The 50,738-nt window shown below is 26.9% G+C and overlaps 4 protein-coding genes across 4 annotated transcripts; 1 reads left to right on the plus strand and 3 right to left on the minus strand.

Moving 5' to 3' along the window:
* Positions 1 to 6,489: 6,489 nt before the first annotated feature.
* LOC132925137 (uncharacterized) lies at positions 6,490 to 7,833 on the minus strand. The gene is made up of 3 exons (XM_060989558.1): positions 7,824 to 7,833; positions 6,703 to 6,937; positions 6,490 to 6,619 (listed from the first exon to the last, which is right to left on the minus strand). Exons 1-3 carry the CDS (start codon positions 7,831 to 7,833, stop codon positions 6,490 to 6,492), a joined length of 375 nt encoding a protein of 124 aa, XP_060845541.1.
* A 5,003-nt stretch (positions 7,834 to 12,836) lies between these two features.
* Positions 12,837 to 14,895, minus strand: LOC132927611 (THAP domain-containing protein 1-like). Its single transcript, XM_060992175.1, is given in 6 exon segments — positions 12,837 to 13,123; positions 13,208 to 13,445; positions 13,512 to 13,656; positions 13,740 to 13,811; positions 13,814 to 13,929; positions 14,701 to 14,895. Coding segments are annotated over 6 exon segments (756 nt in total). The 5' UTR covers positions 14,766 to 14,895; the 3' UTR covers positions 12,837 to 13,003.
* Positions 14,896 to 20,940: 6,045 nt separating this feature from the next.
* LOC132925138 (protein CLP1 homolog) lies at positions 20,941 to 26,028 on the plus strand. The gene is made up of 9 exons (XM_060989559.1): positions 20,941 to 21,050; positions 21,221 to 21,366; positions 22,826 to 22,987; positions 23,790 to 24,018; positions 24,082 to 24,252; positions 24,327 to 24,433; positions 25,303 to 25,525; positions 25,608 to 25,698; positions 25,772 to 26,028. Exons 2-9 carry the CDS (start codon positions 21,259 to 21,261, stop codon positions 25,884 to 25,886), a joined length of 1,206 nt encoding a protein of 401 aa, XP_060845542.1. The 5' UTR covers positions 20,941 to 21,050; positions 21,221 to 21,258; the 3' UTR covers positions 25,887 to 26,028.
* Positions 26,029 to 27,288: 1,260 nt separating this feature from the next.
* LOC132925139 (insulin-like growth factor II) lies at positions 27,289 to 39,382 on the minus strand. Its single transcript, XM_060989560.1, has 7 exons — positions 38,979 to 39,382; positions 29,746 to 29,800; positions 29,435 to 29,574; positions 28,737 to 28,904; positions 28,106 to 28,220; positions 27,680 to 27,771; positions 27,289 to 27,353 (listed from the first exon to the last, which is right to left on the minus strand). Exons 4-7 carry the CDS (start codon positions 28,897 to 28,899, stop codon positions 27,289 to 27,291), a joined length of 435 nt encoding a protein of 144 aa, XP_060845543.1. The 5' UTR covers positions 28,900 to 28,904; positions 29,435 to 29,574; positions 29,746 to 29,800; positions 38,979 to 39,382.
* Positions 39,383 to 50,738: the final 11,356 nt, after the last annotated feature.

The following is a 50,738-nucleotide window of genomic DNA, read 5'->3' on the forward strand; positions in this document are numbered from 1 at the left end:
CGGATTTTTATTTAAATATAATTATATAATATAATTTTGACTATTGATTCACGATTATCTACACATTGCAACCATATGATATTATATTAAGCATTAAATTATGTATAGATTAAATAAATTAGCAATACGAAATAGTATTATGTTAAAACTATATTAAGAAAGTAATAATGATATAATTAAACAAACATACGAATGTATAATTTAAGTTGGTAAGATCATAAAAATAATATATTTGTCCAAAACTAGGTTAAGATAACATTGACGTAATATATTACTGAACGCAGTCTTTTAATGAAATGTTAATATTAATATTTGTTTGTTATTTTTGTGTAAGTCTGAATTCATCGGCATATCGCATATACAACACATAAATATAATAAAAATAATATAGGTGGCCACTAAATCAACGTCCGTCTTGTAAGGCATAATATGTAAATAAGGTACACATATTATGAATTATATTTGATTCTAAAATCATACATATCAACGAACACATTTGACCTTATTTCTATCATTAATATATTGTTACGATAAATTCGTTTAAGTCAATTTTTTTTAAAAATTTGAATTATTTACAGTTTTCAGTTAAATAAAATAGGTAAAAATCCATTTCATCATTATTTAAAATCGATCCATCAATCCGAAAAATATTACAATACAAGACGCAATAGTATACCATCAACAACAGCTAACAATTTCTAAAAATTGGATAACAACTGGCTACAGAAAACACATTTAATAATGCATTGTTCTTAAATTTTTCTAGTAGCTTTATCATTGTATTATGTATATGTAAAATAATTCCAAAATTTGATATTAATATAATGGATTTTTTTTTCATTATACACATGAATCATGAGTCCATTTTAATCATAAGCCTATGTTAAAATTATTAAGTTTCAGGTAGATTTATAATATGATTTATATGTAGTATTTTACTCGAGCTTTAAGGAACATTATCGTAAACAATATGAATTGTTTATCTCAATAACGATTCTTCTGCTCCCCAAAGCGTCAACCGGCCCCCCTTGGTTCGTGTATTAGTATTACATATTATAATAGTATAACACAATACTACTCAATACTCGTATTATACTAGGTATATAATGTATGATTAAATAATGATTTGATATGAAAACCAAAATAAAATAGTAAATAGTAATTGCTGATAAAACGCATAAGTCTCATTGTGTAGTTGTCAACAACATATTCTTTTACTCGTCAATGAATTTTTATAAATTAATTATCTACTTGTGTATATACTTTAATATTTGTATTAATTGACAACCTAATTTAAAAATATGCAAAAAAATAAAAGAACATCGAAGATAACTATAATTTTTTTTAACAACACAACAAAAAATTAAAATAGAAACCAACGACGTCGTGGATGACGGACAACAGCAGTCAGTCTGACTTACAGAGTCATATACGTACTTAAATTGTTACATCTTAATTAAATATTAAATAAAATATACTAAAATGTATGATTTTGGTGTTATATCTGACGGGTAATCGAAAAAAAAGCCCCGATTTAACTAAATACAATATTTGTTAATTTATTATGATTTACATAATTAAATATAATCATTAATCAATAATCATTACATTTATCTATGTAACATTTCTTTGACATATCTAAAAGTATAACTGCAATCTGTATTTAACATTGTCATTTATACATACATAATTTAAAAAATGTTTATGGGTAAAAATTTAAAATAATTAATTAATTATCATTTGTATATAATTTAAATAATTTATTTAACATTATTTTAAATACACACATAATATATATATAGATATACGAAAAATTACAATTATTTTAAATTTTTACCCTTAAATATTTTTTTAAATATGTATGTATAAATGACAAGTAACAATTATTGAAAATGTTAAGTACAGATTTCAGCTATACTTATAAATATGTTAAGAAGGGTTACATAGTTAAATGCAATGATTATATTTAATTATTACACCATATAAGAGCAATATTGATGTATATTAAATAGTATGTATGAAAGGAATATTAATATGTATAAATAAAATAAAATAAATTAAATTGTGTAACAAAATTTCTAAAAAATCAATTACAGTTGTCTACAGAACAGAATCCATAAAGCATATTTAACAATGCATTGATCTCAAACTGTTCTAGTAGAATTATCTCTGTATGGTACACCGATACACGTCATTTAAGAATAATTCCATAATTTTACAATTGATGGGAGAGTTGTTACCTTCATCATTCGATTTTGTCAGAATGTTCATTTAAAAAAAAAGAAATAAAAAACAATAACCATATTGAACTATCTATATTTCATACTAATTCCGTGCGCCCAACTTAAGTGAACGGTGCAGGCGGACTAGACTGTTAAAAAATATAAAATAATTAGGCACGCCGACAACGTACATAAGAAAATATAATAATAATAGATTGTATTGTAAAAAATATCGTCGTGATCTGCACAACGCACGGCGATAACACAAAATATACAACATAATAATAACAATAATAACAATAATAATAATAATAATTATAAGTAGACAATAATAGTATTCAGAATCACCACAGTTTGGCTAATTCTGATATTTTGTTCGTCTCAAACAAGGTTTGTAGTAATTGTGACAATATCCAATAAAACATAATACAAGTAATTTGATATAAAATAATAAAACAATAAAATAAAAATAATAGATAAAAAATATATAATACAAGCAATAGGATATAAAAAAATAAAAATAATAATAATAATTAAGAATTACCACACAATGAATTTTTTTTTCATAATGTACGTAGATACAAATCTATATTATAGTTTATTAAGTCTCTGGTATGAATCACCAAGTTTGACGTAAATATAAACATATTATATTTAACTTAAGAGCTTTATAATGGAATTATTGTTTATTTCAGTGGCATGGCGAACTACTATTTGACCCAAGACGAAATACAGAATACCAACCCATCTAAAATTAATATTAACACTTAAATTTAAATGCCATGGGTGGTATTTAATTTATTTCACGCCTATACTTTACCTAGGTATCTATAACTATAGGCTATATAGTATATACCTACCCACCCACCCACCAACCCACCCAAATTAAACCCAATAGGGGCCGAGGCCCCTGAAAAACCCCCTCACCACGCCACTGTTCTCTGTCTTATCGATACAACTGCTTAGCCAAAGTGTGGTTTTCCTGCAAATTAGCCACTTTGTTTTTTTCAGTTGATCAGCCCTAAGTTGTTATGATATTATCTGAAGTTAAATTTAAAACTGATATCAGTATGTAAATGTTTTATATTAATTTATTGTGTAGTATAGTATGATTAATCATTTTGCTTAACTTATACATAAATAAATATTTAATCAATAGTAGTTAATTTTAAATAATAAGTTCGTGTTTTAGCTTTTAATACATATTATTTTAAAAATAGATTTGAAATGGTCTCTTACAGTGATTCTAAAACAGAACCACGGATGTTTGCTACTATAGGGGTTTATAAAATTATCAGTTTCTCTTTTATTTTGACGGCAGAGGGAGAGTGTTGTAATTAATCACTTATTTTTAGTAAATATTTTATAGTTTTTAAAGGAGCATGGGACAATATCATAATAGGTAAGGTAAAAAATTTAAATAAATATAATTCAATCCGTTACTTGAATTGTGTGGCTTATTATTATAAAACACCATTAATTCAAGTCGGGAGAGTGGCACATAATTGGCAAATTAAATTGAGTAACACAATTTCTAAAAATTGGATTACAACTGGCTACAGAAAGCACATTTAATAATGCATTGTTCTTAAATGTTTCTAGTAGCTTTATCACATTATTTTGTGTAAGGAGAATTCCAAAATTTGATATTAATAGAATAGAATTGTTTTTTCATTATACACATGACTCTATTTTAATCATAAGCCCATGTTAAAATTATTAGATTTTAAGTAGATTTATAAGTTTTATACATTTTATTTTACACAAACTTTAAGGAAAATTATAGTAAACAATATGAATTATTGATCTCAATAACGATACATCTGCTCACCCAAAACGTGGTTATTCTGCAGATTACCCATTTTGTTGGTTTTGGTTTTATCGGCCCTTAGTAATTATGACATTATTCGAAACGGGAGAGGGATGAGAATCGTAAAAAATGTATAATAGTTTATTAATATTTTATTTTTTTAATAATATCATATGAACAATATCATTATAGTCACTATACTATATAGATATGTACGTAAATACAAATCTATATTATAATTTAAGTCTCTAGTACGAATCGCCAAGTTTGACGTAAATATAAACATATTATATTTTACTTAGAGTTTATAATGAAATTATTGTTTACTGATTTATCGATAGTTACTGCTTAGCCAAAGCGAGGTTTTCCTGCAAATTACCCCAACATTGTTATTTTTGGTCGATTAACCCTTAGTTGTTATGATATCTTAAGTTAAATTTAGAAGCTATATAAGTATGTAAATATTTTAGAATTACGTATCGTGTAGTATAGTATGATAAATCATTTTGCTTAGGTTATACATATATAAATATTTAATCTATAGTAATTAATTTTAAATTTTAACATTATTTTAAAAATGAACCAGACGACATTGATTCTGAAAATGAACCATTTATTTTTGCCTTGGTTTATTCACAAATACAGAAAAACAATATAATTCTTAAGTTATCGTTTAAATTAAAACATTATAATACTTCATTTATTATTTGATTAATATAAATTAAAAACTAATATATTTAAGGAATTTATTGTATATTATGCTAGTAGATTATTATTTTATAACTATTTATAATAATATTATTGGCCCCTCTATTTCCTATCAATAAGAAATAAATATGTTTAATACAAATTATGTATTATTCACTACTACAGCTTTCGGCAAAAAAAAATGTAGTTCTCACATTATTAATTAAATTTAAACATTATATTACTTAATTTATTATATGATTAATATAACTTAACAATTAATATATTTAAGGATTCTATGGAATATTATGCTAGTAGATTATTATTTTAATAATATTTATTAGCAAATTAAATAATCATTTATGTTTTTAATTGAGGTTAATTATTAAATATCTAACTATTAATAACGATTTATACTTAAATAAATTCTTATTACATTATTAATGAGGTACCACGGCGGTTTTCTTTTGACATTGTAGATTTTAAAATTGAATTTTAGGATATTAATTAATTTAATATAAGATACCAATTCAATTTCTGTAGTATTCATGATGTAATGCTTAAGGTGTACTTTTTCCAGTCTCATTGGGAGGATCATGTTTGCTTTCGCACCATTATGTTGAAGTCAAATATCGTTTGTCTAAAAACAAGAATATAAAATAGTTTTATACTTTATGCCTTATTTTTTTTATTATTACATCTAATTAAATTTTAATAAAAAGTTTTTTTTTATAATTTTAAATAATTTGTTAAGATTTTTGTTATTAATTAATTTAATAAAACGTTATAGATATGGTCGTGAATGTAAATTATGGCTCAAACGAAAAAATAAATTAAGAAACAGCTCAAAAATTCTAAACAAATAGGTACAATAGTCAAAAATATAATCATTAAGATTCATTATAGTCAATTCAAAACATATATTTCAGATGGACTACAACACGATAATATATTTCCATGCATATTGAATTTGAATGTGAACTAAACAGGAGGCAGACAATGGGCCGAATCAAGTTAGTTGACAACTTTAAAGCCTAAAAACCTATGAGCCGACATGACATCTAGCTCCGAACTGGAAACGGTACAGCTAAATAGTGAGACAAAAAATGTAAGGATAAATAATAAGGTGAGAGTCTATGTGATTATAGAGCATAATACATAGTATAATATAATTATAATATGCTATATCACCATTTTATCAATCGTTAAATTAAAAATAAACTAAATATCAAATAATAAAATAAGATAAATGCACTCTAGCTAAATATAATATTGATTATAGCTTGGTTGAATTTCTAAAATGTCCGTCAAGAATGTTTATTGTAGTGTCTTGAGTTGTGGTGAAGAAATGAAAAAAATTGAATTTAAAATAATCAAAAATAAAGTATTTTTTAATAGTTATGTCATGATTATAAATAAGCAACGAAAAATGTGTTTTATTGGGAATGTGAAAACGTAGTCATAAAAAAGAAAAAAATGATTTTGACTATTGTAATGCTCGAATGGTTACACTTTTGACAAATGAATGACATGTAATTCAAAGTTAAGTTCCTATATCTACACAAATAATAATAATATATGGTAAAAGTATAAATATTAAATGGTTATTGGTTAGTAATTAGTGTAAATAATATTTATTTATTTTTAAATGAATTCGTACATTAAGATAACCATTGTGTCATTGTGATTAAGAATTAAGGTCCGATTTTTTTAAATACAAAACACATATTAACCTGAATGTAGTAACTTCTGTAAGCGCAGACCATGCATCTAATGGACCTGGTGAAATAGATCTTCCATCGGAACTTGTTCTTGGTAATTGTTTATTAAATTTACAGTTGAAGTGACTTGACTTTTGACATTAATGCACGACTCGATTTTTAAGTCGTATTTTTCATTACTACAAAAATTATAAAAGTTTTTTGAATCGTATTTAACTAAATATTTTATAAAAAAAAAATTAAACAAAATTAATTGCTTTACACATAGAAATCAGATGCTGCAATATTGATTCCTATTACAACTTTTCCGTTGCATCCAGCCATTTCAATAGCTGTAATCATTAAGAGCAAATTTTCTTTGATTGACTTATTAACAATGAAAGCACCGTTTTCAGCAATATATATAGTGTGCGGTCCAAAACTTTTATTGATAACATTCTTAGTTTTGAAGTATACTTTAGATCCAAATTTAAAACCTTCTTCGAAAGAACTTGCTCCTATTTAACATTTTTTTAAATTAAATTAAATACAAAAACTGAAAGTTGAATATTGTTTTGTTTATTGTATTTAAAACAAGTAAAGTTTACATTTTTAACTAAGAAAGAAAATAAATGGATGTAGTACAATTTTTTTCAAACTATACATGGTAATTCAGCTAATATTTAATATTTTTTTTATTACCTATAGGTAAAATTATAAATTCTTGTATAACTAAATCATTTTTTGCAAGATGTTTATTAATAACTGTAAAAGCTGGTGCGAGAATTATAATTTCTTTGATTCCAGTTAACTAAGCTAAGTAGGTACCTGAAATAAAAATTATAATAGTAAGTTAATTTATAATTACGACTAATTTAAAAAACAATTGAATGTTTATATATTTCTGGTAAAGAGCAATTTATCGCTTCTAGCACCTGCTTCATAGCTTTTGAGCATCAATATTCAATAGCTCTTTGATCTGTAACCATGAATCGTAATAGAAAACATAAATAATAATAAAATATGTTATTACATCTTATTTTTTGATAATTAAGAATTATTCTTAATAGTAAAATTTAAATAATTATAGTTTAAATCCTGACAGAAGCGGTGATATATTTATTTTTATTTTTTTGTCTTTTGACTATTTGTACCAGAAATAATAAATTAATAAGTACCTACTGCATACCTTATTATTGTTACAAAATTACAGATAAAAAGCAATATTTAATGTTTGTATATAATATACAATTTTTTTATTATTATTTAATTAACTTAAATTAACAAAGTTATTATGAAGATCTAAATCTAACCTATGTTCGCTTAATAATTAAGTAATTTACCTGTTCTATAAGAGTGGGTATAATTTCGTTACAGATGTTGTGAACAGTCTTTGTTACTCACTTTCCGTCATATTGAATACCGCTATTATCCCGCACTTCTATGGTACTGTTGTACGGACAATTAATCCGTCGTTAAGGATTAAGAAAACCTAGGTAATTATTAAGTATACTTAATTCGATAACAGAACCATCAAAAATCAAAATAAATACTTACCTCGATAGCCGAAATTTGGATATTGTCCACAACTAAAATAACTTCCTGAGCTACAATTTTTTTGTAAGACGTATTATTTTGTTGTTCTTTAACGTTGATTTTAAAATGTTGGAAATCTTACTATGTAGCACGGACTAGATATACGAGTATTATAGTATACCTTAATCCGCGCTATGCATAGACCTTACACAAAATGACGCGTCATTCCGTGTGGAATGTAGATGCGGGTGGGTGGTGCGGTCTTTCCTAGCTGCGGTAGTGCGCAGTATATCACGTCGAGGTAACCAGTTTTAGCTACTATGGAGGTGAACCTATAGGCTAAAAGAACACCAACTCGAGTAGGTTATTGACGAATATATTTTAAAAATGTATAAAAGACAAGAAAACAAAGGTTTTAAAATAATAAAAACGAAAGATTGTCGACGGTTCGAAGTGCGGACGACGCGTCAGACGAGTACAACGGATTACGGAAATGGTGGCTGACGGCAAGTCGGTGGGCTGCGGAGAGACGGCACCGCTCGACCGACCTGAATGTAGTTTCGGGCATAGACCTATAAATTAGTTTTGTTATAATGGTAACACTGTTTTTCACAATTTGTAGCTCTATCTCTTTTGCTCAATGTTGATTGACGTTTTCTCTCTCTACGCGCGGTCCATTAGTTTATAGGTCTATGGTTTCGGGTGTCGCGCAGTCACGTTGGTAACATGCTTGTTCGTGGCGAGTAAGTTGACCCCATTGGCTGTATGAGTATTAATATGGCGCACGTTTAAAAATGTTACAACCATGAACATTAGAGAAAGGACGCCGAACACGGCCCGACGAAGCCAGAAAACGTGGTCCGTAATTATCGCATTCCGCCAGAATGCGCGTCCGGAGCGTAACGATGGCGTTTTTACATGTACAACATAGGGAATTCTAATGTTCATGGTTACAACGATTGTTCCTTAGATCATATGCTATACTTGTAAATGATCTAAGAATTGTAAAATCCAATAGTTCTTGTGCGCATGTGCGGTGTACTTGTATTACCATGATCATCATTCTACAACAAAACGACGGAACCACATCAAAACTCGAAATTATGTTATTATTTTAATTCCTAAACGAATGGCAGTAACGGTTGGCAGCCTGAATACCGATGCTTCCACACATAGACATATAATAGAATAGACCAGGAATGATAGCCGTTTTACATGTAATACATTGAAGCCAACATGTGTGTGAGAGAGACAGACAATGAGCGAATTCATGGAAGAAAATGTCTTTGTTTTGCCACTTTTTTTTTCAAAAATGTGTACTTTTTATAGGTCGATATACCGGTATACCGTATTTTTAAATTTTAAATTCATAAAACGGATTACCAAAAATTTTGATTATATGGAAAATCCAAAAATAATTAATATATATCATATATGTACTAAAAATAAAACAAGCTCATTGGAAACCCAAGGGGGATATATCATATATATATATATATATATATATATATGATATATCCACCTTGCGTGTACCTAATAACATTGCTTTTGTCAATTGCTTTAAATTGTCTGATGGTGCGCTCAGCAATTTTACAAATTTGAATAACATCATGACTAGCATCATGATTAGTCCACCTCGATTCTTACAATCCAAAAGTTTTGATTCTGATGATCCGACTTCTATTTCTGCAGCACATATATCACATAAAATTGTTTTTTTTATTTTGCGAACAACAAATCCTGAAATATAAGCAACAACATCATTAATAAAATTGCTATGTTGATAAATAGATAATAAATTATTGTCTTCTAAATTTTCCGTTCCTGCAACACACAATAAATCTAATAATTCTGATTGAGTATCTTTGACTTTATTGTTGCTACTAGATACTCTAAGTATTGTAGTAGTATCATCTAATGCCATACAATTCGCATTGGATGATGATTTAATTTCAGAATGTACAATTATTGATTTGTAAGCTGCTTCGAATTGGGAGACTGTAGGATTATTGTTAAATCCTCCCTTGGCCCGAATAGCTGAAAAGAGCATTTCTATATGGTCCTGACTGAATTTGTATGTCAAAATGAAGCTAAGATATTCTGTATCAATTAGCTCCATTACTAAATTCTTAAGACTAGTTAAACAAATAATTAACCCTAGAAAACCAGTTTTTCTTTGGGAATTTAATATTGACCGCTGACCGCATTTTGGAAATTTTTCATTACATTGAATCGCAGCTAAATAATCAATTGATTCTTCAATGTATTGAAAAATTTCGATTTTTGTCATTTTATTAATGGATTTATTGTACGTTCCCTTACTCAACAAGTTTCTTGTGTTGAGTATATCGAAAATGTTATTGATACGTAGACAGAATTCAATTGTTGCGTCAGCGCCTTGGAAATTGTCTAGTTTCAAATCGTTCATACAAAATGAAATTGCATTAGCTACACTTGTACTAAAAGTTTGCACAGCGAGTCTAACTATCATTTTTTCTTTAAAATAAAATATATGGCGATTTCTTAATTTTGTAGCAGCATGTAGTCCACTTTCGTTCTGAAGGTTAACAAGATTTATAAAGTAACTCCATTTAATAATTTCTCCGTTCATGGTATATAATATCTTCCAGTCTCCAAGGCAATTTCTTAACAGTTTAACCATATGACATGGATCAAGTATTATTTGAATTTTTTCATTTGTATTAGGATGCAAAAAATATGGTTTTAAATCTGGATATTGCAAATTGGCTCCTAATTCAGATGCCATTGAAAGATTATTTGCTGCACCATCAAAAATTAAAGTCTTTATAATAATCCCTGTAGTATCAAGTTCTTGAAGACAACTAAGTATGATATTAGCCTTTTCCTCAGCACTAATTCCATTTATAAGGTAATAGGCGATTGGTACCTTCCAGTTAGTGTTCATACCGACGACTAGTATGACCAAAGCATCTTTTGCATAAGGTAAGTTATCCATTTCTTCAGTTTTGCCACCTAAACCGAAATCAACATACCCCTGATGTCGTGTGCCAGTCCAGTGAACATGTTGCTTAATACTCATTTCGTCAATTATTAAACAACCATATAGTTGTTTACCATTTCCTTTCATTTCTTTCACTTTTAATGCAATTGCTTGAAAAGATTCTTTGGTCATACCAGGCAAACCATCTAATTTTGAATACCATTTTATAATGGTACTCACATCTGGTAAAGCATTACTGAATATTGTCCGAACATAGCTGTATGCAGAAGGTGAATAAAAATGTAAAGTCATGGCAAATTTTCTTAAGATTGGACAGATAGATTTTCCTTTTGATAACTGTAATTGCTTCATAAGCAGCTGTTTTTCCTCTTCAGTGCCAATATTCTATTGAAAAAAATTGTAAATTTTAATAAATATAATATATAAATAAATATTAAATATAATAGCTCAATAATTATCGTGAAAGCATAATTTCATGCGTAGCAGTGCATATTAGTTATTTTAATATTTATATAATTAAAGATGTAATACATAATAAATATAGCTTAATTATCGTGAAACCATAATTTCATGCATAGCAGTGCATATTAGTTATTTTAATATTTATGTAATTAAAAATGTAATACATAATAAATATAGCTTAATTATCGTGAAACCATAATTTCATGCATAGCAGTGCATATTAGTTATTTTAATATTTATATAATTAAAGATGTAATACATAATAAATTTACTTTAATTATCGTGAAACCATAATTTCATGCATAGCAGTGCATAGTTATTTTAATATTTATATAATTAAAGATGTAATACATAATAAATATAGCTTAATAATAATTATAGCCTTAAGTACACAGCAGACATGTCAAAAACACTTACAATTAAAAATTGTCCATATAATGCATATTACACTATAGTAGTAGCAGTGTTTGACAAGTTTCTTATAAAAAGAATTCATTCCATTCTTTATTTCTAAAAAAATAAGAATTTGATCCTTGGTTGTTCTTCAAAGAAGAATGAACTAGAATAAACTAGTTCATTTTTTAGTTCCAAATAAAAGAAAAATACTTATTTAATCATCAATGTTTTTTTTCTTAGTGTATATACACAATTACACTTATACTAAAACTTAAACTTATGCTTAATATGTTATTATCAGGGCTCGGAAGTTATAGCACTAAAAAAATTAATTTTTAGCGCTTAAATATGCACATAAAAACATTAATATCAGCGCTATAAATAGCACTAAAAATTGGAAAATATGCAAAATAAAATTTTCAACAAATTTTTTTAAACATGATATTTAAGATATATTTAATTTTACAGATTTTTAATGTTTTTCATAGAAAATGATGGTAGGTATCGATAGGTTAAGGTTAGGTTATCGTTATCAGAAACGAACGGAATTGTCCGATTTAATCGACGATAACATCGGTCTAAGGCCGTTTATTTCGGATGCTTATCATCTTTAAATAAAAAAAATTTTTTCGTTCACATACTTGTAGGCGGCTGTTTGGTAGGTTAACTAAATTTAATTTTTAAAAATATGCCCATAAACAGCATTTATAACTTTAAATTAGCAATATAGTTCCTATAATATGTATTTATGTGAAAATATACCCAAAAATAGCACTAAAAACCTTAAATTAGCAAAATAGCTGTAAAAACCGTAAATATGCAAAAAATAGCAAAATAAAATTTCGTGTATGACATCAGAGAAGTGTGAAACATATTTGTATCTTACTTTGGATGTTCTAGGACGAACCAAGAAAAATATGCATTTGCTAGAATTTCCGAGCCCTGGTTATTATTATTTTGTATCTATATTTTCATTATTATTTTGTATCTATATTTTCATTAATTACATGTAATTACAGATTCATTATTTAGTATTTATTTTTATAACAATTAATGTTGCTAATCAATAACCAAACAATAACAAATATTGGCAATACACAAACTAAGAAAAAATATATTTTAATTTCAATTATTTAAATATTTGTCTAAATTGAAACTTGAAAGAAATGAAAATTTCTTTTTTTTTTCTTTGAAAAAAAGAATTTGTTCATTTCCTTGTTCTTTTTCTATCAAAAGGAATATGTTCAACGTGCAATTCCTTAAAAAGGAATCCACCCGTTATGGAACTCGTTCCTTCCAAACACTGAGTAGTACTAGAATGCATTTTCTGTAAAATTGATTTTGTTTTTTTTATAAATTTTTCACTTTTATTTATTTTATAAGGTAAAATTGTAAATAAATCATTAATCACCTTTAAAATATGAGTATAACTAGCATTTAATTGACAATCTTTTTTCAGTTTATCAACTAATGTATTCAAACTACTGATTTTTGACTCCAATCTTCGATTTTTTTGTTCAAGAAGTTTTATTTTCTGATTTTTCTCATCTAACATTTTGATATGTGTGCTCCAAGAAAGTTTTCTTCTTCTTGGGGTTTCCAAGTCTTCTTCCGAGAAATCTCCAATATAACAAAAGTACTTACGTTTACTAAAATTATAATAAAATTGATAATTAATCAATAATTTATAATTGTATTTCTTACAAATATATTACTTGGTATGAGTTTCAGTTTTGTCTACATTTATAATCGTTTTCTCAACAAAAGTAGTACTATCAAATATATCATTTGATATATCTGATAGATGCTCATTTGAGGTAGAAGGATTACATATGTATTCACTTGGAGAACTTTGGAAATCTATTACACAGAATAAAAAACAATGTATCAATAATATATATGTAAAAAGTAAATAAATAGATACAGGTAACTATTTATGTTACCTGAAAATAACGAACGACGGACGCCCATCATTTTTGTTGGTATAGCATCTGGTTTCAGACGCCTTAGTTGGTGAAATCATTATCATCAAAATGATTACTACAAATTCTTGTATGTACAGTTGGTGTGAAGGTATAGTTCATATTAAGGTTCACAACCCATTTGTCACAAATTATAGTGTCTTTTGGAAATCTACATGAAGAGTATAAATAAAATATATAATAAATTAAATAACTAATTTAATTTGTAATGTTTATAGGGCTCGGAAGTTTATGCATTTTACATTTTTTATTTTTTTGGAACTTTATAGACGATGCTCCCCTGGCCAAAAATATATTTCATTAACATGTGAATTTGAACAATTATTTTTATTTTGAATTTTTTTTTGTGTTAATGACTTTTTAAGTCATTTTTACTGATTTCACTTTAGTTCTTATTGTGTTTTGTCGACCATTACGCCGATAACTTAATTAAAACATTAAAATTACCACAGACTAAGATACAATTTTATCAGATTAGTCGTGTTGTAGTGAATATTTTATACCTAATTTATTATTTTTTCGTAATATTTTCGAAATGCTGCAAATTAAAACGTCGGTTAGTGCTCGTCTATGTCTTTTATATTTGTAATTTTTTTTATTTAATTTTTAAGGATATTTTTATGTCATATTTTGAGTAATTTGTAAGCTTTGATAAATGTATATAGAATTTTATATTAAAATAGAGTACAATTTCAAAAAAAATATATTTTTATTAATTTAAAACAAATATTAAAAAAAAAATAGGTCATTTTTAAGGACATTTTTATGTCACTTGCATTTTTTTAGGTAATTTAAAAAAAAATTAAGGTCGTCAACTTCCGAGTACATTACATCTAAATGTTCTAGTGAGTAAAGGTGTACAACGGTTATGGTTATGCATTTTATGTATAATAAGATAGAAATGTATTATTTGAGTTAATACTTGTGTAATGTAATATCGTTCTCATTGGATCTTTGAGATTTGCAAATGCAACATTTTTGTACCATTGTGTTTATTTGTACGAAATAAAAACAGAAAAACGTGGTCAAAAGTATTTTGTGTAAAAGTCAAAAAATTATAAAACGTGGGCTAATGGTCGTATTCTCGTGAGAATTCAGCATAAAAAACAAACCATAATAAATAAACAATAAAAATTATACTCTTATCTATCGACCATCTGTATTATCAGTGTTATAACGTCTTTGGTAAAACCGCAGTTTTATAAAGTCATGTTCGCCTCACATATTTCGTATCATTCCTGGTCTATTCTATTATATGTCTATGCTTCCACACGTCGCCAAACGACTAGTGATTATTGTTGATTATCAGCAAATACTATATTATACGTATATAGCAGTGGTTCCCAAACTGTGCACTGCGGTCTACGTAAAATTGGTTATCACTGAGTATTTTTTTTTCGTTTTGTCTTTCGTGTTATTCATAGCAGGGCACCATGGCTAAATTGGGTCATCGATAATAAAAAATGGATAGGCCATTTGTGCTTATCATACGAGAATGAATAAAAAAATATTTTGAGGTTATAGTGGTCTTAACAAATTTGAAGGTAAGAATATTATCTAGGGGGCATCTCATAGGCTTTTATTGATATCTTAATTTTTATGTGAGTTATGGTTATGTAAAATATTAAAACTTTAATTTGCTCGTAACTCGCTTAAAAATTAAAATACCAATAAAAGTCTATGAGATACACTAGATAACATTATTATGTTTAAGTTTGATAATAGGTAAATTGACTCTAATATTAAAGCTAACATCACAAAATGTGTTTTGCTGAACGAAAATTTGCTATGATCTACATTAGTAAGACAGAGACAACAAATGCGGGTATAACGTCCTCTTAAACTGAAAGCATATAAATGGATTTCTGATGTTAATTCATCAGCCATAGTATTAAGATCAATATCTCCTAAAGTGTACAGATATTTGAGGAACAAAAAATGTTTTCTTCTACCTGGTAGGGCCAAAATTAATTTTATGATATGCAACTAATAATTAAGTTTTTATTTTTTATATATAATCTTATGTCTACTTTAAGGACATGGGCTCCTACATTCACAATAATTCAACCTGGTATTTTAACTCATGTATAACAACTCACGAAAGCCAAAGGTATAATTTTGTTAAGAAGATTTAAAGGTTTTAGATTTTTAAATAATATCAATAATAATTTTGTTTTCATTTATAAGGAGATTACTTAACTAAAGAGGAAAAATTAAAAGTAATTTCTTTTGATGAGACATATTTCATACAGAATTTGTTACGACAAAACAATTAAAAAAGTATATGATCCACGCAAATCTGTTTAAACCGATATAGTTAGAGGTAAACAAAATAATTAATAATTTTAAATTTATATTAAATGTACTAGAATAAAATATATTAACCTACAAGGTTATTGAGCAATTAAAAACAACCGATATTTTATAAATATGATACCACTATCACAAAAAATTACTTAATACCATAATAGAAGCACTATATGAACGTGGTTTTAATGTGATTGTTATTGTGAATGATATGGGTTCTTCAAATGTTGGATTGTGCAGAGATGACACCCAATGACTAACAAAAATATGTGCTGCATATCTTAAAACTTGCAAGAAACTATTTCTCGATCAGTAAGTTGTAAATGAATATCATATAAAAAGTTACTTAATAGTTATATTATAATATCCTCATTGTACTAGTCTAGAGAGTTCATTTTACCTAATGGAAAATAAATAGGGAAGAATATATTGCAACAATTAATCAAGTCAAGTAAAGGAAATCAAAAATTTCAAGCTAGCACATAAGATTTCTGACCGTCACATTTCTACAGAGGGTATATACAGCTCGAATGAATCAATTTATTTGGAAATTTACAAAAATACATTACTACTAGCATATTAAATCTATCTGGGGTAACTGTTCAGCCCCTCACTTAAGAAAAATTCAAATTTTCCAAAATAAAATATTGAGAATAATAACAAACACACCTTGGTTCATACGTAACGAAAACCTACGCAAAGACCTCCAAATTACTAAAATTCAAGATCATATAAGCGCCCTTGACACGAATTTCCATAGTTCACTCCACAAATCAAGAGGCTCAATTCACTTCAATCTACACATACGTCCACCAGCACAAAGACGTCTAAAATGTGGCCGTCCACCTGACCTTATTCGTTAACTACTATTAAGTAAATTATAAACTATAATGTAATTATATTATTTATCTACACTAATTTTTTTGTCTACATTATGTCTAACCAACCTTAACTATTACTATCGTCGTCTTACTATTATTATTATCATTATATTACTACTATACTGTTATCATGTTAAAATAGCCAAAAATTAATATTACTTATTTAACCATAGATGTAGATAGCCTATAGCAGTGCTTCTCAACCTGGGAGCTATGACTAGGGAGCCTTGAAATATTTATTTAATTTAAAATATTTTCGAATATATTATTAAATTAGTTTGAATCTGAGATATATACTAAAAATAACACATATGTATAAAATGTATGTTGAATGTTCAAAATATATAAGGTATATAGGTAGGGTTACCATACGTCCGGATTTCAAACATCGTTGAGGATTTGAGAAATGTCTGGATTTTACAGAGTTAACTGTTTAACATGGTTGAAAAAACATGATACAAAAAGTTATGTCAGGTGACAGATTTTTTTGTACACTCAATATAAATTTATTATATGTAATTTCAATTTTTGTTCATATCTTTTCCCGGGATGCACAATAAGTGACTAGGTACCTATTATAGTCTATAAATTTTATAGTAAGTACCCATTATTATTGCAAACAAAAAAATCGATAAATGACACATTTTATAACATAATATATATTTTAACCAATAACTCTTATGTAGACATTTTATACATATATCTAAATAAAATTGTATTAATGAAATAACAATATTGTTTATCATTACCTTCAATTTACCCCCTCCCCCCCTGAAACGGAAATGATGTCCGGATTTTGTCTAAAAACATTATGTTAACCCTATATATAGGTACATTATAATAATTATTTACTTTACAGGCCTTATACATGAATGACAATAATTCCTTCAAAGGTCTTGAGAAGGAAGGTTTTCAATATGTTGTAGGATATTATGTTGCTTCTAAATTTGCAAAATAATATCTTCTGGAGGTATCAGAAGAGCAAAGCACCAATAATGAAAATTGGATTAGATATCTGTCCAAAAGAGGATTGACATATCCATCCAGGCAATTAATTGATGTTGCAAATATGCTGGATAAGTTATTCATTGATCTTCATTGAAATCACCCATCAAAAGTAGAGGGTATAATGAAGAAATTAACACATTCTTTAATTGAAAAAATTAAACTAACAAATAACAATGCAGGATGTACTAATTAAAGTAGTTCAGTATCTTGTCCAAACCAGAACATTTATTCGATTAAATAACCTTAATTGAATAATATTAATTACTAATAATATTAAGAAGAATAAAATAAAGCTTAAAAATTTACTGAACAAAATGATATATTTAAATGCATCATTTGGACCCAATGTTTACATCAAACCAAATTATATTCAAATGTCAAAGAAATATCCATTTAAATTTTAATATTACACATTAGCATTATTTTATAGTAACTATTATTCAATAACAAGTAAGATATTAATAATTTAAAATGCAATAATTTTGTAATTTTCAAAAAATAATGATGTCAATAGTTTAATGTTCTAATGTAAATATTAATTTTTAAATTGCGCAATCACTGTCCTCTAACTTATGTATAATATAAAGAAAATATATCTGTGTACATTCTATACATTTTAATTTTTAATTTCCTTGTACATGTATGTGTAGTCTAAATATTATATTAAATGACGTATATTTTTAACATTATATATAAATGTCGAACTTATTGTTATTATTATTATTATAGCATTAAATTCTTTTATAGACATAATGACATGTGTATAAAGTAAAAAAATTTAATCAAATTATATCAGTAATATATTCATCTCACTATTAATGCATATGTTAAGGTGTATGACCACATGTCAGTGAATGTTATCAATTTTTACAAATGTCTCAGAATGTAGACTTTTACCAGTGTTTGTTGATAAACGCAATAGTTATTTACCGAATGTTAACATGCCTGACAACATATATAATCAAATATATAGGTAATAAATTCATAAATAAATATACTCGTAGTTTAACAAATTAATTTTTTAACTTATAGATTAAGTAGTATTAATTTTTTAAGTTATATTTATTACAACACGGTTAACTATCATGGCATTTACTGTTACAGAGTATTCCCCCATTCTTATACAGTTACATTTGTTTGTATTATATTTTTTTACAATATATTTTTGAATTGGTTCCGCAATTGGTTCATCATTCTGGTTCGCTCGCTATGACCAGTTTTTATATGAACTTTGAGTAGTTCTTCATTCTTTACATAATGAATAGTTTTAGTTTCTACGGGACAATTAGTTTATCCATAATATCATTCAGATTATCTCATGCCAATCATGCCATAACATTATACTAACGTTAAAACGTCTCCAACGCATATTGTGACTGGACAATAACGTCTTAATTCTATAAAATAATAAGAAAATACCTTTTAGCATAGTGATTCACATCGTGCTTCATGTGTGGTCACTGGTCAACATTTTCAAACATTAATTGTAAATTTGAACAATCACCGGTGTAAGAACGCGTTAAGACCATCTGTCAACATTCACTACGATTTTTGGTAAATGTCGACATACACCGATGACTGTCAACATTCGCCTACTGCGGTCATACACCTTAACATATACATTAATATAAATACATTTTAATTGCTTTGTTTTAGTTAAAATTTTAATGCTATACTTATTTTAGTTTTTTTTAATAACACTAATATAATACATTTATTACTAGAGTTTGGATTTCAAAGCAATATGGAAATGTATACAATTTTAACTAATTAACTATTTAGTAACTATTAAATCATTGCCATTCAAATTCAAACTACTTATTTATTACTCACTATGTTGATGATTAGATGATTCCATAAAACTTTAATCTTGTAGTCCTCATAAAACATAAGTCGTCTATTTTGATGTATAGAATTCAAAAATGTGATAAACATCAGGTTATGGTTTAGGCGAAGTTAGACAAACAGAAATTGGAAAATTGTGAAATCATTTTTATAACACTTCCATGGACATAGTCTATCAAACAATGTGGAATATAAACATAAAACAATCATATAATGAAAAATAGGGACTCTAAATATTACCATACCATTTGAAATTATACACTGCTTAGTGAGAACAAATCATCATTTTTAATGGCATAAACAAAACTGTTCTGGAAACATCCTACGTAAAACATAGAAATAATAAATTAAAATTAGTCATTTATGAATAATATACACAACTAACAGTTAACTATAATACTATATTATACATTATCTACCTTTGTTGTCCAATGTTCTCTGTAAAAGTGTTTTGTTCTAGATAAAAAATTAAAATTTATTCCAGACATGAGCTAATATGAAATTTATTGAATTAATTGTAAAAAATAAAAGTACGCAACACACATGGTAAATTAAATTATGCAAAAAAAAATTAACAAAATATTCTGTGATAATGAGGTATACGCCGTACTCGTACGTAGGTACCTAATTATCAAATGTTAAAAATTATAAAAACATAGGTTATAAAAATGTGTACAATTAATATTATTAATGACTATATTAATATAACTTTAAAGTTGTAATACAATCGTAACAGACGTAACTTAATTACATAGACCTTATACTCTCTGGTCTATGCTTAATTATAAAACAAAATTATTGTCGAGCTGGATAATATATTTGTTTTTATAAGATTATACAACGTTTGATAACAGTCGGAGAAATGCTTATGTTGCTGACAAGCCTAACGATATCTAACACAGATATATCTGTGGTGTAAAACTATCATTTGTCCCGATCAGTGTGCCGGCCGGGACAAAAAATAATACCGGTTTCATGAAACCATGCTTCTTGGGTTTTAAAAATGATAAGAGTGATTATACGGCAGTTATTTAACAGGTTATTTAATATATTATATTGATAGTGATAGACGTACAACAGTTGAGTTGTACATGCTTTTCAACTTCTGTTTACACTTTGAATTTTTGATGACAAATAAAGTTTTTTAATTTATTTTATATTTGTTTTGCCATTTCCAGAGCGCATACGATAGTTAAACCTCAAATTATTTTATGTTTTGATCGCATTAACTGTAAGTCTATTTATGAAATAAATAATGAATCAATTTTTGTTAGATGACAACAATTGTTTTACTAATATAACATGTTGTATATTGTTTACATTCAGAAGAGTATTCCAATTAGACCATATCAAGTTGTTTATTTTCTTATTATACTTAGATTTTTCTCTGTGTGTTTCCAGTGTTTTGTATAAATATTGAATAAACATACATTTTAATCATGTCAGAGAGCGTAAAGGTTCAAATTGAAAATCAGGATTTCAGATTGAATCCTAACAATGAACTTAGATTTGAAGTCAATAACAAAAACGAAAAAGTTGTGTTAAAAGTAAGTACAACCTTTAGTTTTAAATTTTAATGTAGTATTTACTGATTAATAAGGCTATTCATTGTCAATAATAACACTTGATACCGATACCCAATTTTAATATGAGGTAGTAGTATAAATAAAAATGTTCACAACTTTATATATATTCATTTTAAATTTTAATATATTTTATATTATGGTAGTATGGTATTGTATTGTATTGTATGTATTATATTATATTAAATTATATATTATAATTATTCTAACAAAAGAATTTATAGTAATTGAAAAAGTTTTAAAATAATCATATTATTGTTAAATAACATATTTTGTTATTTATTGTATTTGTAAAAAATAATATGAATTTAAAAATTTAAATAGAATGATAGAATGTGTAGTTAACAATAATTGAGTAATATATTTATTTTAAATATTTTTTATTTTTACACTAAGTGTGAAAATCCTGAATCATTTATGTATAATATATTAAACATTTCCAGAATGTAACAAAAAATGTTAAAACACTAAAATATACTCTACATAACAAGTAGTGACTGGTGTAATGGTATTAAGATGTCAATGAATTCAATGGCAAATTGTGCAACGGGAGGTCGGAGTCAGGAAACCGCCACTGCAAGAATCCTCTTTGCGGTGAGAAGAACATAATTGAAACGCTTTCCCACATCCGAGGCTCTTGTCCGAGATCCAAGCTGCTCAGAAATTCTGCACACCATAAAGTTTGCACCCAGCTAGCTAATCTATTTCGGAAAAAAGGATTCGAGGTGCACTAAGAAGAACATTGCTTGGCACACTCCGACGATTACAGTCATCATAATAGGAGAGCGGATATAATCATCCTCGACCGAACAAAAGATAAAGGAATGATTCTGGATCTTACACTGAGATGGAAAACAAACGCGGATAATCAAGACAAACTAGTGAACAAAGAGAAGAAATCCATCTATGAGCCAACTGTCCTTTTCTTCAAAGAAAAATACCAAATAAATAATTGGAAAGTTCATGGCCTATGGTTTGGAGCACATGGATCTACATCCCGTCTGCTTAGAGACTTCTTTAAAAACGAGGCATTAGAATTAAGAGAGTTAAAAGAAATGTGCTTAGCTATCATGAGAAACACACTTAATATTATCCCTAAGCATTTATACTCTTAATATTATTTATATCAATATTGTAAAACCTTTATTTTACTAATAATCTTATTCACCGCATTCAAAGCGTAATGATTTTCAATTTATACTCTATTAACACTCCATATTTTATTGTATGTTTTATTTTTTTAAATTCATTAATCTCATTTATATACTATTTTTATCCATTCCATTGTAACAATTATGTTTGATTTTTACCCTGTGTCTTATAGGCAAACCGGTAGACGGGCAGTTCACTTTGAATAAAGTTGTTTCTCTCATCTGTTTTACTTAGGTAAATAATATATAGTGATTTTTTAATTTTTTTTTAGTTGAAAAATGGGGAAGCCGAAATTTTTGGAACAAAATTAGTGAAAGGTAAATTGTATACGTTTTATTTTGGAGCAAAAATTGCGGTGTTCACATGGCATGGATGTTCATTAAAGTTACGAGGAAAAAAAGGAATTAGTTATATATCTAAAGAGACACCAATGGTAATAATAATAATAATACATTTATATTAATATACTTAATGAAGATATCTTATTTTTGTTATCTATCATTTATTTTCATATACAATATGATGTTTATGTATATTTATAAATTATTTTTTTAATTTAATATTAAAACCTAGTAGAGTTTCTTCAAATGTACTTAATAATTTCATTAAGTATTTCATTATCTGTATTTGTTTAATTTTTTTTAAATGTTGTATGCGTGAAAGATCAATTAATTTCAATAAAAGCTAATACTTGATTGGCTGTGCTTAATGTAAATTTGCTATGTTACACCTAGGTCAGACAAAGTAAACAAATAGTATACTTATTCTTAAAGGCATTTTTTAAACTTTAAATAAATTCATCAATATTAAAAAAAAACGTTTTCAAATGTTTTTAGTGTTAACAGATTAGATAATATAAAAGGATTGCTGTAAAATAAAATAAAAAACTTTTTTGGATAAATTCTTATAGTTTAAAACGCACATCTGAATGTCTAAAATAATATAAAATATTATATATTTATAAACAAATGGCTATAATTCAATATCTGGTTGTTAAATAATTTATTTTAGCTATTTATTTTTAGCTTCCTTTAAACATTAAAATAATCTTTGAAAATAAAAATAGCTAATATATTTTAGTACTCATCAACTGGATAAATACAATTTAATTGATAAACTAATTAAATAGTTTGCTAGAGTTAAATCAAATAATTAATTATTATTATAGTTATAAATGTTTAAATTATTAACTATTGGTAATTGTGTATACATTTTAAGCATGATTTATCTTTTAGATGGTATATTTATATTGCCATGTGTTGTTAGAACAACTACGATCAACTTCAGAAAATAAAAAGATTAGAGGTCCTGTTACAATGGTAGTTGGACCGACTGATGTGAGTAAATCCACTCTCTGTAGAATACTACTAAACTATAGTACACGGGTAATTTCTCCTGGCCATAGACCCATCTATGTAAACTTGGACCCAAGTCAGGGAGAAATATCAGTTCCAGGAACAATTGGTTGGTATTGATTTTAAACTCATTAAAGTTGGCATTAGTCCTAATGTGAATAATAATTTGTAGGAGCAGTCATGGTTGAAAAGGCAGCTGAAGTAGAAGCAAGTTTCTCCCAAGCAGTTCCACTAGTTTATCATTATGGACATACAAACATAAGTATTAATTCAACGCTGTACAACACTTTAGTATCTCATATGGCAAAAGTTATTCATCAACGAATGGAGGACAATTTTAGAAGTAATTTTTATCTATTACAAATCATTTGAATTTTTAAATGTTATATTTATCTCATTTACATTCATTGTATGTAGTTAGAAAGAATATTTTAAAAAGATATGAGTTGGGTATGGAATTTACCAAATCTTGGCTTAGTTGTAATTCCTCATTATTACTTACAAAATTGATTCAACACCACACTGCATTTTGTGAATATATATTAAGTAAAGGATATAGTTTGATATTAGCTAATTTATAATTATAATTGAAGGATAATAATAATTAATAACTAATAAGCATCAAGAATAGAATAGCACATCATATAAAATTTGACTTATTATTGATTTTTATGATTTATAAACTTAAAAAGAAATTAACAACGTTACTATGTCTATATAAATACAAACAATTAAAATTATATAGCTGATTCATTTGACATATTCAATAACTAAATAATAATTTTTGTATTTTTTATATTAGCAAAAATCAATACTCTAGTATATTTTTATTAATTATTTTTTGTTTTGCTATTTTATTTTAATCTTTTTTTTTATTTAATTCATGCTTACAATTAGTGGGTTTGCAAATATCAATTTAGAGATTTCCTATAGTATGGTCAATACTCTGCGGAAAAGTTAATAAGATTTTTTTTATGGTAAATCTCAAATTGTTAAGATAAAAATATATGTTGTTGGCAGTCGTAGATCTCTTTTATATGCCTTAAGTTTTGTTGGGCATCAATGTTATTGCTCTATGTAGGTATTAAAATAGGTATGCAGTAATTAAAATGTTTTTGAACATACAGTCAACAAGTATACAACACTAATTCTATATTGTATACTTAAATCATACGTTTAATACCTACATTAATATTACTATGTTAATGGTCAAAACTAATTTAGTTTAATGATTACCATTTTGTAAAATTTGATTTAGCATTAACTGTATTAAATTTATTTAATTTAATTAAACTTTGCATATTATTATATATGAACTAATAAAAATAATTTTAGTATATATTAAAATAAAATTATGATAATTTATTATGAATTTGTGTTATTTTATAATTAGGTAGTTGAAAGAAGTAACAAATTTAGGTTGGAAAGTAGAGAGGCACGTATTCGAGAATTTTTTTACGGTAATCCTAGGAATGTACTTCATCCACACCTCTGTGAAGTAAGTTTTTCCGATATAAAAGTATATAGAATTGGAGTGCCGTCTATTCCAAATACGTTGATGCCATTAGACATGCAAAAAACTGATTTAGAGACAAAACTTGAACCTGTTACTCCAGGTAAATATCAAAATAATTTTGTGCATTATATTTAAACTATACTTAATTTAACTTTTATAAATGTTTTTTAACATTTTTATAGGACCAAATATGATGCATCATATATTAGCTCTAAGTTTCAGTACAACAGTAGAAGATGTTGTTAGAACTAGTGCGACAGATTTTGTCTGTGTGTAAGTACTGTTTAAAAATAAGAAACATTCTATATAATATAATGTTTTAATAAATTGTTTTCTATTTCACTAGAACAAATGTTGACACCTCGCGACAAATGTTAACTCTTTTGTCACCTCAACCAAAACCTCTGCCTGAAACAATTTATCTCATGTCAGATGTACAGTTCATGGACAACAATGCTTGAAGCTGTGTTTGAAAATAACCAAAAAAATATTTTATATGTTAATATAGATACAGTTAATTATTTTTTTTTTAATACATACTATATATTTCTTTAACCTTAAGAAAAAATAATAATTCTCAGTATAATATAATGTATATATTTATATTAGATGTAATTCTTGAGCTGAAGGTTTTATCTTTCCTTAATATAATAAAGGAGTTATAAGTAATATTCGAAAAATTATATTAACCATAAGTGTCATAATATATTCACTTTATACAATGTCAGTAACATACATGTATATTGTATAGCCGTATTAATATTTAAAATACTACTTTTAATTACTACATGAGCGTCATACTTATGACGGCAGGCTTCCATACTACTGTTGCGGAAGCGTCCGGTGCACCGACTGCAACATAATGCAATGCCGACGGTTCCGGTCCGAGACGTGTTTTGGACATAGGTCTGCAAAGTCTGGGATGTCGGCCACACGCCGGGTATGTTTCCCGTAAACTAATAATATATATAGATATTTAAAATGACAAGTGGTTATACAGCAGTTATTTGGAACAAATATAATACAGCTGAACAAAAATTGATGTATTATTATCAGTAATTAGGTTTAGGCCAAATTGTATACAATGTATATATGGACTTATTTTAAATATAAGCAGCTATAAAAAATGATAATAGATAAAATACATTTATATTTTGATATATTTTACACAGCTATAATATATTTTTATAAGCTAGAATGATGTTATAATTTTTTTAATTATAATATTTGTATAATGTTTATTATATTATTTTATAAACATTATGTTATTCTATTTTTTATACATGAGATATAATTTAAATATAAAATTCTGGTTTAGGATAAGGTAAACAAAATAAGTATAAATAGCTAATAATTTTTATTTTGGAAGAAATGTTAGTGGAGTCAGTAGAGTTTTCGACTTGGCTATTCCTAATTTTTATATAAAATAAAAGCAGGTAGTTGGCCAAATAATAAAAATGATTGAAAACCAATACCTATTCAACTAATACATTGGAAAAAAAGTAAGTGTTATGATAACCAACATAAACAATAAGCTAATAAATAACTTTTCTACTGGTTTATTATGATAGGGATTCTACGAAGTGAAATTTACTACCTATTATTACATTGCCGATTCACTTATCAAAGCAATGATTACTTGCTATTGCAGAATAATAATACAAGTATATTAAACAATTATAAAAATTCATAGTAATACATTACAAACAAGATTTTAAAAATGTTTAATTAAATACCAATGGTCAATTAATGATTATTCAATATCTATGTAAAAAATAAAAATAAATTTTAATTTTTAAAATATAATTATTTATTGAAAGTAATTATAAAAATTATTAATAAATTCCAAATAATGAATCCATGTTACTTAAGTTGTTGATGGTCACTTGGTATACTTATCATACCAACCTCTTCACCGACATTCCAAGCTGTAAAATCAATTCAAATTATTAAAAAAACTTAACCTTGAGTAAGGATTCTAGTTTATTCATTTTTATGTTTATGAATAAACAATAGGTAATAGAGATTAAAGAAAACAAATTTAATAGTATTTAAAAAGGGAATAAATTGGAGTTAGTGGTTTATAAAGGTTTCTTCTAGAATTTTCTATAAGACTATAAAGTATCACCACTCCAAAGATTTGCAAAATTTGATTACTTAAATTGGTTAAAAAAATATTTGATTATATATATAAAATATAAATTAGAATAACATTATATCCCATAAATGACATAATTGAAGTATGTATACTTACCTAGGTTAAATAATACACTGAAATAATCTATTTTTTGTTTTGTTTTGTTTTTTATCTTTGAACTAGTTGTCGGCTTTTCCATTGTTTGTTTTCTGTAATTTATACAATAAATATTTATTAATTATTGACCAACAAATAGTTAATTTAAAACAGAGTAAAATCTTATACAAGGTCATTGCAGTGTAGTTTTAACTGAATTATTATGTGATTTGCAAATTTTATCTCATCAAATAAACACACAATGATCTATGTATTATTCCAACTGTCTATAACAAGTTTCAACATTTTATAGTTATGCTGGTCTTATCTATACCATCTGATGTCAGTTTTATTCAATATTTAATAATAGAACCAACTACAGATATTTATTTATAATTATTAATCACACTACAATCATAATATTTAGTTAAATTACAAATTACATACATTTTTGGTACAGTTAATTCAGATGCACAATAATTATCTTTTAAAAATTTTCTTGTACAACTTGTCAAACAACATTCTTCGATAATACCACGTTTTGGGCGCCGATTTACATTTCCTGAAAATGAAGTAAATCAATCATAAGTCACAATATGTTAAGAGTTAAATATATAAACCTATCTACATAATATAACAATATATTAAGATTTTATTTTATTTTTGGATTACCAATTCATCAACAAAGTTCATCCATTACAGATTATCAAGCTATGGTTTTTTTTAATTTTATAGTGGTATTTATTGTTAAATCCCATATAAAGCAGTAAAATAAAATTTATTTTGTACCAAGTTATAAAAATGAATAACTATTATTAAAATAATATTTCAAATATTTGGATATTAAATGTTTTTTAAAAATAAAAATAAAATGTTAAAAATGATTTGTTTCTCCTTAAAGTTATTAACACTTTGTAATTCTCCATTACTACCCACCAGTAAATGTGTGTACCATCAGAGGCCCATATACATAGCAATGGGAATAGTAAGAAATGAGGAGCAGCCATATTACATAATTATGTTTAAATTGTATGAAATAATAAGTGATGATAAGATGTTATTAAGAAATTATATTAACCTCTAGCTTCATTGTACTTCCCCTTGCACAAGATGGAAAGTTCAATTGCCAACTTTGAGCCGCAAAACTTTCCAAGACCCTCCATATATTTATCTACTGGAGCACTCAAACAATTTACAAAAAATTGTACCAGCATGATAATAAAAATGATGTTAATCTTCATTTTATCTGAAACATACAAAATATAATTTAAATTAGTTAATTATAATCTTATTATATAAATTATTATTTATTGTTTTATGTGTTAATGAATTTATTTTTGTACATAAATATTAAAAATAAAAATAATTAGAATTAAAGAAGATAGGTGATGTTGATATAACCAGACAATTTTTTTAAACAACTTTTTAAGATGCCTATTTATGAACTGTAAATATGATAAATAAAATTGTGGATTATTTTAAAATTCTTATTATTTATTATATAGTTATTTTTTCGGCATAATTTTAATAGGCGACATCTCACAATTTAAATTTTTTGATTTGTATAAAATGATCGAATATCAAAGAGTATCAAATTCCAAAAAATGTGGTCAGAATTAAGTGTAGTAATTTATATACTTAACCAACTTATCTAAAACTGCAAGATTAACCTTTGTATGATACTATGATGTTTAAGAAATAATAAAAACAATTAGTTTAATCGTTAATACAACTTAACTATAAGTAATCTGTTGATAGTAAATAAATATAACATACCTTTCTTGAGAAGACGGACTTATATAGTATATAATACGGGGTGGTTTAATTTCCTTGGTGTAGGTCTCGATCGTTGTACAAAGACTGGAGCTAAACTGAATTGTCCTCATTTTAGATATAGTACATTCAACGTCTTCTACCTGTATATATAATGCACAATACTTATTGACAGAGGGTGGGGGTTCAGTGAAACCAAGTAAAGGGATCTTGGGAGCATAGAAGTAAGAACCTTTACTCCATTTTTAATGTAACAATAAAGTATTATGTGTTTCAATTCTGTTTTTTCTATATATATATATATATATACTTACATGTACGTTTATTATCGCCGTATATTTATCAATCATAATGGATTTTATTCGGTGCCTAGAACATAATCATATGGTATAATACAAATTTTTTGGAATGTAAAATAAAAGTTAATTTAATGTTTTTGTAATTTTTAAAAGTGCGTTTTTAATTTCTTTACTCCAAAAATTAATACTAAATGTTAATTATGATTTGTCTTACATCATTCTTGATTAATATTTTACTTATTTTTAACCTATTTACATTTTTTTCCTACTAAAATTTCTTCATTTTTTTTATTTATGAGGTATTTCTCCTTTGTTGACGACAGGTCCGTCGTTTTAGGTTTTTTTTCGTGCATGCGAGGTATCAAACTAGGTATTTTGAAACTTCACCAGACCTTATCAAAATAGATATACTACGTATATGCATTATCCTACTTCCAATTATTTTCATACAACATGGACCAAATCAATGCATCAACATAAATATTAAAAATCAATTTAAAAACTAAAATATAATAAAAATTTCTAGCACAATATTTGTAATTTAAAGTGATAATCATAATTGACAGTATACCAATATTGATAAATGTCAATACAAAAATTAAAATACTTAATATACAATTTAATAATAATAATTATCGTGTATTATTTCATGAGGGTGCAGGCCAACCATTTTAAAAGTAAGGGGAGCAACCGCACACCCAACCCCTCTCCAAATAACACCTCTGGTGGCCTAGTTGACGAACAATAGATTATTAATTATGACACAAGTTTAATAGTTATTCTTTAGGTGCATAGGTGAAGTGGTATCTCATTAATGCGTGTGTAGTAAACGATTATTAGATTTGTGTGAGACTTTGAGAAATAGTATAATTATCCCGCACTTGCCCATAGATGTCACTATCGCAGCGTTGCAATACATAATGTACATTGACACATACTTATAATGTCCTTCTGATAAAACATATATTTCATTAAACTTCTTATAAATAATTTTTGATTTAACTTTGATAATTGTATAGAAAACTATCAAACTATTTTAATATTATAAATTCTCCATTTTAAACATGTATGTTTTTCGGCAAGTCTTATATAAAAAGTATCATTCCGATCGTTATCGATCAACGTACCAAATTTTCTATACAAGTATCAATAATCCCTAAATAAAAGTATTATTATTATTATTATTTCTTGTATTTTGTTAAAATCACTGCAGTACTAAATCTCATAAATAAATCGACACCGGCAGCTGCAAAGTAAAATTCGCATTTATATAATACAACAATAGTTACCTATATATATAATATATATATAAAAAAAAGTAAAAATTCAAATTTCTTTCACTAAATACTTATTTCCGACTTTTAATAAATATTTAAGTAGATTGTCAGCATTTTTAAATTTAGAATACTCCTGATAAGCCTTTATAGTGAAGTTAATTTTTTGGTTTTCAAATACTAAGTCGTAACCGATATTTTCACGTATTTTATTAAAACCACCGTTTATTCCTACAAGGTACATAGGTACCTATACCTATTAATTCATTTATAATATAATATAATATACCTAGTAATTCATTTATAATATAATATAATCGAAACTATAAAAACTATAAAATATAATATATACATTAAATCATACGATCAATAAAAAAGTGAAAATCTGACAACGTTGTACACAATATTCGTATTTTTTATCGTGCTCAATCGGGTCGTCAAAAAGGTCGGCCAAAAACAACCGTGCTCAATCGGGTATCACCGGTTCGTACATTATTATAGGAATTTTCAATTTCTTTTTTTTTCCATTACCTACCTTGGGTCTTGGAATGTTGGTCAGTACTTTGTATGGGGTACACTACCTGTTATGTCAATTTTACAATAGGTATTCACAACCCGCCTCAACGACGCCAACGTAAGGTAAGTATTTTTTTATTTAAAATGGAAAAATTATTTTTGAATATTTCGTGGCGAAAACGTGTGTGTTGTTAATTCGGAAGTAGCAGTTGAAATATTATCAATATAACTTTGTATAAAAGATTATTTTGTTGACATATGGGTTTACACTATTACAGAGCCCTACTGAACCATTTTGTATCACGAGTAAAACTCTAGTATTACGCCATCTGGGCGGTAGGGTAGTTTTTAATATTTCTTAATAAAAGTCGGAAATATCAGAAAATTACTAATTAGGTTTCGAACAAAACAAAAAATATAATTTTTAACTATAAGTATGTAATTCTCAACATTATATCTAGGGATTGGTAAACATTGTTAATAATATTTTTTCTTAAGTTAATTAATAATTTAATATATTTACGCCCCCCCTCACCACAGCATCAGACGAGATCAAGGCAAGCGCCTTGTTCGCCGGGCGAATGTAAGTTCCTACACGAGACCTAGCAGGTAAACAAGATACATATATTAGTTCCTACACGATAAAATAAGGTACATGTGTAAGTTCCTACACGGTAAAAAAAGGTACGCGTGCAAGTTCCTACACAAAGTATGTTATAAGTTATCAATCTAATATTAGTTATATCATATTCTAATACTGTCATACATTTTAACCCTTTATTCTATATAATATATAATTCTTTAAAATATTTAATAATTTACCTTATAAATATTATCAATTTAATAATTTTAAAAATAATAATTGTAATAATATAATAATAATTCGTCATTTATTGTAAAAAAAAATATTCAAATAAGGCATTCTATATAATATTTAATAATTTTAAGTATTTTATAGACGTAGATTGATAACTTATAATATTCCTAGTGTAGGAACTTACACATGTACCTTTTTTTATCGTGTAGGAACTTACACAAGTACCTGTCTTTCGTCGTGTAGGAACTTACACATCACATATGTAGGAATTAACGTATGTAATTGTCTACCTGTTACTCTCGTGTAGGAACTTACGATTCCCCTGTTCGCCACACCCTAGTTACGGCTCTGCGCTATTGGGTATATTTATGGGTGATCGGTGATCTACTTTTCCACCAAAATCAACCTTTCCGTTTACCACCAGTACAATAATATATATTTCCTTTTTCCACCAACACAAATTTCAGTGATAACCCCTTATCATACAAACAAGTGGAATTATTAATAATTGGTTTTAAAATAACAAAAATAATTAGGTATTCAATTTTTAATTAAATATATGATTTTACAAATACACATTCAAGTTAGATTTAATATTAAAATTATATAGAATATTGTATGATGTTTTTACAAAAGAATATCGGCATAATTCTCCCCTTTTATACTGATCAATTAAATACTGTTTTTGTTGTTTTAAAATTTGGTTTCACAGTGTTTTTTGTTCACCGACACTTCTTAATTTGCAATAAACGTCAGTTTGGACTTCTTCGATTAAAACATTTAACCATTGTAAAATAGATGAGGAATGTCGATAAAAACTATTGTTCAAATGTGTATGAAATTACACACAGATGTTTGTTGTGTGTATATATATAAGTTCTGAAGATGCAAGTTCCAAGAGTTTTGGAGGATAAAATAAATACAATCTTAAGAAATATATGTTTCTACAAAATACTCAGCAAACTTTTTTAGCCTTTCATCAACCAAACACTCTCTCATAAAGTCGTTGATGAAACAATCACTTACATATTCCGGATTTAGAAATAATAAGCCAAATATATAATGTAACTATTTACCAATTTCAGATGACTCATCTTTACGAATAAGTCCTTTATTACATGAATCAATTCGAAATTTAAAATTATCTCAAATCAACTGCTTTTTACCACGATTACTCTCAATTATATTTTCCATTGTGCGGAGCGTACTCTTTTTTTCATGAACTTCGACAGAAACTAAAATGTAATAAGTATCGTAAAATCCGTAAAAGTATAAAAGATCAAACCAGAAACGCTTTATCTTTATTGCTAGTTGTCGCACGAATTTCGATCGCAATCTCTTTTCTATTAATGGAGAAAAATACACAATTGTGAATATATATTATCTGTGATCAATTATACGTAGGTATAGTATTTTAATTCTTTCAATCGGGGGTTACCAAAATATAGAAACTTAAATTTGTGGTTGCGGATAAAGGAAATATATATTATTGTAAACGGACTTGGCGGTAAACGGAAAAGTCGATTTTGGTGGAAAACGGTGATGCCCATATTTATATTCGATTTCTTATTTATTTTTTTCTATTACCCCGAGTTTTGCATTGTCTGTTACTACATCGTGGGTGGTACATTCCCTGAAATGTAAATAACACAATAGGTACTCACAACCCACCTCAATGACGCCAACATAGGATAAATATTCGTTTAAATAAAATGGAATGTTTATTGTTAAATATTTTCTCGGCAAAATCGTGTGTGTATTATTTTTGGAGGAGCAGTTGAAATATTATCAACATAACATTGTATATACGGGATGTCCCAAAAAGAACACTTTCTTTAAATTAGCTAAAAAATCACTTTACTTTTCAAACAAATAAAAAGAAGGACATAATATACAGTTTCGGTATAGCATCCAGTTTACGTATGCAAAATAATATCATTCGATTGTCCTCCCCTAGCCCGATGACAGGCCAAAGTGTGGTCAAGAAAATAATTAATAATAACGTCAATAACTACCAAGTCAGTTCTCTCTGGTAAATTTCACGAGGACACCTTAACCTAACCAGGGCTTTTAAGATCAACAGTTGAACCAGTTTTATTGAATTATTTATTAACCGACGAATTGATGACACATTGGGAGCAGCGTCCCGGCCAAAGTAAGATACGAAGTCGTCGCACTGTTTCCGCACCACTTTCGTTAGATTGGTAAAATGTCTTGACAACCAACACACAATTATTGATAATCGGTCCACAGTGACACTTCAATACTTGACAAGAACTGGTTACACAACAATAAATCGAAATAATAGTGAACAGATTATTATATAAACATAAAAACAAAAAAATGACAACCTATTTAAAAAAAAATCGTTCTTTTTGGAACATCCTGTATATAAGAATCTTTGGACTTATGGTTGAACACAATTATATTTACATTCGATTTCTTATTTTTTTTTTCATTACCTCGAGTTTTGCACTATTAATACTACGTCGCAGGTGGTATTCCACCCGATATACAATAAGTACCTATTCACAATTACAACCCGCCTCAATGACGCCGATGGAGGGTAGGTAATCGTTTATATAAAATGGAAAAATCATTTTAAAATATATTTTGATAAAACACATGTATATAAATTTGGGAGTAGCAATATTGTATCAGCTAGAGGCAAACTATTCAAGTGGGACAATGGAAATTGTCTTATAGCCTATAGGACCTTTAGACTTTTACGGCTGTTGGAGTAAATCGTATAAATAATAATGACTATCAAAATATATCTAGGTATATTTTAATATACTCGTAAAATGATTGTAATTATGTCTTAATCAACAATAATGAAAATATAGATGTAATTCAGCCCAGCATGGTTCTTAATAAATAAGATAATCAGGATATGTATTTACATTGGGAGTAAGGTGTTAGACGATTTTTAGCGTCTCCCCCCCCCCCCCAAAAAAAAAAAAAGTAGCAGTAACAACAGTTATAAAATTCAATATTACATAATGCAACAAATTGATCAGATAATCATTCTTATTCATAAATCATAATCAATTCTTAATTTTTAAGTAAGTTATAGTTATGTAAAATATTAATACTTTAAAATGCTCGTAACTCACTTAAAAATTAAAATATCAATAAAAGCCTGATAATATTATTACCTTTAAGTATTGAGTTTGATAATAGGTAAATTGACTCTAATATTAAAGCTAATAGCATAAAATTGAATCTACTGAACGCAAATTTGATGTCTTACGTTAATAAGACAGAGACAACACATACAGGTATGACGTCCTCTTAAAATTGAACAATTAAATATTGACATATAATATTAACGGTATCTACTTTAAAAATTAATTGTTGATTTAGAATTTATTATAAAACTAAATTTTAAGAATAATTATTTGTTTATTAAAATGATTGTTTTGTAAATGTAATTTTAAATGATAATTGCTATTTGGCAGTAATTTGTAGGACAATTTTAATACAAAATTATGATATCAAAACTTTAAATACATATTATAGACACAAAACTATTCTTAAAACTAAAAAAATATTAAAAATCAGGATGTTAATGAAAATAAATTGTTAAAACGTCAATGTTTTCAGAAAAATAATCTAAAAATTGGCTCTGATTTTTTTGAAAATAATTAAATAAAAAATAATTTTTTAACTTTTTTACCAAAATATTAAATTTAATTAAAATATGAATACTTGTTGTCCCCGTGAGTCTTAAAAAAAAAGAAAAAATTATGATATCTCCATTATTTCAAGGTATCACAGTGGGTAAATCCTCATGAGACACCCTGTATAAGTTTTAGTTTAAAATTTGAAGCTCTTTATAATAAGATTTCATTTATAGAGTATTTTTTTTTTTATGTGTGTTTGAGTTTAGTCAAAATTTAGTGTTATTGCTTCATATTTTATTGTAACAAATTATGTTGGAGGTTGATCATCAAGTAAAATAAAAATACAATATAATATTAACAGTATAAACGTTAATGGTATTTTTTATAACTATAGCTTTATAATTATAATTAAAATTATATCCGATATTCACAACACTTCTGAGCCAAACGACCAATGAACTAGAATCATATCACTATCACTTAAAAATTGAAGACCAATGTTACAATCCACAAATACCTATCAATTTAGAATTTTATTGAAGTACTAAAATAACACAGATTAAATTTTTCTTAAAACTAAAACCAAGTTGACAAAAAAGATTAAATTTATTTACATTAATACAGCTGATTTTTTTTCTGTTAAACAATGTATGCCTAGGTAAAATTCTTTAAATCTATAAATTTTAATTTATTTATTGATATGCTATGATTAACAGAGTCTAAGCCTTAATTAGAGTCACTCTAAAGCATTTCAAATATTAAAAAATATTGCTAAAAAATTATTATTTTTGTCCAATTCATTATATAATATAAAATATGTAGCGCATCATTGATGGACATAGTCTCCAAAATGATTGTGTTTATTCGAGAAATTAATTATTCTAGAATTAAGACATTTTTCAAATATTTTTACCAATGATAATGTTAAAGATATTGGTCTATAACTACGGCAGTAATTTTAACAATCACATTTAAAGATCCCTTAAGAAGGATAATTACTGAAGTTTTGAATTGGGAAGGGAATTAACCCATTTCTAAAATTGTAATAAAAATATATTCAAGAGGGGTAGAAAGAATGTGTAGTAATTTTTAATAAGTTATAAGATTTATTTAATCAAATGAATTTCGTAAACTAATTAAAATAATAAAAAGTATATAAGTAAGGTTAGGTTATTTTATTATATTAAAATGTTATAATAAAATTATTTATTTCATAAGTAGTCATATAGTCATATCAATTATTGATCGAGATATTAAATAGTAGAAGTATTCAAGAAACAAATAAGATCTTCAAAATTACATTTAATATTTCTTATATTCATATAAAATATAGCTATTTCACTGTTATTAAAATGGATAGAAAATAAGTTAAATGACTAATGTTAATACTTTAGTTAATGTTACAAACATCGGACAAAATATTATTAAATGTATTATTCATTGATATTATATCAATATTCATTGACAAAGCTTTTAAATGGAATAATATTCAATACCGCGGTCAAATTATTAGAAAATTACTCAATTGTCACACATTTAAACTATTAATAAGTTGTATTAAAAAAAATTTAATTTCAAAAATTTAAGTATTTGACAATAGTTTTGATACAATTTCATATACTATGATTTATTATATACATTATTCACAAGACTATCCTACATGGCTATTACATACCTTTGTGAATGAATGATTATGTTTTTTTACTTACATTTCATAAATATAAATTAAAGTAATTGTGTTTAGTAATGAACAGATGAATTTGTTTGACTCAACTTTAATGCAATGATTTGGGATACATTTATTTATTTTCATCTAGTAATTAGTCCTCAATAAAGGTAATAATAAAAAAATAAAAGATTTTTTCCTTATTAGACAATACTAGTAGGTTAGTCCATAATAACAAGACCAAAGATGTTATTTGTTCAAACTTCAATAATTGAATTATTATAATTTATAATAAATTCAATTTATTCCGCAATTTATAATGTTTTATGACTTATATATTGTACATATTTTTCAGTTGTTTTCTATTTTTCAGATGTTTTTTGGAAAGCTAGAACCCCCCTTCCTGGCCCTGCCCCCCCTTGGTGCTGTGCCTGTATATATCACTCTTTTCAATAGTTAAAATTATATTAGGTGTAGCATTAATATTATATAATAACTAGGGCTCAAAATTTGATGTATTAAAAAAATAATTACTAAATAATATGCATGCAATTATATGCTTATAATAGTACAAGAATATACACTTTTTTTTTTTTTATTCACAATTTTCATAAATACAATTATTTTTATATTTATTAATAAAAAATAGGAAATTGTATGTTAATTAGGGATTTGAAAAAAACTATACAATAATACATAGTAAAAACTCTCAAAACTAATATTTAATAAAAAGCATTTTATTTTTTATTGTCAAATTGTTTTTTACTATTATTAACAAATCATTAGTCATCAAAAATACTCTAATAAATGGTAAAATTGAAAAATATGCTCTTAAACTACAGAATCACTAAATATGCACTATAAACTTTTAATTTTTTTTTAATAGTATCATAAAATTAATTTCAAGCTTACCTAACAATAAATCTAGTAGCCCAAAAAAAAAAAACATACAAATGCAATAATGTTTAACACTTAAAAATCAAACTTTTCCCTTCAGCCAGCACAAGCATTGAACTTTTAAAAGGAGAACTGGTAGCCACGTATTTAGCATTATTGTATATAAATATATATATACCTATATATATTTATGTAACATTGTAATAACTAATAATTTTTAGCAATAAACTATTATTACTTAGGTATCATAGAAAAGTTACAATACTTATTTATAGAAATATAATATGTGTATTATATTTAAATTATAATACTACCTAAGATAGAATAAATAGTCTCATGTATTCCAGACTTAAGTAAAAAAAAAATATATTTATATTATACCAATATACCACTGATTTATTTATGTTATAATACTGATCACCTAAGTGTATTTAAGTTAAATATTTACTTACCCTTAAAATTATATTACTGGAAATTGCCTACTTTTCTTATTGTTTAACTAAAACTTGAAAATATGAGAAAAATACAAAAATACAGAAACAATAACGCTAAAAAAATATTATAGGTACATATACGAACACGGATAAATAATTCATAAACATTAAACATCAAACCGTAGATAAAGAATTTGGCTAGTAAAAAACGCTAAACGAATCAATCGCGTCAGACGTTCTTCGCCCACTGACGACCAGCCGCTAACACGACATTGACTGTTATCAATTATCATGCAATGCACTTTGCCTAATACTACATTTATACTGGGGATTTTTAAGTTATTAAATATAAATATAAAACTACGATTACGCTGCGCATCTGGCGGCTGGCGCGAACTGTTGTCGTGGACGAAGTAGTCGAGTTTCGGTTCTTGGAATGACGGAGATGCACTAAGTGTACATTTAAACGTTATAACTTATAAGCCACCGTGGTTATCTGCCTACCTTCGGGCCCGTTTCGGCATTTCAGACTTTCGGTGTAAAGCATTTTAGTCACATAAATGTTGAGATATTATACTATTATCAGAAATATAGTTTCTATTATTTATCTATGCGTGAATCGTACGCGTGCGTGAAAACGTAGGTCGCAGACCGCAGTTGAAATGTTTTAATAATAAACGTAAATACGTAAAGCCCGTTTATCATACGTACGATTTTTATTTACATTTTAAATTGTAGTATTGTTTAAATTCGTACAACCGTTGCGCTAATAACTTAATAATCGTTTATTCTTTGAAGTGCAATCTGTTTTCGTTCATTTTGACAGCCCTCCCACAAATACATACTTTAACATTTTTTCTTACTTATAAATCAATAAATCATCGTGTATTAAATTACGTGTTTCTGTTTTTTTGCTAGGTACCTACTCGTTTGAGACAAATCTGTCAAAGTCGGCAAGTTAGTCATTTTTTTACAATTAGTTGATATAAAATTACCTAGTTACTTAAACATAAAAACTAACCAAATAATAAGTAAGAATATAAGTCAGTTCTCGAAACTTCCCAAATTTTAATTTAAAAGTTGGCCGATGAAAATAATAATTAAAATAAAAGTTAAAAGTCACCTAGTTTTTTTATACCTAGTAAATACCAATTTAAAAATCCATTTTCAGACTTCAGTTATATTAAATTAAAAATTATAGTTACCTACTTAAAATATATTTTATATCTATTATAACACCATGCATTAAAACTTACAAGAAATATAATTATTAATTTATGTATATTAAAGGGATTGATAAAAAATGTATCTATTTTCACAAAATACTAAATATTAAATATCCAGGCGGTACCTATACGGTAATTTTATGTTTTTACTTTTTACTAACACGGAGATTTTTCGCAGTAAAAAAAAAAGCTAGGCAGGTAGTTATTTTTTATTTTAACACATTAGATTAAATTATTTTACGCATTGAATTAAAATCGTAAGTTAGAAATGTATTATTAGGTTATATTAAAGCCAACTAGGAATTGCCCAGTTTTGATTTGCGGCAGAGGAAAGCGTCTGTTTTATGCACCTGTATAACTCGTATAAATATAAGTGCTTGTTGTACATTGTTATGATGAGCATTGTAAAATAGATAATGGTTTCATTAAATAATTATTATCATTATTCATTATAATCTGGCCGGTGATTCAACTCTCTGACCATCGGTAATTATATAGAATATCGTACTAACGAAATCCGCGTATACCGCCGTAAAATAATTTACCTACGATTGTTCTAGTGTTTGCGTATTACATATTTGGTTTTATTTTCGACTAGAATTTTCAATTTTGTATCGACGTACATAGATGACCGTTAAGTCGATGTGCGGGAGTCTATTAAATTTGCAATATGAGTGTGACTTTCAGTTTTCAATTTAGTCATAGTCGTCAGTTTAACTCATCAGCGTAATCGGAGGTCAGATAATTTTATTCAAATTATTCATCATTTAAATCATTAGACATTAAGTTATATCAGGTATATTATAATTTTATAAATATACCTTCCATAGCAACCAGCCCAAGTTAAGTAGGTAATTGCTATAATCATTAAATATATTAATATAAAATATATATTATGTATAATTATTAATTGTCAAGATATAGTGTATACTATACTGTATAGTGTATACCAAGTTTATACTACTTAATCCGTAATCGATATATTTAATGACCCGGACACCCGGTTATTTTTCCCCGACTCATAGTAAACTTTTGAAGTATCTTCAAAGAATTTTGTTTCATGTTTAATATACATATTCTTGAATTCTTCGATACAACGCGAGACGACAGGCAACTAATAATATATATTTCTATTTTATATTATATCATATTATGCTATTATAATTAACTTTCGAGTTGATACCTACCGGCTACCGAATACCGACTTATATTAATTGTTATCAACCAGAAACAGAGTTGCAAGGTGCGTTCACTTCAAATCATTTTACAAACAGCCCATTACCTACCTTCCAAATTTCCAATCTAAACACATTATCATCTATTTTAACAGCAAAAGATATTAGACCATTGCCAAAGGCACTAAAAAGAAAAGCAAGTAGAACAAATTCTAGAAAACATCATAAGTACAGTTATACTATTTTTTTCTTTATATAAAAACTAAAATTATAATATTTTTGAGAGAGAAGTAAATGTTGATGTAAAAATTAAAATTTATTTTTAACCAATTCACGACGACGTAATTGAGATTGACGACCGTCAACGTTATTTAATACAATATATCATTTTTCTACGGACATTGGACAGCGCTAGATGTGCATTTTTTTAAATAGTAAGTAATTTGTTTTTTTAACAAATATTTCCCTTAGGGTATAATTTATGGTTACCATGTAAATAAGATTTGCTTAATTTCTCTATAATCCAGTACCATATTTAATTATATTTAATTTTTATTATTTGTGAAACGAATTTTATTTTTGATTTGAATGCTTGGATAAATTAGAACATATTATAACGGTGTAGTCGTAGTGTGCATAAAATAACTATATTGTAATAAAATAATATTAATAATATATTTATATTGAATAATAGGTGGCATTTATGAAACGTATTTCAGTGTCAGTTTAAAATGTTTAAATACTTTATTTATATTTCGAATTAATATTTTATTTATACGATTGACATTTTTTGATCGTGCGTGAAGTCAGTCTCTTCCTCCATTACCGAATTGCTTTTATAATCACGTCGATTCGTATCTAGTCAGCAAATTGTTTAAGTATTTTTACGGCTTTATAATGTATTCGTACATCAAGGTAATACTTTAATTTTTGTTAGTGGTTATTCAGTAAAGCTTCTTTCGACTTTCAAACAATATATATTTCGGTTTTCGTTTATTTTTAGCGAAACTGTATTGTTTTTTTTTCAACCCAGGAAACGTTTATCGTCGACAACAATCCAGACAGTACATTATTATACGAGTAGCATTATTATTTACTTTTCAAACATATTTAGTATGATAAATAATAATAGTCATAAATGTATTTTAAACAAACTGTACTTATTTCTAAGAAAATAGTTTATTGTTGACGACGATCGATGACTGTACGAAACATTTTTACTATAACATACTACATACCACAGTAAACAATATTTTTAGTTTTGATAATTTTGTTATTAGACGAAAATAATAATAAATTTGTTGTGTTAATAATGAACTGTGAGTGAGTTTTGAGTGATAAACACCCGAATTATACAGAGTGTATTAAGTTATACAAATATTAATTAATTTAGCACGGGAGCCCAACATCAACACGTACCTATAATAGTTAACCGACGTAATCTCGGGAAAAATTTCCCACGGATTCTTAGGTAATTTTCTTTACATATTACGAGGTACTTAATGTGTTAAGTGATGATTTCGAAAGACCATTTTGATAGTTTGAACTTGTAATAATTGTGACTATTGAAAAAGATTGGAAGCGCCTGTAGTTAATCAAATAGGCAACCAAACTTGTATGTAACTCGAGACACTTCAGGAAACGACAGTATGAAAGTGCTTACTTTTGTTCGATAAGCAATTCAATAAACAATCCAACGACGAAGATACGGGTAGTATTGTCACTGACGACTGACGAGACCGACAGAAAAAATCAAGAATATGAAAACGCTCCGAATATGAGGAGACGAGGGAAACGAGTAATTAAATGGAAATAGGATTATACCGTTTAGTTGTATGTAAGGGAAGTATTTGTGATCAGAACGTATATATATATTATGCAATGACCTGAATGATCACAGAGTGCACAACAATAATTAGACACAACAAAAAAAAAATTCCATCCAATGACGACAAAACTGCTTAACCGATCCAGCTAGAAAACACTACAACTGGATGACTTAGATGGCCATTCGCGCAATGTGCAATATATTGCCGAATTACAAGTAGAATAATATAATTTATTGGTAGTCATGATACAAAATTGACTTTCATATGCAATATAGGCACGTGAAACGAAAAATAATATAATGATTATTGTATCCTAATGATGACGAAAATAACTGAAACGATAGGTGTGAAAAAACGTAAATAAACATAAAGGAGTTGCTACATTATAGCGACCGTTTATTTCTGTTTACAATTGGAGTACTTATAAATCTATAATATATTATCGAAATTTAAATTTAGTAAATTTCACGGCATATCGACATTCATGTAAACTAATTGATTATGAATTAATAATATGTACACCATAATGTCCATGATATATTATAGTTATTACTTTAATTAGTTTTTTTAACACCTACTCCTTACTGTAGTTCTGTTAACACTAAACACCGTACAGTAGTGTACATAGGTTCATATTATACAATTAGATAATGTTGTTAAGCCATCATTAAACTATGTTAAGAAAGTTTATTTTGTCTGAAAAATAACAATAATTATTATAATAAATATTGCTGAATTATAAAATTAGTTTATGTTTATATTATTATATACTCTTAAACATCTGAGAGCACAACAATAATTACCTAGTTGGATAATATTGTGATTTAATTTCAAACAAACTAATCCACAAAGTGATGGATCTCTTTTCAAAAAACTATTATTTTTCCTTGTGTCTTTCTTAACGTGAATATAAAGTAAAGAATTATATATTTATACATTTAAAGAGACTTCTTGAGACTAAGAAAATATTTATGGCTTATTTTCAACCCTTATAATATATGTTGTTAGAAGTAAGCTCACATATGAATTTAGTTTTGCCTCGCAAAAATGGAATATATTTTTGTTTATTAAATGGCTGCCATTGGTTAAAGAATATATTTAATTAGTATAAATATTCTATACTCTAGACAAGTCGAAATGTTGGTGGCCTAAGAGGCATACAACATTGATATTCCTATTATGGTGAGGGTGACCTATTTAATTTTACATACTTATTATAGTGTGTTGTGTAGTTATAAAGAATTTATAACAATTGAACACAAATAATAAAAATCTGTTCTGATTAAGTCACCTTTTTTTCGAATATCGTGACTTTTTGCATGCACAATCCATTGAGGATTTATTAATTTATGCATTAAAAAAAAGATTAACAAAAATGTTGTACATAATCGAAGTACTAAGATAAACATAAAATAATAAATATATTTATTCAATTTATTGTTAACTTTATTTTGCATATTATTGTTACATTACTATGCAACTACGTAAGTACTGCAAAAGAAAGGACAACGTCTACCGGGTCAGCTTTAGTAACTTTTATATTTATATATTACTAGCTGACCCGGCAAACGTTGTTTTGCCATATAAATTATTTCTAGGGAATTTGTAGTGTAGAAAAAAATAACCAACTTATTGTAAGTGTATATAGGTAGATCAATTACCCGGCGTTGCCCGGAAACAAATTCGTGACAAATGAAATAAAGCCATGTATTACCATTTACATTTGCGTTACCATTTGCGGTGAATTTCTATAGAATATGCGAGAAATTGTGTTTTAATAAGTCTTTTAATAAGTTATTATTAGTAATTTACTTATTATTAGTACTGTTTACTATTTAAATGCAGGCATCTTGAATATTCGACAATTCATCGATAGTCGATACACAAACATTAAGCAGCGTTCCGACTTTTACGAAGCTTCTCTTAAAATGTCGGTCGGTGCGTCCTTCGTTCACTATAATGCGGTGAATTTCTATAGAATATGCGAGAAATTGTGTTTTTTTTGTATTAACATAGATTATATTATTTTACATATTTAATCTATGGTATTGATTTAAGTTATAATATAATAATTAAATAATTATAATTATAGTTTTCCATTAGCAACGAATAACGATATGAACTATCACGTCGCGCAACGGTGATATGGAAGGGGAAGTTTGGGCGGCCACGTCTAGCCGCCGTTCGTTGCCGTACCGCGAACCTCACCCGACACCCACCCAGTCTACGTAACTGGTCATTTTTTATGATAATTGATAACTCCTTTGTTTTTAAAGTTAGAGAATCTATCAAAAGCCATAAACCTTCTCCGCAATGAGCTCTTCAATTTAAAAAAAAAATCATAACGATCGGTTCAGTAGTTTCCGAGAACATATCACTCAAAGGTTTTCATTTTCACATTCATATATTAGATTAGAAATATAGCAAAAATAAAATAAAAATACAAAAATGTTGTTTAAAAAACATTGGAGGCCGAAACAAGGTTTTGAATGAAACGTCGGTCTAGAAACACACGATATAATTAAAATTAAAATAATATATAAATAATTATTATTCAATACATACATAATAAAATCGGTTAAATTAAATAGGTGATAGGTGATACAATTTCATGTAGTATTTTATAAAACAGTTTATATCTATTTAGATATAAAATATAAATATATATGAATATTATATACCTATGTGTACTTATATTATGGAATTGTACAATAGTACTGAATAAACAAAAAATTATAATTAAAAAATTTCATTTTGATTTTCTGTTGTAAAATATATTTATATATTTTACAAAATACAATCGTTATGAAATGCCATGATGTATATATTTATATTAGAGTGTATTTGTTATTTATTATTAGGCATTGACTTGGACTGTTGAAATACACAAAAGTAATAAAGACTCTTTGACATCGATTTTAATTATTATAAATAGGTACCTAAAATTCCTAAGTCTTATAACATTTTAATTTTTAAATTATAATTTAATATTAGATAGTGGAATCTAAATGCAATGTTGTAAACTTAAACTTGAGCGAACCTCGTTGCCTAAATCATATTTAAATTATTAAATTTCGATTGTATTTAGTTTTTTTAAGAAAAGGTTACTGTAATTTAACAAAGCATAATAATATTTATTTATTTATTTCTGCTTTCATCTATTTATTTATTTATATGTTTTTATCTCCACTTCGGTTTAGATTCGTTCAAAGGAATTTAAATAGACATTGTCTATACATTTTCAAATACATAATTACTGACTTTAATTATGTTGTCAGTGTTGTTACACTATCCAAAAAGTCCATTGTTTTTTCTTCCTCTTGTTTACTTTCAACACAATTATCATTAGGACATTAGGACCTATAATCTTCGATTCTATAATTTTTCTAATTTATTAATTTTTCCGATTAGTTTCTAAACAGTATCGTTGATAGCGTATCGAGTTGTTTCAAACCTGCAACTATAAGTTTATTTTGTCCGAAAAATAACAATAATTATTGTAATAAATATTGCTGAATTATAAAATTAGTTTATGTTTATATTATTATATACTCTTAAACATCTGATAGCACAACAAGAATTACCTAGTTGGATAATATTGTGAATTAATTTCTAATAAACTAATCCTCAAAGTTTCTTTTCAAAGTTCCTTACTGCTATTTTTATGAGTATTTTTAATAATGCTTGATAAAAAATGTGTTTGTTTTTATACTTATAATCATGTTGTAATATAATATATAAGATATAATATACCTACTAGGTATTACCTAGTATAGACATAGATACAAAGTTGTAATATTATTATTTTATGAAATATATTTTTAGAATTTTATTTTGTATTGATTTGTTAACTTATTTTTTTTTTTAAATAAGGTAATAACTAATAATATTATTGATCTTTACTTATGGAACTTTTTCGTTTACACCAAAATATTTTCTTCAAATGTATACTATACAGGTTTATTTGAATGAACTTTATATGACAGTTATATTTGTATTTATGAATTTACACTCAGCATATCACGTTTAGCTCCGTCAGTTTAAAAATTAGAGTGAATCGACCTATTATGAAACTTGATGGTAAGAAAATTATCTGTGTTTGTATGTTGGTTTTTTTTATTTTTTACGATAGTTCAATTTTTTAGCAAGTTATGCGTATATGACATAGCGTAAATTAAAAATGCTCATAACGCACTTAACAATTTAATAATCGTAAAAAACCAAACATATGAGTACAAACACAGATAATGTTCTTACCATCAAGTTTCATATTAGGTTTAATCATTCTAATTTTTAAACTAACGGAGCTAAACGTGATCTGCTGAGCATACATTTGCTATGTTACGTACTTGTAAGACGGAGCAACACATGCGGGTATGACGCCCTCTTAAATCATGTTACTGACACAGAACACTCTGTACCCCCCATAAATACGCACTACTATCGCTATAGAACGAGCCATGTCCCGATATTTGAAGCACAAATTATTATAAACGACGAGTCTCTAGGGTCTCTTGTCGAGACATGCATCTGTCTCATCTGTTGTCATAAGTAATAACCACGGCTTAAGATATATCTTAAATCGTGGTAATCACTCATATAAATATGCGAAATCTATACTCACGCATGCGCAACTAACGCACCTGAACGAGAGACTCGTCACAATATTATGTGCTTCAAATCGTTTACAAAGGCGAGTTGGGCTATGGCTCCATCCATAGTATAATATTATTTAAGGTTTGACGACTAGACATGGTGATACCGTTGAGGCGTTGATTAAATTTATTTAGGTTTATTGCAATGCCGATGATCATAAAAATAAAAACACTGGTGTTGCTGCCGTTTCTGGTGCATTGCGGTCGTGAACCACCTGCACTAAGTATTTCAAGTATTTCATATTTGATAATGACAGTGAACTCTACACGGAGCGTGAACAGTCGCCAGACGCTCATTGACGACTATCCATTACCGACAGATCGCGGTGTTCGAAATCAGCACCTGCTCTACCCTGTCATCACTGGGACCGATGTACTATGTATATATAAAACCGAAACGATGGCTATCTATCGTGAGGACGCCCGTGGTAGTCGACGTCAGCCCAGCCGTACGGCAGACCTGTTTCAACAACAGTGTACCAATCGGTCAAAAAACCGATCGGACAAACGAGTTGAAATTGCGATTGGATAAAAATTTGGTTTAAAATTAAAATTTACATCATTGCTCCATTGTGCGTCGGCTAATAACCGGTGACACAGGAGTAGTTCAGACGTCTTCGACTAATCACAATCTATATGACCGGCCTTACTAAAATTTTTGTTTTTATTTTCGTGTCATTTTTTATCCAGTCACCGCGGTGGGTACTAGTGGTACCACCGAGTAGTAATAAATTTATAATCGACGGTGTAGTATGGTTTGAAACTCACTATATTATTTTAAATCGTTATGTATACAATACACCTATATACAATTATACGATTTTATTTGTATTCAATAATTGATCGTTTTCAGTTAATTATTATTTTATAATTTATAAAATGTTTTATTATTTTCATCGTGTACTCGCTAACACCCATGTGCGTGTTTTTACGAAATAACTATACGCGATCTGCGCGCAATGTATATGAATTTTATTATTCTTAATTATTTGTACTTATTTTGCACTAGAATACTAAGCTCAAAACTTGCTTATGTTAATTTTGTTTTAAGACAATAAATGAACATATAAATCATATCGTAGTATACTATCAAGTGTAGTGTTTCGAAGCGAAAAACTTCTGCGGAAGGAGGGAGAAAAATATCTAAGGATATTGATATTGATGTAAATGGGCTGTAAGTACTTAACAAATTTGACATCAAAAACTTACGAATACGAATAAATTTTAACGAATGCTAGCAGATAGTCGACACACCGGCTCAAAAAATCAAAATTAAAAAACTATGTTGTTTGAAATTCGTGATAGTAGGTAGTTTTAAAATATCAATAAATCTCCGTCGGCGGAAATGAATGTTGAATAGCGATGGAAAATTATGTTAAAACGAATATCGGTTAATAACAATACTGATTACTAAAAGCTATTTTATTAACGTGGTAATGATAATAATTAAAATTTATTATAGAGACGATAATAACGAAGTATTATACATGAATAATTGCAAAGCCACAAAAATATAACATATCTACTTATCAATTAAAATTAAATAATGAATAACTTAGGTAGATTTTGATTTACATAAATCTATCTTCAATAATACATTTGTTGATGATTACCCACATTTTTGGGAATATTGAATTGTGGAGGAGATATAGACGTGCTGCCTATTTGTGTTATAATTAAAAATTGTTACCATTGTCATATTAAATATTAATTAAAGTAATAATAAATTTATTATTTCCTTGATTTGCTAACTCTACTTGTCATGATTTGTTTATTTTTGTAAATACCAACGTACATATTTTAGTTATTCTAAGAATGGCATAATATTGAAAATAGGTACTATTACAGTATACTTATATTTAAAATATTATTACTATTCACTTGATGGAAATATCTATCAAATTTATGTGTACAATAGTCAATAAGCGTACCTATTTACATCATATTATCCTAGTGTACTCTTTTGCAGTATTGTTATTTATTTAAGTTTAAATACCTACACGAGTACACAACATACTCTTTTTGTATAGACGTGTTTTGAAATCTATTTTTTTTTTACTTATCTAGTATGCCTATTAAATTTTTTGTGCCTGGGTCGGCTGGCCCGGCTGGGTGTAACTCTGGATCACCCAAATAAAATAAAATATATAAACAGTTTATAGAGTTACAGCAGGGAATAAAAATGCAGAAGATTTGGGCTTTTAGTAAGAACAAATCAAAATTAACTTGTATAACTCTTAATTAAATACATTAAAAAATTTGAATCTTACAATATAATTAAATAATGAATTATCAGAAAAAATACGAAATAGATACCTTATGTCCATAACTAAATAACTAATACTAAGATTTATAACAATATTTACCGTTAGATTTTAGATTAGATTAGTGATTACGCTTTGGGATGAGCCTTATATGAATAATATATTCTATGCTAAAGAGGACGCATATGTTGTCTCTGACTTACTAACGTACATCGCAACAAATGTTCGTTCATTAGAACACATTTTGTGATGTCAGCTTTAATATTAGAGTAAATTTACCTATTATCAAATTTAAAAGTAAGAATATTTTCTAGAAAATGACATATGCTTTTATTGATATTATTATTTTACAGTGGGTTATAGCTATGATTGTATGTTCATTTGTTGTTTTAAAACAAAATTGACATAAACAAGTTTTGAGATTAGTAAACAGTGACATATTTTCATATTTTATAAAAGTAACGCAACTTAGGACACTTTTTTTAACAGGACAGGACCCATCTTTCTATAGGCTAGTCCAAAAGTATTTTGAAATAATTAAAATAAAGTGAAGATATTGGTTAAATTTTTTTATAAGTTTAATCAACTTCAATTAAATATATATATTTTATAAATAAGTTTCTACGCGT

The sequence above is a fragment of the Rhopalosiphum padi genome, chromosome 3 (assembly GCF_020882245.1).
Source record: "Rhopalosiphum padi isolate XX-2018 chromosome 3, ASM2088224v1, whole genome shotgun sequence".
Classification (NCBI taxonomy): Eukaryota; Metazoa; Arthropoda; class Insecta; order Hemiptera; family Aphididae; genus Rhopalosiphum; species Rhopalosiphum padi.

What these genes read in the sequence shown, in the direction of transcription:
- LOC132925137 (XM_060989558.1), bottom strand. An exon ending in GCAGCATCTGATTTCTATGT is followed by an intron (nt 6,620 to 6,702) that starts GTAAAGCAATTA and finishes TAATTTTTGTAG; the next exon opens with TAATGAAAAATACGACTTAA.
- LOC132925138 (XM_060989559.1), top strand. Translation starts at nt 21,259, where the DNA reads ATGTCAGAGAGCGTAAAGGTTCAAATTGAAAATCAGGATTTCAGATTG. An exon ending in ATCAGTTCCAGGAACAATTG is followed by an intron (nt 24,019 to 24,081) that starts GTTGGTATTGAT and finishes AATAATTTGTAG; the next exon opens with GAGCAGTCATGGTTGAAAAG. An exon ending in GCGACAGATTTTGTCTGTGT is followed by an intron (nt 25,699 to 25,771) that starts GTAAGTACTGTT and finishes CTATTTCACTAG; the next exon opens with AACAAATGTTGACACCTCGC.
- LOC132925139 (XM_060989560.1), bottom strand. Translation starts at nt 28,899, where the DNA reads ATGAAGATTAACATCATTTTTATTATCATGCTGGTACAATTTTTTGTA. An exon ending in GAATTAACTGTACCAAAAAT is followed by an intron (nt 27,772 to 28,105) that starts GTATGTAATTTG and finishes TATAAATTACAG; the next exon opens with AAAACAAACAATGGAAAAGC. An exon ending in CAGTGTATTATTTAACCTAG is followed by an intron (nt 27,354 to 27,679) that starts GTAAGTATACAT and finishes TTGATTTTACAG; the next exon opens with CTTGGAATGTCGGTGAAGAG.